This window comes from Mustela erminea, chromosome 19 (assembly GCF_009829155.1).
Source record: "Mustela erminea isolate mMusErm1 chromosome 19, mMusErm1.Pri, whole genome shotgun sequence".
In the NCBI taxonomy this organism is placed as follows: domain Eukaryota; kingdom Metazoa; phylum Chordata; class Mammalia; order Carnivora; family Mustelidae; genus Mustela; species Mustela erminea.
In genome coordinates, this window is record NC_045632.1 from 6820920 (window position 1) to 6893008 (window position 72089).

At 41.8% G+C, this 72089-nt stretch overlaps 3 protein-coding genes across 10 annotated transcripts; all 3 read right to left on the reverse strand.

The window, feature by feature from the left end:
• Positions 1–325: 325 nt before the first annotated feature.
• ZNF577 (zinc finger protein 577) lies at positions 326–35250 on the reverse strand. 8 transcript variants are annotated; one of them, XR_004281137.1, is made up of 10 exons: positions 35073–35244; positions 27081–27186; positions 26919–26991; positions 25372–25455; positions 22635–22761; positions 22272–22367; positions 13967–15154; positions 12894–13043; positions 7941–8036; positions 326–437 (listed from the first exon to the last, which is right to left on the reverse strand). XR_004281137.1 is itself a non-coding variant. In XM_032324026.1 (8 exons), exons 3-8 carry the CDS (start codon positions 26925–26927, stop codon positions 361–363), a joined length of 489 nt encoding a protein of 162 aa, XP_032179917.1. In that variant the 5' UTR covers positions 26928–26991; positions 27081–27186; positions 35073–35250; the 3' UTR covers positions 326–360. The 8 variants fall into 8 exon arrangements, 6 of the variants coding, with proteins under 6 accessions (XP_032179917.1, XP_032179920.1, XP_032179918.1 ...); XR_004281138.1 differs by lacking the exon at positions 326–437 and adding an exon at positions 2939–3119; XM_032324026.1 differs by lacking the exons at positions 12894–13043; positions 13967–15154 and having other exon boundaries at positions 35073–35250.
• Positions 35251–48106: 12856 nt separating this feature from the next.
• LOC116580042 (zinc finger protein 613-like) lies at positions 48107–57902 on the reverse strand (the record flags this gene model as incomplete). Its single annotated transcript, XM_032326074.1, is given in 4 exon segments — positions 48107–48309; positions 48312–48378; positions 48380–49082; positions 57776–57902. Coding segments are annotated over 4 exon segments (1014 nt in total), but the record flags the coding sequence as incomplete, so codon positions are not given.
• On the reverse strand, positions 55178–57007 carry LOC116579110 (zinc finger protein 300-like). Its single transcript, XM_032324058.1, is given in 1 exon segment — positions 55178–57007. A coding segment is annotated over 1 exon segment (927 nt). The 5' UTR covers positions 56411–57007; the 3' UTR covers positions 55178–55483.
• Positions 57903–72089: the final 14187 nt, after the last annotated feature.

Here is a 72089-nt window from a genome sequence, read left to right on the forward strand (position 1 = left end):
AAAAATCCTGCACCACCCCAGCCTGGTGTGCTCAGCTAGCAGGAGCTGCTGACCACCCGCAGGCGCCCGCGCTACAATAAAGAACCTCTTGCTGTTTGCATCCTGTGGCAGTGTTGAATTCTTGGGTAAGGGGATCCGAGGGTCTTTCACTTCCCTTATCCGTTATTGCTCCTTTCTCTTCCCAGAAGCGCCCGGTGTTAGTTAGATGAGTCCTTTGAATGTGCTTGGTTAACTATAAACTTTATCCTCCTCCTTGCTTGTCTGCAGGACGGGATTAACGTTTGACCTTCATCAGTCCTTCTATTGGCTATTGTTTTCTATCCAATAAAAGTGAGACTGTGGAGTAGCTCGTGGCAGCAGTCATTTTCGACCGTTGTCCACTGCTCCCAATCTCTTGCAGCTGACTTGTTTGTGCCTAATTCTTCTCTCGTCGCAGACTGGAAGCGGCAGTTATTGACGTAAAAATATACATAAAACTAAATTAGCATTTCAAAGTATACAATCCAGTGATGTTTACTACATTCACAATGTTAAGCAACTACCACCTCTACCTAGTTCCCACTTTTATCATTCTAAAAAAGAAACAAACAAATCCATAACCACTAAACAGTCAGTCTTCATGCTTTCTTCTCCCCAGGCCCTGGAACCCACCAATTTGCCATCTCTATAGATTTACCTCTCCTCCACATTTCATACAAACAGGAATACAATATGGGGTCCCTTGTGTCTGGCTTTTTTCAGTTATCATGTTTTGGAGGCTTATGTTCATTCAACAACATTTCACTTGCATAGGTAATCAATATTCATTATGTATATCTATGTGAATACATGTATATACACACACGTACCACATTTTGCTGATCCATTCATCCACTGATGGACACTTGGATTACTTCCACCTTTTGGTTATTGTGAACAGTGCTGCTGTGAACATTCATGTAGAAGTACTGAAGTACCTGCTTTCAATTTTGTTCAATATATAGCTGCGGGTGGCACTCCAGGGTCATATAGTAATTCTATATTTAACTTTTTTTTTTTTTTTTTTTTTGTCAGAGTGAGTGAGTGCAGGCAGACAGAGTGGCAGGCAGAGGCAGAGGGAGAAGCAGGCTTCCTGCTGAGCAAGGAGCCCGATGTGGGACTCAATCCCAGGACGTTGGGATCATGACCTGAGCCGAAGGCAGCCGCTTAACCAACTGAGCCACCCAGGCGTCTCCTATATTTAACTTTTTAGAGGAATTGTGAAATTGTTTTCCACAGCAAGTGAACCACTTTCCATTCCTGCTATGTTCAAGAATTCCAACTTCTGCAGTGTTATCCTTAATATTAGTAAATACTGGGCATTTTAGGAAATGCTAAGAGAGAAAATGTTTCTAGTGCCCAAGGACATGTTTTCATAATAAATTCAAAGTTCCTGCATTATACAGCAATTGCAATAAATATACATGAACACACACATGAACACAAGTCTTTTCTCCCCCCTTGTCTCATATGTTGCTTATTTTTTAGTATTCCATGTAAATCTTTTATCACTTTTGCATATCTAAAAAATAAAGCTCTAAAACAATAGCAGTTTCAAGTAGTGATAGTTCATCACACTTGGCAGAAACACTACAAAAGACAGTAAAAATAAGGACAGCAAATTTATGCAGTATAACGCTTTAGAATTCTTATTAAGTCAAATTATATATTATAAGGTATTATGATATAAGGAAATAGAACATTTCTATTTCCATGAGATTTTATTACTTAATATTTTATGTCTAATAAAATGTTATATTATAAGCATAATATTTATGTTTAATAAATTTTATTAACTCCTAAAAATTATGTTCCTCCATGTCATTCCAAAAAATGACATGTTCCTCCATGTCATTCCAAAAAATAATAAAGTCAAATACGATGTACAATGAGATGTGATTTTTCTTGTCTTTTCTGCACTCACTACAACTGCAGGATCCCTCCCCTGAATGAATATCCTAATGTGTAACAAATGTGACTTGAAAAGAATGATTTTCCACTTTCACTGCATCCACAGGTGTTTCCTTCTAAACACATAGCCTGTGAGTTTCAAATGACATTTTTGACAATCTCTGCATTTACAATGTTTCTCCCTTTCGGTGCGATCCCTGTGGTATACTGAGAGGAGTCTTCAGATGAAAGGCTTACAGCTTTCATTGCATCTAGAAGGTTTAATTCCTATAGAAGTTCCAGAATGGTCTACTATAATCAAAGCGTTCATGACATTTCTATTTTATATGAGTTCTCTGAATAGACAGGATTAATCAAAAACTATTTCTCACATTCCTATAGTCATTGCATAGAGAATTTTCTCCTATGCTGAGTTTGCTGATGATTAATAAGAGCTGACTTCCGGAAGAAGGCTTTTGGACATTTGTTGCACCCATAGGGCCTCTCTTCTGTGTGAGTTCTCCGGTGCCCAATGAGAGTTGACAAAGTAGCAAATGCTTTCTTACAATCACAGCATTCATATAGTTTCTCTCCTGTATGAATTCTCTGATGTACAGTAAGATAGGATTTAGCTATAAAGGCTTTATTACAGACATCACATTTGAAAGGCTTCTCACCTGTATGGGTTCTCTGATGTATAATGAGAGTTGACTTACAGGACAAAACCTTTCCACATTCATTGCATCTATGAGATTTCACTCTCGCGTGACAATTTTTTTTTTTTTTTTTATATAATACCTGCTCCCTGATTTCCCTTTATTTTTTTTTTAATTTTTTTTTAAAGGTTTTATTTATTTATTTGACAGACAGAGATTACAAGTAGGCAGAGAGGCAGGCAGGAAGAGAGAGGAGGAAGCAGGCTCTCCGCGGAGCAGAGAGCCCGATGTGGGGCTCGATCCCAGGACTCTGGGATCATGACCTGAGCCGAAAGCAGAGGCTTTAGCCCGCTGAGCCACCCAGGCGCCCCTCGCGTGACAATTTTGCAGATGGTTAGTGAGACCAGACTTCTAGATAAAAGCCTGCTGACATTTGCTGCAGCCATATGGTCTTTCTCCTGTGTGAATTCGCTGATGAATTGTAAGATGTGCCTTAGTGGAGAAGGCTTTCTCACAGTCTGAACATTCATATGGTTTCTCTCCCGTATGAATTCTCTGATGGACAATAAGATGTGTGTTCAATGTGAAAGCTTTATCACATACACTGCATTTGAAGGGCTTCTCACCTGTATGTGTTCTCTGATGTATAATAAGAGTTGACTTAGAGGACAAAACCTTCCCACATTCACTGCATCCATGAGATTTCCTGACTACATGCTGAGTTTTCTTATGATTAGTGAGATCTGACTTCTGGATGAAGGCTTGTTGACATTGACTACATCCATACGGTCTCTCTCCTGTGTGAATTCGCTGACAAATCATGAGCTGAGCCTTTTTTGAGAAGGCTTTCTCACAATTTGAGCATTCGTATGGTTTCTCTCCTGTGTGAGTTCTCTGATGCGCAGTGAGATGTGTCTGAACCATGAAGGCTTTATCACATACTCTGCATCTGAAAGGTCTCTCTCCTGAATGAGTTCTCTGATGTAAAGTGAGTTTTGACTTCCAAGGAAAAGCTTTCCCGCATTTACTGCATACATAAGATTTCCGTTCTCTATGATGAGTTTTCTGATGACAGATGAGTGCTGACTTTGTAATGAAGGCTTTTGGACATTGACTACATCCATATGGTCTCTCTCCTGTGTGAATTCGCTGATGGATTATGAGCTGAGCCTTTTTTGAGAAGGCTTTCTCACAATCTGAGCATTCGTATGGTTTCTCTCCTGTGTGAGTTCTCTGATGTGCAGTCAGATGTGTCTGAACCATGAAGGCTTTATCACATACTCTGCATCTGAAAGGTCTCTCTCCTGAATGAGTTCTCTGATGTAAAGTGAGTTTTGACTTCCAAGGAAAAGCTTTCCCGCATTTACTGCATACATAGGATTTCCCTTCTCTATGATGAGTTTTCTGATGACAGATGAGTGCTGACTTTGTAATGAAGGCTTTTGGACATTGATTGCACCCAAATGGTCTGTCCTCTGTGTGAGTTTGTTGATGAGTAATTAGCTTTAACTTACTGGGAAAGGCTTTCCTACAATCACAGCATTCATGAGATTTCTTTCCTGCACAAGTTCTCTGAAGCAAGGTCATGAGTGGTTCATAAGAATTCACTGCACATTTATTCCATCCATATGGTTTCTTACCTAAAGGATTTGGGTCATAATTAGTGAGCTCTGACTTCTGAGTGAAAGCCAATGTACCCACAATAGAATGAGCAGGATAATAAGGAAAGGTCCAGAAAAATATTTTTTCCATTTACTATAAAAAACAGTAATGAGACAATCAGTAAAATCTGAGTAAGCTCTGTAGATTCGGTAATGGTTCTATATCCATACCAATATTCTGATTTTTTTCTTTTTTTAGTATTTTGTTTACTTGGAAAAATTAACTTATTTCTAGGAAATACACATTCAAGTATTTTGGTATAAAGAGTTCAGAAAAACAGGATGTATGTATGTGTGTGAATGGAATAATAGGTGAATAGAATGTGATAATGCAAATGTGGTAAAATATTACCACTTAGGGAAATCTAGAAAAAAGAATATGTAAGGGACACCTGGGTGATTCAGTCGGTTAAGCGTCTGCCTTGGGCTCAGGTCATGATCTCAGGATCCTGGGATCGAGCCCCATGTCAGGCTCCCTGCTCTGCAGGGAGTCTGCTTCTCCCTCTGCCCCTAATCCCACTCATTCTCTCTCTTTCCCTCTCTCTCAAAAAAATGAATAAAACCTTAAAAAAAAAAGAGTATGTAAGAAATTCGTGTATAATTTTGGGATTTCTCACTAAGTCTAAATTGCTCAGAAATAATCATTTTCAATAGGAGAAAAATATAAAATAAAGGACCTTTATGTAAAGATATGTAGGAGTATTACTTATAACAGCCTGAACGTGGAAGGGAGAATTTGTTTTATGTTCACACAATGGCACCCTGCACAGTACTCTGGTACTCTTGATCTAGTGCTGGTTATACAGTATACTGACTGTAAAAATTAACTGAGCTGTACCCTTATATCTATCTATTTTTGTGTATGTTACACTTCAAAAAATTTTTACATAAAAAAAGTAAGCAAAAATTTAGGCAGGAGTCAGGAAATGCTTACATGTAGGAGGAATTTGGATATTATACTAATAGTAACAGGATGCCATTCAAGGTATTAGTGGGAGAGATAACATGTCCTGATTTTCACTTTAAGAATGTCATCCTATGGAGCACCTGGGTGGCTCAGTGGGTTAAAGCCTCTGCTTTCGGCTCAGGTCATGATCCCAGGGTCCTGGGATGGAGCCCCGCATCGGGCTCTCTGCTCGGCAGGGAGCCTGCTTTCTCCTCTCTCTCTGCCTGCCTCTCTGCCTACTTGTGATCTCTGTCTGTCAAATAAATAAATAAAATCTTAAAAAAAAAAAAAAGAATATCATCCCGTGTGATATATATCAGTTATCACACTAACGAGGTCTTAAGTATTGTGACATAAATACTATTTTTAGGATTGTGGACTGTGCTTGGGAAAATTTAGATTATACTTTAGATCTTTCCCTCTTTCCTCCAACTCAGAAGACTGTTATTTCCATATGACAGTTTAGTTATCTTCCATACTCAGATAATTGTCGGAACCTGATGTATTTATAAGTCTGCATGTTTCTTTTTCTTTCTTTTTTTTTTTTTTAAGATTTTATTCATTTATTTGACAGAGCTCACAAGTAGACAGAGAGGCAGGCAGAGAGAGAGAGAGAGGGAAGCAGGCTCCCTGCTGAGCAGAGATCCCGATGCGGGACTCGATCCCAGGACCCCGAGATCATGACCTGAGCCGAAGGCAGCGGCTTAACCCCCTGAGCCACCCAGGCGCCCCGAAGTCTGCATGTTTCTAAAGTTTCTTTTTGTCTTCATGAATTTTGGGGGTAAGAGGATGGAACAACTGACTTCTATTACATAATAATAATAAAAGACCAATAATATTTATTGTTATTTAAATAATAAAAAAGACCAAGAAATCTGGCTATTACATGGAGAATAGAGAGAAGCAAGAATAAAGAAGTGAGAGCATTCTCAAGAAAACTATAATAATTTTGGCAAGAGACAATGGATGTTGGGACTTGGGTGAAAAAATAGTTACAGAAAGGAGTAGAGGACCTCCAGATACAATGAGGAGAAAGTACAGACGACACTCGCTGATGGACTGGATTTGTGGTGTGAGTGAGAAGAGGAACCAAGAGTGACATGACGTTTGAAGTAGTTATTAGATCTCCGAGTGGAGAGATGAAACACATAGGCACATGTGTATGGATAAAAGAAGAGGATCGAGTCCCACATCAGGCTCTCTGCTCAGCAGGGAGCCTGCTTCCCTTCCTCTCTCTCTGCCTGCCTCTCTGCCTACTTGTGATCTCTGTCAAATTAAAAAGAAAGAAAGAAAGAAAGAAAGAAAGAAAGAAAGAAAGAAAGAAAGAAAGAAAGAAGAAAGTCTAGGTTGGAGACAGAAATTTGGGGCTCATCACATATAAATAGTATTTTTTTTAAAAGATTTTATTTATTTATTTGACAGACAGAGAACACAAGTAGACAGAGGCAGGCAGATAGAGAGGAAGGGAAGCAGGCCCCCTGCTGAGCAGAGAGCCCGATGTGGGACTCGATCTCAGGACCCTGAGATCATGACCTGAGCCGAATGCAGCGGTTCAACCCACTGAGCCACCCAGGTGCCCCTATAAATAGTATTCTTAAGGCCATGAAAATGAATAAACCACACTAGGAACAAATGATAGAAATAGGCTAGGATGAAGCTTCATGATCTCTGACTCTGGAGACTTTTGAAGATGCCCAGAGAATGGACAAAGTCCATCCATCAGGTGCAGACAATGACTGAAGACAGATGCCAACATTAAGTCTTTTTTTTTTTAAAGATTTTATTTATTTATTTGACAGAGATCACAAGTAGGCAGAGAGGCAGGCAGAGAGAGAAGAGGAAGCAGGCTCCCTGCTGAGCAGAGAGCCCGATGTGGGGCTTGATCCCAGGACCCTGGGATCATGACCTGAGCTGAAAGCAGAGGCTTTAACCCACTGAGCCACCCAGGTGCCCCGCCAACATTAAGTCTTGAACAAACATCTGGTAGAGGCAGGTTGGAATGAAGAATCTTGGCTTCTCATTCAAAGATAAGCATAGTTAACCCCTCTTACTGATTCTTTTTTTTTTTTTAAGGATTTTATTTATTTATTTGATAGAGAGAGATACAGCGAGAGAAGGAACACAAGCAGGGGGAGTGGGAGAGGGAGAAGTAGGCCTCCCACCAAGCAAGGAGCCCGAGGCAGGGCTAGATCCCAGGACGCTGGGATCAGGATGCAAGTCGAAGGCAGACGCCCAATCGACTGAGCAACCCAGGCACCTCTCTTACTGATTCTTTTCTAATTCTTTATGCAACAGACAACAAGCTCTAATATATTTAGACACCACCACTGTGGTCAACATTCCCACCTTCTAGCTTGTTTTGATACATTCAGAGAAGGCCCACTGAAGTCCAAAAACCTGAACCTAGGATAAAAGGCTTCTGTGTTAACTAGAATTGTGACATCCCTTGATCAGGTAAAAGGGGTGAAAATAAGAGCTGCTGAGAAAACAGGAAGGGCCACTGCCACAGAGGAAATAGAAGAGGAGGAGGAGGTTTGGAAGCTGTACAGGAAACATTCTACCAAACATAAATCAATCCAAAGAGAGAAAAAGAGAAGCACATCTCCCCAAAACACCAGGCAAATGAGAGCCTCATTAATTATTTAGGTGTTGGTAAGGACCTCTAAAGCCTGACCCTTGGTAAAATGCATTTGGAAGGGGTCATCCTCTCATGGCCAACTACATTACTTTCAAAGTCTCACATCTTCTTGTTCTCAGTTGTTCACGTACCTGAAAAGTACTGACATTGCATTTCATTTTCTATGCTCCATGACTCTTCTTTATGCTCAAAATTAAGGATCATTTCTGGCTTGGTAGCTGGATAGCCTGTTCATGGGAAATGACAAAGACTTGGACACTTATAATTGGACTTGGTGGGAGACATCTAAGGAAAAGCATGAAAGTCTCAGGAATTGACAGTTTCACCTTGACAGATCAAGTATCTATCGAAGGTGAGAGCACACAAATTCTATCTGGGAACAGAAGACAGACTAAGAATCTATTGCCTATAAACTGAACTCCAGTATCTTGAAGCTCTTTGGAAGCCAGGGCAACTGAAAAAGGCAAGGCTATGGTCTGTGGCAATTTGCATGACACAGAGCAATCATCTTTAACTTTTGTCACAGATTGCTAGAATTCTCTAGCATCATACCCAGATATAGATTCTTCTGAGCAGAACCTAGTAGCTGCCACTCTTCCCAAGGCAGCTGCTTAACCGATTGAGCCAGCCGGCCCCCCTACATCATACGTTCTTATATATCTATTTACCTGCATTCCTTTAGCAAATTCAGTGGTCTACATTTTATTCTACCTTTGCCCTAATGTTGACTGTATGGTTTGTTCTTCCTTCAGTTGTGAATTTAGGAGTGTTTGTATGTTTCCAATTGTTATTTTTATAAGCCTCTGCAAATCCATGATGACAAGGGCAAGAAACAAAAACCCACCAGGGCCTTGGTCATTTTCTTCTGTTCTTTGGAAATCATCAGCATTTTTAGTCTATTGTCTTTTCTGGTTCTGCCTATCTGACAAGCAAGCTCTGATTAAGAGTAAAGGAGACAAGGGGCACCTGGGTGGCTCAGTTGTTAAGCCTCTGTCTTTGGCTCAGGTCATGATCCCAGGACCCACACTGAGCCCCACACGGAACCCTACATGGAGCCCCAAATCTCATCCTGCTCAGTGAGAAGTCTGTTTCTCCCTCTCCCACTCCCCCTGCTTGTGCCACTCTGTGTCTCTGTCCAATAAATAAATATCTTAAAAAAAAAAAGAATAAAGGACACATTTCAATGACAGACAAGCTTGTAGAGTTTTTTAATATTCTTTTTTTAAAAAGTATTTTATTTATTTATTTTGAGATTTTATTTATTTATTTGACAGACGGAGATTACAAGTAGGCAGAGAGGCAGGCAGAGAAAGGAGAAAGCAGGCTCCCTGCTGAGCAGAGAGCCCAATGGGGGCTCGATCCCAGGACTCTGGGATCATGACCTGAACCGAAGACAGAGGCTTTAATCCACTGAGCCACCCAGGCGCCCCTAAAAAAATATTTTATTTATTTATTTGACAGAGGAAGAGGTTCTAAAGTAGGTACAGAGGCAGGCAGAGAGAGAGAGGGGGAAGCTGGCTCCCCGCTGAGCAAAGAGCCTGATGCGGGGGCTCAATCCCAGGACCCTGAGATCATGACCTGAGCCGAAGGCAGAGGCTTAACTCACTGAGCCACCCAGGCACCCCAGCTTTTAGTTTTGACAATTACTCAACACCCTTCTTTTCATGGGGGATGAATTCCTTTTTTAAGAGAGAGCACATATGAGTGCAGGGGTTTGGGGTGGTGGGTGGGGAGGAGAGAGAAAATCCCAAGCAGGCTCAACACTCAGTGTGGAGCTCAACACAGGGTTCAGTCCCACGACCCTGATATCGTGATCCAAGCCCAAGTCAAGAGCTGGATGCTCGGGGCGCCTGGGTGGCTCAGTGGGTTAAGCCTCTGCCTTTGGCTCGGGTCGTGATCCCAGGGTCCTGGGATGGAGCCCCGCCTTGGGCTCTCTGCTCAGTGGGGAGCCTGCCTCCCCCTCTGCCTACTTTTGATCTCTGTCTGTCAAATAAATAAATAAAGTCTTGAAAGAAAGAAAGAAAGAAAGAAAGAAAGAAAGAAAGAAAGAAAGAAAGAAAGAAAGAAAGAAAAAATGGAGCCCTCAGAGAGCAGACCAATCAGCCCACACACCAGCTAGGAATTTCTAGTCTACCTTCACCCCTAAAACACAAATACAGAGAAAGCCAAACCTGGAGTAACTGCTCCCCTATACAGAACTAGCACTAGGCAACTTCTTGTGGGACAGCTGATTCTGGACTTCTTCCCTGAGGTCTGGCAGGTTCAAAAATCTAGAGACCCAAGTTCTAGACTGGAAATCAAGACAAAAGTAGGTAGAATCTGTAAATCTGTATAGACTGTGTTGTGAGGTTCTAAAGTAGGTAAATCAAATTTCTTTCCACTGAAATCATCATCCCATTCATACCAATACTATTTCAAAATTGCCTGCTTAGTCTTCAAGGCACTGCATGGCAGACATTGCTCTAGAAGTTTTCTGTTTGTGGTGACAAGAGCTGTTAAGAGGAGGCCAGGACAAAACACTCCACAGAACACAGACTACCAAAGCTTTTTTCTGAGATCAGGAGCAGAAGGGATGGGATCAAGGGAACAGTAAGGTTCAGTAGGACCTACAAATTCCCCTCCCAAGCTCCTAATATGGGGTCCACCTAGCCCCCCAGAGCAGGAGGAATGCGGGCAAATGCCTCCCACACAACAAGAGCTCTCTAGAGCCATCTCTTGCTGCAGTCACACAGCAGGAAAAGATCTACCAAGATCTCACCTTGTCCAAGCTGAGCCACAGGATGAGCTTGGAATCGACCCCAAGAAAACCAATTCCCTCACATGCTGCATATAGAAGCCCCAGTCATCTTTAATAGGGTCTGACAGGCACCCTCTTTAATAGGTACTTGAACCCAGGCAGAATTCTCATGTGAAGAAAAACAAAGGCAGATGGACTTCATGTTCCAGAACCCCTATGGCAGCCAAACAGCCAAGAAGCACTAGCCACTAACTAGGAAGACAATATATCCCAAACTGCACCTTCCAGAAAACTGTGCCTCAGTTGCCAGAAAAGCCAGAGGGACTAGAAAGAGACCAAACTACACTCCCCAACTTCAGCTGGGCTTGGGTCTCCTCCTCATGGGATCAGGTTCTCACTGATGGAAATATCTCCTTCTGGCCTCTTCCTGGAAGGCTGAACAACCTAGGGTTGGGGCTCCAGTCACTAGACTGGCCTCATCTACCCCTTTGCTCATGTGGAGAGAAAACTACCCCACAGTAGTTTTTATAATCCATTTACTACAACATTCTTAAGCAGACAGAGTATCTATAATAGCTGTTTTGACATCATTTTCTGTTAATTCTGTCACCCAGGTCAATCCTGGGTCTCTACTGACTTTTTGTCATGTTTTTAAGTCCTAATTTTGTTGTTGTTGTTGTTGTTGTTGTTTTGTATTTGCATACCTGGGTAAGTTTTGACTAGATGCCAGACACTGATTTCCACACTGTTGGTTTTCTCAGTTGATGGACTTTCTCTTCTTTAAATACTACTGGGTGTAGGTCTGGGAAGCAGTTAAACTGCTTGGAAACAGTTTGGTTTTGTAGCAGCTTGTATCTATCGTTTGTCTGGAGAGCTCAGAGCAGCCATTACTCTAGAGCCAATCTGAGTGACCCACTGAGGCACTATTTTTCTGAAGTTCCACTGTGACTTTCCAAATATTGGGAGGGGTTTCCATCCCAACTGGTGGAAACAAATTACTCCCAACCTGTGCAAGTTCCAAGGATAGTTCTGCCTGATCGTTCCAGTGGTTCTTCCTCCAGCCCAGGGAGCTTCCTCACACATATGTGCTGATTACAACTTCAAATCATGTGGAGGAATGGGTTCGCCTCGGGTGCAGCCCTCTCCTCTCCTTTAACCTGCACCATAAATTTGAGCCACCTTGAATTCTCCAAACTCTAAACTCTGCCTCGATTTGGAGAGACTGCCAAGATCTGATGAGATTCCCCCTCCCTATGCTACAGAATGGAAACTCTGTCCAGGCTGGGGTAGTCATAAGACTCCCTTCATTTTTTCCCTTTCTTTCAAGTTAGCTGTGCTGATCTTCCCATTACTCTATGTCTGAAGACAGGCCATTCATATATTTTGCCTATTCCCTTTTTGTTACTTACTGAGTGAATAAAATTAAACATTTCCTGTTAAACAAAAAAGGTTGTTGGAATTGGCTGTGAAGAATTCTGTTACTTAGGTGCATTATGGAATATGCATTCTACAGTCAGAATAGGATGTTGATTTATATGATTTCAGAATACATACAAATACGTTTGACAGCATTTGCAGCACATAAATCTCATATTCCTTTAGAGCATTTATGAATTCTTTTCCAGCACTGATCGTTTTATTTATGTATCTTAATAGTATTCTTGCTGTCACATCTAATGACACAGGTGTAAGAGTCCCTGATTATAGAAAAAAAGTTACTGTATTTGGACTGCAATTATCAAAGATAATTACTTCTCTGTGAACACGCTTCTCTAGATTTATTTAATGGCTAGGTAGGAATATCCTGTAGTATGAATACTCTGACATCTAATGTTTTTGTGGTAGACAGAATGGACTCCCAAAGATGTTCATGTCCTAATCTCCAGACCCTGTAACTATGTTACATTATGTGGCAAAAGGCATTTAAAGTAAAAGATGCAATTAGGTATTTTAGGGCCATGTGAATCGTTTCTAGAATTTCACAGGCTCATAGAGAGGAATTGTGCCTCAGGACAAATCATATCCAGAGCCTCAACCAATTCTTGATTTAGAGTGTTTAAACTCAAGATTTAGATGGAATTTTAGACTGAGTTGGTACTGTAATAGGTTGAGACATCTGGAGGTGCTGAGAGAGACTGAATGTATTTTTCATGTGGTATGGATACAAATAATTGGGTGCCAGAGGGTGGTCTGAAGGAGGCAGAATAATGGCCCCCAAAGATGTCTACATCCTAACCTCCAAGACTTGTGAGTATGTCACAGTATAAGGCAAGGGGAATCAAGGTAGTAGGTGGAGTTACAGTTGCTAATTAGCTGATTTTAAGACAGGGAGGTTATCCTAGATTACCTGGGTGGGCCCAGTGTAGTCACACAGGTCCTTACATGTAGGAGAGGGAGGCAAGAGTCAGTGTCAGAGTGATGGAAGAGTTAACCAGCCACTGCTGGCTTTGAAGGTGGAAGAGGTCTGCAAACCACAAATTCAGGCAAATTCTAGCAGCTGGAATGACAAAGAAAAACAGGTTCTCCCTGGAGCCTCCAAAAAGAAATGTAGCCCTGTCAACCCCTTGTCCAGCAAGACGCACTTCAGATTCTAGACCTCCAGAGCTATAAGATAATACTGTGTTGTTTTAAGCCACCAAATGCATGGTTATTTGTTACAACAGCCATAAGAGACTAATAAAGTTGTAGCTCCATATTCATCACATTCACAGGGTTTTGCTACATAACACAGGATTTCATTTATTAGAGAAGTCTTTCCCAGATTCCCAAGATTCAAAATTGTGACACATTTGTTAGTTTGGCAAAGAATCCCCATCTTAGAATTTCCATCTTTTATTGTGTTCAGGGGTTTCTCCTTCCTATGAGTTCTTCCACATTTTACTGAAAACGCTGTCCATATTCAATGTCTCTAGAGGTATGTTTCTACACTTCTCTGATGGGATGAGGTAGAACTTATCACTGAAATCATCATCACATTCTCTCCTAATGTTCTGGTCCTGTGGGAATTCTTCGATACCAATGGAGGTATCACCTCCAGGAAAAGGTTTTCTCACATTATCTGCATTGCTGCCCAGTGAAATTTCATAGAAATTTAGTAAGTCTGAATTCTCACAGACTTATCCTCTATCCCACCTCTATACCTCTATACCACCAGTGCATCCCATAGCATTTGTGTCCAAAATGAACTCTGACATATGTCAAGGATTCTTGCTACAGGCTTTTCTGATATCAGATATATTTTGGTACCACTTTCCTACACAATGTCTATAATATATAAGACATAATTTATCAAAGAAGGTGTCACATTCACTGCATTTGCAAGACTTATTCCCTGTGGAAATTCCCGATTACCTACTGAGGCCTGACTTCTTAGAAAAGGCTGTTCCACAAACACTACATTTCTATCCCCGAGGAACTCACGGAGGTTTAACGAGGGCTGAGTTCCCAAAGAAGGTATTTCCACAGGCACTGTGTTCATGTTGCTTTGCTCCTGTGCAAGTTCACTCACGTACAAAGAGCTAGGACTCCCTAAGGAAGGTTTCTTCACCTTCAGTGAATTTATAGCTTTCTCTCTTGTGTGAGTTTTCTTATGTTTAATGAGGACCGACACGTGGGCAAAGGCTTTGTCACATTTGCTGCACTCATACGGTCTCTCTCCAGTATGAGTTCGCTGATGCTGAAAGAGCTTTGACTTGCTCCTGAAGGCTTTTTCACACTCACTGCATCTGTAAGGTTTCTCTCCTGTGTGAATTCTCCAATGCTTGGTCAGGTCCGACTTGAAAAAGAAAGTTCTTCCACATTCACTGCATTTATAAGGCTTCTCCCCCGTGTGAAGTCTCTGATGTGCAATGAGGTATGCCTTCTGGGAGAAGGCTTTCCCACACACACTGCATCCGTAGAGTTTCTCTCCAGTGTGAGATTGCTGATGTCTACTGAGCCGGCACTTCCGGCTGAAGGCTTTGCCACATTCAATGCACCCGTAGGGTTTCTCTCCTGTATGAGTTCTCTGATGTACCATGAGCTGCGACTTTCTAGAGAAGGCTTTTCCACATTCACTACATTCGTGGGGTTTATCTCCAGTATGAGTCCTCTGGTGTTCAGTGAGCTGAATCTTCCTCATGAATGTTTTCCCACATTCATTGCATCCGTGTGGCTTCTTTCCTCTTTCAGTTCTCTGATGCCTAATGAGCTGTGCCTTCCTGGAGAAGGCTTTCCCACACTTACTGCATTCATGTGCTTTCTCTTCTGAATAAGTTTTTTGATGTTCATTGAACTGTGATCTAATGCCACTGGGTTTCACCCATCCATGGCATTTAAGTCCACTAAGAGTTGTATCCTGCTGGATGTAGACTGATGATTTCCCACATCCACTAAACTCATCAGAGTCCTCTCCTGCATATCTTCTATTCTGAATAACAAAACCCAAATGTGGTTTCAAACTTTTACAATGTGAGCCAAACTTATTGTGTCTTTGTGTTAAAGGAACAAGACTTTCATATAAATCAGAATTATTTCCAAGTGCATAACTTTGCTGATCTCTTTCCAAGGTTTTACTCTCGTTTTGGTTTTCTGGGTGCCAGTGCATATGGTCAATCTCCCATATTTCTTCTAGGAAAAAGAACAATGAAAACATCCACGATACTTTTAAGGGGGAAAATGTAAAAAAAAAAAAAAAAGTGCCATGGTTTGGGCTAGCTCTTTTTTTTTTTTTTTTTTAAAGATTTTATTTATTTATTTGACAGAGAACACAAGTAGGCAGAGAGGCAGGCAGAGAGAGAGGAGGAAGCAGGCTCCCTGCTGAGCAGAGAGCCCGATGCGGGACTCGATCCCAGGACCCTGAGATCATGACCTGAGCCGAAGGCAGCGGCTTAACCCACTGAGCCACCCAGGCGCCCTGGGCTAGCTCTTTATAAGATCCCTGTCTAAGAGAAATGTGCCCTATGTTCTATGAAAAAAGATATTTTAAAACTGCAGAAGGAAGAACAGCTACTTTAGAAAGAATGGATAGCCTACAATGAATAAATATAACCTGGGATTCTTCTTTCCAAATAGGACCTTGCAAAATGGAGACAAAAGTAAAAACAGAACCACACTATGATTGGAATAAAACAAAAGACGATGAAGGGGATGGATCCATTCACCTGACAAATATTCAATGTGCTGGTGTTTGGGAATATATTACAATATGATATTTAAACATTAGAATAAGGGGCGCCTGCATGGCTCAGTTGGTTAAACGCCTGCCTTCAGCGCAGATCATGATCCTAGGGTCCTGGGATCAAGCCCCGCATCAGGCTCTCTGCCAGCAGGAAGCCTGCTTCCCGCCCACTCTATCTCTGCCTGCCTCTCTGCCTACTTGTTCCAAGAAACGAACAGCCAATGCAAAAACCCAGAGGCAAAAAAACTTAGGCATGATCAAGAAATACAAGAGAGGCTGGTGTGCCTGAACTATCGTGAGCTTAAGTGAAGTGGAAATAGTTAAGTATGAAAAGGGAGGAAGAATTGAGAACATAGAGATGATGTAGTAAGACTTTGTTATAAGTTAGATTTTATTCTAAGAGCAATGGCCATAAGCTACTGAACATTTTTGGAAGGAACACAACCCACTTTGAATTGGTATTTCCCAATATATCCCAATATGGCTGTTGTATGAAGAATAAACCGGAGGGATGAAGATGTTGAGAGAATACACAGGAGGCTACTGCAGAGTTCAGGCAAGAGGTAACAGCAGCTTCAGCATGACTGACCACCACAGAGATGGAGAAATGTGCAAGAACAAGGACACAGTACAGAGAAGGGAAAGACAGTGATAAGAGGAAAGATAAGCCTCACTGTAAGAATGAATGCAGAGGAAGAAAAGGGAATCATCCAGGATAGCTTCTCAGTATGTGGTTTACACATCTGGATAGCTGCTGGTGGCATTTAATAAGGTGAAGAAGATTAGGGAGAGAGGTTTGGCATTTATGGAGAATCAAGCGCTACATTTTGAGGGATATATCAGGTCTGAGATAATATACACATTCAAGAACAATTATGATGTTTCCAGTTAGATCTGAGTGTGGAGAAAGTTCTAGACTTCAGATACCACTTTTTTAAGTGGGCAAGGAGCTCAATGCAGGGCTTGAACTCATAGCCCTGAGATCAAGAGCCAGACACTTAACCAACCGAGCCATCCAGGAGCTCCTTCAGATAATAATTTTAAGTCATGAGTACATAAACAGTACTTAAATATTTGAACTACACAGAACCAGATGAGGTAATATAGCAAGAATGAAGAGAGAAAGAGGAAGACCCAGGAAAAGAATTTCATGGATTCCAAGTCTTAAGAGTTTTGGGAGAGGCATCTGAAAATAAATCCAGAGACATCACTCATCAAACATATAAACGATGTGGGTTTTCAAAACAAAGGTGTAGAATTGGAAAATCAGAATGCAGGACCTAGGGACACCTGGGTGGCTCAGTGGGTTAAAGCCTCTGCCTTCGGCTCAGGTCATGATATCAGGGTCCTGGAATCGAGCCCCATATCGGGCTCTCTGCTCAGCAGGGAGCCTGCTTCCTCCTCTCTCTGCCTGCCTCTGCCTACTTGTGATCTCTATCAAATAAATAAATAAAAATCTTGAAAAAAAAATGCAGGACCTAAAGCATCTCATCCCAAGACTACTGAGGTAAAATATTCAACAACTGCCTTGTTACTAAACCTTTCCCCTTTCATTCCACCTGTACACCAAAACTAAACTTACATAAAACACCAATCACCTATTAAGAGTAATACTGTATTCAATACTTCAATAGCTTATGTAAAAATGATACAACCTCACTCAGTCTAATATATCGACACATGTATGTCCACTTAAAACTTAAAAATAGGTCCTCTAGGGCACCAGAGTAGCTCAGTCAGTTAGGTATCCAACTTTTCATTTGGGCTCAAGTCATAATCTCAGGGTCGTAAGAACGAACCCCACAACTGGCTCCATGCTCAATGTGGACGCTGCTTAAGATTCTCTCTCCCTCCCTGCCTCCTTACCCTGCTCATGCGCATGCACATTCTTTCTCTAAAAGGAAAAAAAAAGGTCCTTGGATCATCTGCCCCTGTCCCAGAGAAGAGTACAGTTGTACTGACTGGTGGAAACATGACCTTCTCCACTTAGTTTAGTCATACTATAACTGTGTACTGTGCTGTTCAACAACATTTTCTACAATCCTGGGAATGTTCTGTATCTGTGTTTTCTAATATGGTACCCACTAGCCATGTGTGGCATTCAGCACTTGAATGTGGGTGACCAGAGTGGCAGTGAAACTGAATTTGTGGGGCGCCTGGGTGGCTCAGTGGGTTAAGCTTCTGCCTTTGGCTCAGGTCATGATCCCAGGGTCCTGGGATCGAGCCCCGCATCAGGTTCTCTGCTCAGCAGGGAGCCTGCTTCCTCTTCTCTCTCTGCCTGCCTCTCTGCCTACTTGTGATCTCTGTCAAATAAATAAATAAAATCTTGAAAAAAAAAAGAAAAAGAAAAAAAAAAGAAACTGAATTTATAATTTTACTTAATGTTAATTAAATTAAATTAAAATAATTAATGTTAATTAAATGTGTGTGGTCAGTGGCCAAGACAATGGACAGCACAAACATAGCTCATTTATATCCATATAAACCATATCTATATTTGCCATTATAATCTACTTGACATACTCATCCCCAAATTTTCTTTTTTCAACTAATGCCACAATCTTTCTCTATCTGTTCCTACATCATCTCTGTCATCCACCAATTAAGAGATTCATTCCCCACCCAGGAACAAAACATCAACCTGCCTTATCTACCATTTTTCCTAGAACTCAAAGCTGTAACATTCTATGTTTCAATGCTACTACCCAGTTACCAAGCAAGACTCGAGCAAGCTATCAAGCAAGACTATCTATAAATAGCTTTACAAAGTTAAAACAGAACCAAATTCACACTTTTTTTTTTTTAAAGATTTTTATTTATTTATTTGACAGAGAGAGATACAGCGCAAGAGGGAACAGAATGCGGGCGAGTGGGAGAAGGAGAAGCAGGCTTCCCACTGACCAGGAAGCCCAAGGTGAGGCTTGATCCCAGGACCCCAGGACCATGACCTGAACCAAAGGCAGCTGCTTAACGACTGAGCCACCCAGGTGCCCCAAATTCACACTTTCTAAGCCAATTATTAATATAAAATCCACAGGGATCAGCCATTTCCTTTCACATAGTCTCCTACAGGCAATTTATTAAAAATCTCCCACATTGCCTTCCCCATTTCCATCTCCAAAATCTTTTTACTGACTCATCATTTTGATTTGACACTCAGCTATCTTTCTTACAGCACTTTTTAAAAAAAGATTTATTTATTTATTTATTTATTTGACAGAGATCACAAGTAGGCAGAAAGGCAGGCAGAGAGAGGAAGGGAAACAGGCCTCTGACTGAGCAGAGAGCTCAATCCCAGGACCCCGGAATCATGACCTGAGCCGAAGGCAGAGGCCCAACCCACTGAGCCACCCAGGCACCCCTTTACAGAGCTTATTTTATAATTCTTCCAAAAAGTACTTTTTTCTTTCTTTCTTTTTTTTTTTTAAAGATTTATTTATTTATTTGACAGAGAGAGATTACAAGTAGGCAGAGAGGCAGGCAGAGAGAAGGAGGAAGCAGGCTCCCTGCTGAGCAGAGAGCCCGATGCGGGACTCGATCCCAGGACCCTGAGATCACGACCTGAGCCGAAGGCAGCGGCTTAACCCACTGAGCCACCCAGGCGCCCCACTTTTTTCTTTCTGTAACATTTTACAAAAGCTCAATTTTCTCTAGTTTTGCAAAAACAGTCCCTATCTATGCCTCACAATCAAATGCTAAAAATTTTAGAATTTTAGCACCTATGTCGAATCGACCCTTTGCAACTTGGACTTTGAAATTCAGAAGGTATTTCTGTCCTTCACTACATCCAACTTTCAGAGTGCAGTAGGGTGGCTGTTCTTCAACGACAGGGATCCAAGCATAGCTGGTCTAGCAAGCATATTTCCAACCTCATATGCTCAGGGCACTCCCCATATCTACTAGATTAGAAACCAAATCTCAAGAGACAAAGCCAGTGGTTTGAAAAAGTGCCCATGTAGTTTATACACATCCCTGATTCAAAAACAAAATTTAAGAACAAAACAAAACAAGACCTATGTTCAAAACGTGAAGAACAGATGCAAGCAATGGTGTCAGTGAATGATTATGTAGTCTACACGCAGGAAGGAAGAGTAAGACAGAGACCTTTCCTCTATATGGAAAAAGAAGCCTCATACCCACCAGTAAAACAATACAAAAAACATGTGATCATGACTGAGTCAGTGTGGTATAGACACAGTCCTCAGCTCAATGGACATTATATGACCTGTGGTATTCAATAAAATGTATCACTTCCTCCTCTTTGGAATAAGGTTGTCACTTGTTTCTGGGACATTTTCTTTTCTTTTCTTTTTTTTTTTTTAAGATTTTATGTATTTATTTGCCAGAGAGAGCGCGAGCACAGGCAGGCAGAGTGGCAGTAGAGGCAGCAGAGGCGGAGGGAGAAACAGGCTCCCTGCCGAGCAAGGAGCCCGACGTGGGGCTCGATCCCAGGACACTGGGATCATGACCCAAGCTGAAGGCAGCCACTTAACCAACTGAGCCACCCAGGCGTCTCTGGGACATTTTCTGACCTTCCTACCACAGCCCCCAAACTTCTCACTCTACTTCTCAGTCTCTAAATATATGTAGACCTCTTTTTTCTTTTTTTTTTTTAAGATTTTATTTATTTATTTATTTGACAGAGAGAGGTCACAAGTAGGCAGAGAGGCAGGCAGAGAGAGAGGAGGAAGCAGGCTCCCCGCTGAGCAGAGAGCCCGATACGGGACTCAATCCCAGGACCCTGAGATCATGACCTGAGCCGAAGGCAGCGGCTTAATCCACTGAGCCACCCAGGCGCCCAAGACCTCTTATTTTTTTAACCAGTTCTCATTCAACCTGTTTTCTTATCACATTCCACTGTTTTGTTTTGTTTTTAATTTTTTTTTTTAAAGATTTTATTTATTTATTTGACAGACAGAGATCACTGGTAGGCAGAGAGGCAAGCAGAGAGAGAAGAGGAAGCAGGCTCCCCGCCTAGCAGAGAGCCCGATGCGGGGCTCCATCCCAGAACCCTGGGATCATGACCTGAGCCGAAGGCAGAGGCTTTAAACCACTGAGCCACCCAGGCGCCCCACATTCCACTGTTTTAATGCTCCCTGCCCACTGAGGAATGCAGCCATGCCATTATAAGGGACTAACTGGACAAGTGAAAACAGCCAATGTTGTGCAGCAACTGGTGCAGTGCAAGACTAAATGATCACAGCTTCCTCTGAGGCGGGAACTGAGTGTGCAGTTCTCTGAAGACTTTTCAAAACAATAGAATCTAATAAAAATAGCAGAGACTGTCAGGAATAATACAGAAAACTCAAGGCAACTCACAGTGGCCAAGCACCTCACGTGTACAGCAGCACAGCAGAACCTAAGTAAAATGCACTAAGAGTAAGAGGATTCACCAGGAGGAAAAATGATCTCCGGTCCCAACATTAAAGCTGAAGGAAAGAGGACTTCCCAGGATCATTATCCTGGCTGCCAGCAAAATACAGAATTAGAGGTCCGATCAGACCACAGAAGGGGAAATGTCAACCAGGGAATAATAACTGTCGGAGTACAGAGAGCTTAACTCTTCAAATATACTCGAATACATGCAATGGTAGTGAAGACATTATCTGAGAGGAAGGAGGACTCTGTTTTGCATACAGGAAGGACATCAAAGGGCAGATGTGCTGGTGGCTGGCAACACACAGTGGGTTACACTGCAGATTAGATGTTAGTAGAAGAGGGCAATTTGGGACTTTCCAAAAAAGAACAGAAAGTTTAGGCCTTGAGAATGAATGAAACTTTTTTTTTTTTTTTAAAGATTTTATTATTTGACAAGACAGAGATCACAAGTAGGCAGAGAGGCAGGGAGAGAAAGGAGGAAGCAGGCTCTCTACTGAACAGACAGCCCAATGCGGGGCTTGATCCCAGACCCTGGGATCATGACCTGAGCCAAAAGCAGAGGCTTTAACCCACTGAGCCACCCAGGCACCCCTGAATGAAACTTTTAATGTGAGAATCAAGCAAAAGATTTAAAAAACAAAACAAAACACACACAAAAACCCAGAGCCTGGAAGCTGGGGAAGCAGAGGCTGATTAAGTAAACAGAGGTGCCCTAAGAGACAAGGTACGCGTAGTTTTTAGATGAGCTCAGGTGAGGCGGTTGTCAAGGAGGGATTTTAGCCCTTTCGAAAGAGGTGGGGATGGGCAGAAGATGAGAACTGTGCCAAATGCAAAGCCATCTATGAGGGAGCAAGTCGGTGAGGAACAGGAGGCGGGAACGCCGCAGAAAAGGAAAGGGAGAAGACCAGCACAAGCTAGGCAGGAGGAAATGAGGTACGAAATCTGGATCCTACAAGAGCCAAAACTGTAATCAGATCTAGAAATGAGGAAAAAAAGGAAGACCTCATCCTTTAATAGCAGGCAAAGAACAGCCCAATTAGTAAGATACAGAAAGGAGTTGCTCAGATTTCTGTGTCACCAACTGGTATAAGAAAAGTTCTCCACACACTTCCAAAGTGTTGACCTTTCACTGGCCAACTGGAGTTTTATTGTCCTTTCTCCCCATTTTCTTGGTTTTCACTCACTCACCAGGACAACTTTGACTCCGAGCTGCTCCCTCTACCGTCCATGGTGGCTCTCCTTGCAACAACTGGAAGAGTGAAACTGGTTTGCTGGCTTGATAACCTGTAAATGGGAACTCATTAAAAACTTGGCACCACGTATTTAAGCTTGGGGAATCTGTGAAAACTGGAGAAAGTCTGTATATCATTTATACTTCAGTAAAGCAAAATTCTTCTCCTGGAGAAGGGAGAGCATATACGCTCTAGCGCCAAAGAGGAGAATAAGTCTATTCCCTACAGTGTGTTAGCCCAAACCAGGAGATATTTCAGAGACACTACCGATTTTATTGAATGAGGAAGAGAAGGCAATGGATTGTGATGTTGTCCTCACCCACTGACACCAGGTTCCTATAGTTCTCCAGCATCACATCCCGGTACAGGTCCTTCTGAGATGGAGCTAGTAACTGCCACTCCTCCCAGGAGAAGCCCACAGCCACATCCTCGAATGTTAACAGTACCTGTAACAACAAATGCCAACACAATCTAAGGTGGGACAGATGTCGCAGGAAAGAGGGACAGGAACACATTCTAGTCATTTTCCCATGATAAGTTATGCCTGTGAGTATTTCACGTACCGCAGAACCTTGTGTCTTAGTTCATTTGGGTTCCTGTAAGAAAATACCAGAGATCGTGTAGCTTATAAAAACAGAAATTTGTTTCTCACAGTTGTGGAAGCTGGGAAGTCTCAGATCAAGGAGCCAGCATGGTCGCATTCTGGTGAGAGCCCACTCCCTGTGTGGCAAAGGCCCCACCTTTGCTTACACATCATCTTTGGGTTAAGATCCCAACATATGGATTTTGTGAGGACATAAACCTTCAGACACCACCACCACAGAATTCTATTAATTAGTTCTTCTTAGCCTAAAAGAGTACTACAGTAATATTTGAAAAAGAGTATTTGCAGAGACAAATCAATGTGGAGGAAGACTGTTCATTATTTATAACAGGGAAAAACTATCCACAGCTACATGTCCATCAAAAACTGATGGGAGGGCGCCTGGGCAACTCAGTTGGTTAAGTGTCCAACTCTTGATTTCAGCTCAGGTCATGATCTCCAGGTTGTGAGACAGCCCTGTGTTCAGCTCCACACTGGGCATGGAGCCTGCTCAAGATTCTCTCTCCTTTTACCTCTGTCCCTCCCCACCATCTGCTTCAATTGTGCATGTGCTCTTTCTCTCTAAAAAATGGAAAACCTTAAAAAAAAAAGCAGTTGAGGATATACTGCAGTACCTCCATGCTGTAACATTACTACACAAACATTAAAATCAATTTGGTAAGGGGTGCCTGGCCTGGCTGGCTCAGTCAGTAGAGCATGTGACCATGTTATGTAGAGAGATTATGTAAAAATAAAATCTTTAAAAAAAACAATGTGGTAGATGTAAACCTATTGATGCCAATGATTTTCAAGGCACTCTCTCAAATGAAAAAGAGTCAAGTCCCCAAGTTATATATATAATATGATCCCAGAGTGTGAAAAATCTTAATAATATATATAATTATGCATGTATAAGTACACATATTTATGCATATAAAAATGTATATAAATATATACTATCACATGTCAATTATACAAAGAGATTGACTGGAGACCCAAACTATTAACATCTGTTACCTCTTGGGTTCAGGGTTGAACAGGAAGAGGAGAAAGTGGATATTCTCTTTTGGTGTAAATACTTCTTATTTTTTTTTTTTTATTAAAGATTTTATTTATTTATTTGACAGATAGAGATCACAAGTAGGCTGAGAGGCAGGCAGAGAGAGAGAGAGAGAGGTGGAAGCAGGCTCCTTGCTGAGCAGAGAGCCCGATGCGGGGCTCAATCCCAGGACCCTGGGATCATGACCGGAGCCGAAGGCAGAGGCTTTAACCCACTGAGCCACCCCAGCGCCCCATGGTGTAAATACTTCTTTATGTTTGAATCTTTTACATGCAAATGTAGCCATGTATCACGTTAAGTAATTAAAAATACAAATGCCAGACCAGGAATAATTGACTCTGCCTTCATTCTCTAAACCTGTGGCTAAGAAGGTATAAAGGAAGCATTGCCACTATCTGTACTCCGAGCTGTTATCAAAGAGTGGAACTTTCAGCTGTCTTCTGCCAAATGATAGACTAATTCTTCTTCTTCTTTTTTTAAGATTCTATTTATTTATTTGACAGAGAGAGGGAGAGATCACAATTAGGCAGAGAGCCAGGCAGAGAAAGAAGTACGGGGAAGTGGGCTCCCCACTGAGCAGAGAGCCCGATGCAGGCCTCGATCCCAGGACCCTGAGATCATGACCTGAGCTGAAGGCAGAGGCTTAACCCACTGAGCCACCCAGGAACCCAAATGGCAGAATTCTTCTTAATGGAGGATCACTCAAAGGTCAAGCAGCCCATTCTATTAAATAACTTAGGCTTTATTCCTGGGTAAAGTGTGGACTGCCAGAAGGTTCTACTGTCCAGGTGCACTGCTTTTGAAGAATGCTGTCCAATCAAGTGCAATCTTTCATTGCACTAAGGGCAAGGAAATTATTTTCCCTGAAGAACTGCTTTATTTTCTCCTCAAGGTCACTACAAATCATGTAACTTTTCATGTTTTTCTTGTTATTATAGCTGCCAAAAATGAGACACAAATTCAAAGGTAAGGAAGCCCACAAGATCTTAAACTTTTATCTCGGTTCCATCCTTAAGGGCTTTGTATGAATACTGTGACCCATATATCTTGCTTCCTAACTTGCCCAGATTTTAAGATTATAGCCTAAACTTATTTTCTGACAGATCCTGATTTTTATCAACATACACTGTGTCATTTTATCAGACTGTGTTTTATTTGACATTTTAAAAAAGATGTTATTTACTTGTTCCACAGAAGGAGTACAAGCAAGGGAAGCAGCAGGCAGAGGGAGAAGCAGGGTCCCCACTGGGGAAGGAGCTCGATACAGGGCTGGATCCCAGGACTCTGGAATCATGACCCAAGCCAAAGGCAAACACTTAAAAGACCGAGCCATCCAGGTGCCCCAGACTGTTTTAGAAGCTTCCACAAATCCACTGGGAAACATAGGACAAAAATAGGCAAAGTAAGCCTTACCCAGTCCTTGGTCATGTTCTTCTGTTCTGAAGAAAGGACTAGCCAACTGCAGGGTATACTGTCTTCTGTCTGCTCTGGGCCTGCCTGGAAGTTATGGTCAGATATCTCAGGTCAGGCTGCTGCCAGAAATGATGATCTCCCAAGAGTGGGACCTCCACCTTCTTTCAATACTGAAAATATTTTATTCCTGTAGACTAGAATCTGTGGATTCAAGAGCAAATTCAACTGTAAGAGGATATGCACCTGGGACCCCAGCTTTCTCTTGCCATGTAGACTTACTCTAACAAAAGCCTCCAACATGTCCTCTTTTTTAAAGATTTTATTTATTTATTTCACAGAGAGAGATCACAAGTAGGCAGAGAGCCAAGCGCGGGGGGGGGGGGGGGGGGGGGGGGCAGGCCCCCTGCTGAGCAGACAGCCTGATGCGGGGCCCTCAGATCACGACCTGAGCCAAAGGCAGAGGCTTAACCCACTGATCGAGGTAGTAAAAAATCATGAGCATCGGGGCGCCTGGGTGGCTCAGTGGGTTAAAGCCGCTGCCTTCAGCTCAGGTCGTGATCCCAGGGTTCTGGGATCGAGCCCCGCATCGGGCTCTCTGCTCAGTGGGGTGCCTGCTTCCTCCTCTCTCTCTGCCTGCCTCTCTGCCTACCTGTGATCTCTGTCTGTCAAATAAATAAATAAACATTTTTAAATTAAAAAAAAAATCATGAGCATCATCTTATTTAATCCTCAACACTACTCTATAATGTAACCATGATCTCCATTTTAAACATAAGTAAGCTGAGGCTTGATCAGGTGAAGTGTGTTGGCCATGTTAACATCCTCCCTAAGTAACAATGTGGGAATCTGAATCCCCATCTGCCTCTCTCCATATGACATATTTCTCTTCCAACAGTCTCAATTTTTTTTTCTTTCTTGTGCACTTTAGTAATTTTACTCCCTGGGGCACCTGGGTGGCTTAGTCAGTTAAGTGTCTGACTCTTGATTACAGCTCAGGTCATCTCAGTGTTTTGGGATAGAGCCCAGCATCATCGGGCTCCCTGCTCAGGGGAGAATCTACTTCTCTCTCTGGCTCCTCCCTCCGCTGTGTTCTCTCTCTCTCAAATAAATACAATCTTTTTTTTTTTTCCCCCAAATAAATACAATCTTAAAAAAGAAAAAAAAAAGAACTTTACTCCCTAGCACATGATATTATGGCGTGGTCATAGCTGCAAAAACAGAACCCCTGGTACCAGTTCTTGTAATATTTTCTATGTACACCCAGCCAGCAACTTCCACACTAGCCGGAATGCAAAGGCAGAGCCATCCCTGCCTCAGCAGCAGCACGTCAGATCAGTCTCCCCAAGGGCCAAGCCCTGGAGCCATGCTAGAAACTCATACTCTGAGGACACCAACACCATGAAGTCAATTTGTATCTTGCTTCACCCTGGAAGGCAGCCAATTATTCTCAAAGACTCTCTTGCTCTCCTGAATCCTCCATACCCAGAGAGCTCATCTCTGACCCATTCTCTGACCAACTGCTGAACGCAGTGAACAAGGATACCTACCAGCCTCATGTCTAATCCGGACAATGCTTTGTCTCATCTTGGCCCTTCAGTCTAGTCTCCCTGCAGTGCCAGCCTAAAAAGAATGATATACAACTCAAATGTGGAACTCTACAGGGTCAGGAGGGAGGTAGAAGAGGGGGTAAGACATGAATGAATTTACACCTGAGATCTCCAGGATTGGTGATCAAGGACTCAACCATTTCCCAGAAACTCCTTGGCAGACGTTTCCTCATACTTAACAGATCAGAGCTGCATCAAAGGTCCGTGCCTGCAACATAGCAATGAAACAAAAAATGGCAATGGAAATACCCTGATTGGTAGAACTAATCTGCATTTTATAATGTACTGAGGTTAAGGTGAAGTTCCTAGATGGAGGGCTGTCTAAATAAAATAGGAATTTTTCTTAACAAAAGGGGCATGGATGTCAGGATGGCAGCCAACAGTAGCCAACAAAATAAGTAGGTTAGAAGAGAAAAGCCTAAAGCAGTATTTAAAAAGTAGCTCATAAAATTCAGTATTCCTTTTGTTACAAACCTATAATAGCCTAGGAATGGAGTGGCTACTTCCTTAGACTCATTATGGTACAATGGGAAACAGGTATTTGGTGTTTGTCCCAGGTTTCTGGCACACAGCTCCTAAAATGCTTGGAATCTCTGGAGTGACAAGAGTAGCTTTGATATGCCAATGAGATTATTGGTAACTGGGGGTCCACGGACATCTTCAGGATAGGGAAAAGAGCAAGGCATGATGAGATGCTGCTGCCCCTCGGAACAATTTGTTACTTAAACTGTAACCCCTGGAGGATTTTACTAGTTGCCAAGCACATTTAGACATGGCCTTAAAAAACACTGATACTGACAACAGGTCTTTGGGGAGAAGGACGATGTACAACCGTGCAGCTGGGCAGCTGGGCAGCTGGGGATGCCAGACTCGCTGAGGGCGGTGAACGCCGCCCCTTCAGAGAAGCCGGGCAGCCAGGAACGCCCGGCCCGCCCAGGGCGGAATGCCGCCTGCTTCAGAGAAGCCGAGCACCCGGGAACGCCCGGGCTCAGGGTGGAACGAAAACCGCCTGCTTCCCTTTTTTCGAAAACCGCCTGCTTCCCTTTTTTCGTTATCGCTCCTTTCTCTTCCCAGAAGTGCTTGTTAGTTAGATGAGTCCTTTGAATGTGCTTGGTTAACTATAAACCTTACCCTCCTCCTTGCTTGCCTGCAAGAGGTGACTAACTTTTGACTTTCATCAATCCTTCTGTTGGCTATTGTTTTCTATCTAATAAAAGTGAGACTGTGGAGTTGCTCGTGGCAGCAGTCCTTTTCGACTGTTGTCCCCTGCTCCCAGTCTTTTGCAGCTGACTTGTTTGTGCCTAATTCTTCTCTCGTCGCCGACTGGAAGCAGCAATGAGAGGGTTAGAACTTTCAGCCTCATGCCCTGGAACTCTGCAAAGTGGAGAGGGGCTGGAGACTGAGTTTATTTTTTATTTATTTATTTATTTATTTTGTTAAAAGATTTTATTTATTTATTTGACAGAGAGAGATCACAAGTAGGCAGAGAGGCAGGCAGAGAGAGAGGAAGGGAAGCAGGCTCCCTGCTGAGCAGAGAGCCCGATGCAGGACTCGATCCCAGCACCCTGAGATCATGACCTGAGCCGAAGGCAGCGGCTTAACCCACTGAGCCACCCAGGCGCCCTGGAGACTGAGTTTAATCATCAGTCGGCTATATAATCATGCCTATATAATCAACAAAATCTCCTAAATTACACAGTTTGGAGAGCTTCTGAGTTGAACACTTTGAGGTGCCAAGAGGGTGGGGCACCCCAACTCCATATACACAAGTTCCTGTGCTCAGGACCCTTCTGGACCTCACCCAATATACCTCTTCATCGGGCTGTTCATTTGTATCTCTCATAATAAACTGGTGAATAACGTAACAATATGCATTCTATTTCTGCGTGCATTTAAGAAGTTTATGCAAATGGTTTTACACCTGATGTATCCTTTTACAAGAGTTTTTTTAAGATTTTATTTATTTATTTGACAAACAGAGATCACAAGTAGGCAGAGAGAGAGGGAGAAGCAGGCTCCCTGTGAGCAGAGAGCCCCAATGCGGGGCTCGATCCCGGGACCCTGAGATCATGACCTGAGCTGAAGGCAAAGCCCCAACCCACTGAGCCACCCAGGTGCTCCCTTTTACAAGAGGTCTGTATCAGCAAGCTTTTTCTCCCAACACTATTGACTTCAAATGTATGGGAGTTCGTCCCCACACCAGCCAATTCTCCCAACTCCCTGAACACCAACTGGGTGCCCTAAAATTCAACTCAGTGCTCGCTTCGGCAGCACATATACTAAAATTCAACTCAGTTTTGACGCTAACTACCAGGAATTCATGCAGATCCCACAGCTTAAGGCTCAGTTTCGCAAAACCACATTTCAGATACCAGTTACAATTCCCATGTTGCCACTTGTACTTCTGAGCAGCTGGGTTTTAGGGGCACCTGGGTGCCTCAGTCAGTTGGGAACCTGACTCTTGATTTTGGCTCAGGTCATGATCTCAGGGTTGTGAGATTGAGCCCCAAGTTGGCCTCTGCACTCAGCTGGGAGTCTGCTTGAGATTCTCTCTTTTCCTTTCTATATATGATTACTATCTGTTGGTATAATTATTTTTGGTATAACTGGCAAGTATTAGTTTCAGGTGTACAATGTAACAATTCAGTATCTGTATACATTATGAAATGGTCACTGTGATACGTCTAGTTAACATTTATCACCATATAGTTATAAAACTTCAAATATATAATATAGTATTATTAATTATAATCACCATTCTGTACATTACATCCCTATGACTTATTTATTCTATAGCTGGAAGTTTACGTCTTTTGATCCCTTTCACCCATTGCACCACCCACCCCCAGCATCTAGCAACCACCAACCTATTCATTCTACCTATGAACTTGTTTTTTTCATTTTGTTCCATTTTTTAAGATTCCCTATATGTAAGTGAGATCATACAGAATTTGTCTTTCTCTGATTTATTTCATGTAACATAATGCACTCAAGGTCCATCCATGTTGCAAATGGCAAGGTTTCCTTTTTTCTTCTGGCTGAATAAAATTACTGTGTGTGTGTAAATGCCTGAGCCACCCAGTCACCCCTCTAATATATGCATTTCTTATTTATTTATTTATTTATTTATTTTTAATTTTTTATAAACATATAATATATTTTTATCCCCTGGGGTACAGGCCTGTGAATCGCCAGGTTTACACACTTCACAGCACTCACCAAAGCACATACCCTCCCCAATGTCCATAATCCCACCCCCCTTCTCCCAACCCCCCTCCCCCCAGCAGCCCTCCGTTTGTTTTGTGAGATTAAAAGTCACTTATGGTTTGTCTAATATACGCATTTCTTTTTTTTTTTTTAAATATAATAATAGTTGTAGGTATTTTTTTTTTAAAGATTTTATTTATTTTGACAGACAGAAATCACAGGGAGGCAGAGAGGCAGAGAGAGAGGAAAGGAAGCAGGCTCCCCGCTGAGCAGAGAGCCCAATGTGGGGCTCGATCCCCGGACCCCGGGATCATGACCCGAGCCGAAGGCAGAGGCTTTAACCCACTGAGCCACCCAGGTGCCCCTAATATATGCATTTCTAATATGCATTTCTAATATGTGTCTAAATTCCCTCCACTGATAGCTTTAGTTGAATTCAACAAAAGTTGACATGTAGATTATAAAATGCCATTCAAAACATTTCCACTATAATTTTTTTTGAATCATGGATTATATAGACATGTATGATATGCTTACCAAAAAATGGGAGACTTTCTAGTTATCATTTTGGTATTGTTTTATAAATTCAATTCCACTGTAGTCAGATAGAGTATTCTGTATGATTTCAATCCTTTGAAATTTGTTTAGACTGGCTTTATGGCTCACCACATGCTAAATTTTTATAACTGTTTTATGTGCACTTGAGAAAACTCATTGTGGGGAAGTGTTTTACACTTGTCACATTTATTAATCATGTTATTCTAATTGTTCAGGGGTTGGCAGTATAGTGGGCTGATGACCTTTTTTGCAAATGACATTTTCCTGGAACACAGCCATACTCATTTGTTTATGTATTCTCTATGCTACTTTCATCTTACAATGGTGGAGTTGAGCAGGTGCAGGGTTATCTGGCCTACAGAGCCTAAAATATTTTCTCTCTCATTGCTCTCTACAGAAACTTTGCCCACCACAGTTAAACTACAGCCTTCTAGCTTTTTGTCTCCTTATTCTCTGTTACTGAGTGAGATATGCTAAGAAACTCCCATTATGACTGAGCATTTGTTATTTCTCCTTGTATCTAGTATAACCTACACTTCAGGAATTCTACTAAGTATATACCCAACAGAACTTTCATGCATCAAAATGCATGCACAAAAATGTTTCTATCAGCATTGTTTATAATAGATACAAGCCAGTAACAACCAAACATCTAATCGTAGTTACCATTTATCCAGACCATACTAGGTAGTGGAATGCATAAATAAATTGGGGTATAATCACACCAAAGAATACCATACAGCAATGAGAAAAAATGAACTACTGCTATATCCAACAACTCAGATGAATTTCACAACAAAATATTGAGCAAAAGAAGCCAGACACCAAAGGACATATACCCTATGATTCCATTTGTATCAAGTTTTTTTTTTTTAAAGATTTTATTTATTTATTTGACAGAGAGAAATCACAAGCAGATGGAGAGGCACGCAGAGAGAGAGAGAGGGAAGCAGGCTCTCCGCTGAGCAGAGAGCCCGATGCAGGACTCGATCCCAGGACTCTGAGATCATGACCTGAGCCGAAGGCAGCGGCTTAACCCACTGAGCCACCCAGGCGCCCGTTTTTTTTTTTTTTTTTAAGATTTTATTTATTTGAGAGAGAGACAGAGAGTGAGCACAAGCAGGGGGAGCAGCAGATGGAGAGGTAGAAGCAGGCTCCCCACGGTCCAGGGAGCCCAACGATGATGGGCTCAATCCCAGGACCAAGATCATGAAATCAAGAGCTGGACGATTAACTAACTGACCAAAGCCACCCGGCACCCCTCCATTTGTATAAAGTTAACAGCCAGGCAAACTTAACATGATGTTTTTAGGATAATAATTACCTCTGGAGAGAAGGGAGAAGATTATGATGAAATGGGGCTCCTAGGGTGCTACAATATCCTATTTTTTCATTTTAAATGTTATACATGAAAAATACTCTTAAAAATACAGATCAGTTCCACTTACAAATGTAGAATAAAAAGAATTTTAATTTTATTATGAAAAAGTTCAAGCCAAAGAAGAAGAAACAGTGTAATAAAACCCTATGTACAAAGAATGAGGAGGGGTGCCTGGGTGGCTCAGACAGTTAAGCATCCAACTCCTGATTTCGCCTCAGGTCATGGTCTCAGGGTCAGGGTCGTTGGATTGAGCCCTGCATCAGGCTCCTTGCTGGGTGTGGAACCTGCTTGAGATTCTCTGTCCCTCTGCCTCTCCCCAAGTGTGCACTTTCAGGAAGGAAGGAAGGAAAGTATAATCAAACACCTTATATCCATTATGTGCCTTCAATAATTATCAACTCAAATCTAATTTTGTAAAAGGCAAAAGATTTATACGACCTGAAGAGAAACCAGAGCATCAAATCTAATTTTGTGTTATCGGAGTGCCTGGGTGGCTCAGTTGGTTAAGTGCCTGCCTCTGGCTCAGGTCATGAACCTAGGGTCCTGGGATCCAGTTCTGTATTGGGCTCCCTGATCAGTAGGAAGCCTACTTCTCCCTCACCCACTCCCTCTGCTGGTGTTCCCTTTCTCACTGTCTCTCTCTCTCTCTGTCAAATAAATAAAATTTAAAAATATAAATAAAAAATAGTAATAATTTTAATTAATTTTATTATTTAAAAAATAATAATAATTTTGTATTATCTATACCACCACTCAGCTCCCTTCACCACTGATTATTCTGAAGAAAATCCAAGACAGCTTTTTATTTCTGGATGCAAAAATATTAAATAAAATATCAGCAAATGGAACCCAGCTGCATATTAAAAGAACAAATCACTATGGACAAGTATGGTTTCTTCCAGGAAAAGAAGACACCAGGAAATCTAGTAATCTATAAATCAAATATTAAATAAAGAGAGAGGAAAAAATATAAATGAAAGTAATTTTAAAGTTATTTGAGGGGCTGCATTGTACAGCATGGTGATTACTGTAAAGATTGTTTTATATAACTGAAAGCTAGAAGAGTGGATCTTAAATGTTTTCACCACATAAAAGAAATGGTAACTATGTGACATGATGTGTTACCTAACCTATGGCAATAACTATTTTGCAATATGTAAGTGTATTATATCAACACATTGTACACCTTAAACTTACAGAATGTTGTATGTCAATTACATCTCAATAAAGGTGGGGTGGAAAATCTTTGAGAAAGAGGAACAAAAACTTGATAAATCATAGTTACCATTTATTCAGACTATACTAGGTGCCATTACACTTTGTACTTAAAGAACATTTGCTAGTTTAATCTTCATAACAACTCTATTAAATATAATAGCTTTTTTCACAAATAAAACAACTGACTCAGATATTAACCTACCCAAGTCAGAGGCAGAAGCAGATTCTTCTTACTCCACAGTTCATACACTTGCCACTTGGCCAAAATTATTTGCAGATAACAAAAATACTCAACTAGAAAATATAAAGGAATCAGTGTATAACCTAGTGGCAGTAACATTAACAGTAGACTGAGGGGACAAAATAAGTACATCTTTCAAATTTTTGCTTTTGTGCATTATATAAAATTAGAAGAAACAAAAAAAAAGGGGGGTGAGGTCATACGGAAAATAAAACCACACCATTTACGCTTACAACAGTATAAACTATCTAGGAATAAACATAAACAGATATGTCTAAAACACATGTGAAAAATCACCACCACGGTTGGTCAAGGAAACCAAACATTTGTGTTAAAGGAAATCCATCACATGTTCCTGAAAGTGTTGGACCTATACCCACATCAGTTTTACCCCAAAATAAAAGCATCCACGCAATAGAACATAACTGCAATAGTTAAAACAAAACAAAAAAACCCCCAAAACTTCCAAAGCGTTAGTAATATGTTAATAGCTGATAGGATATCAGAATCAAAATGTATAACATTATACCAGTACCTACACAACTGATCCTAACATTAAAACTGAAATACACCAAAATTTAACAAGAGTTACTTCCCGGACTATTTGGGAATTTGAGCACTACTTAGGAATCATTACAACTGTCGGAAATAAAAATGAAACACATCTTCTGCAAGAATATACAGTAGGGGTACCTGGGTGGCTCAGTGGGTTAAAGCCTCTGCCTTTGGCTCAGGTCATGATCCCAGAGTCCAGAAATTGAGCCCCGCATGGGGCTCTCTGCTCAGCAGGGAGCCTGCTTCCTCGTCTCTCGTCTCTCGTCTCTCTCTGCCTGCCTCTCTGCCTACTTGCGATCTCTGTCAAATAAATAAATAAAATCTTGGGGCGCCTGGGTGGCTCAGTGGGTTAAAGCCTCTGCCTTCGGCTCAGGTCATGATCCCAGGGTTCTGGGACCGAGTCCCGCATCGGGCTCTCTGCTCCTCAGGGAGCGGGCTTCCTCCTCTCTCTCTGCCTGACTCTGTCTACTTGTGATCTCTGTCTGTCAAATAAATCAAATCTTAAAAATAAATAAATAAATAAAATCTTAAAAAAAAAAAAAAAGAGAGAGAGAGAGAGAATATACAGTAAACATGGGCGCAAGAGGCCAGAAACCCACTCTTTAAAATTAAGGATGTGCTCAGCATCAACAACGGAACTCCCCAAACGCCGACCCCAACACGGACACGACCTCCCCTTCCCCCCACCAGACACCCCAAACCGCTACTCTCCCCAAGTTCTCGTCTCAACACAGAACCTCACAAGCTCCCCTCGCCCCCAGGGAACGCCCAAATGATCCTTCAACACAACCCGCTAGCTTCAACACAACTCGCTTCCCCCAACACCTACCCCCACGCGCTCCGGAACAAAAACAAAACAAAACAAAAACCAAAAAAAATCCAAAACCCAACGCGCTCTCCCTGGCCCCCAAACACTCCCAGAACCGACACTGACCTGGCGATAGCCTCGATCTTCACCGCTGGACACAGATCACCGTACCACTTAAAATACCTTCCCTCCGTGTCTACGGCCCCCGAGGCCCTCTTCAGCGACTGACAGACCCTCAGAAGCACCGAGATGGCGGCCGACGAGGGCCAACGCGCGTGGTTCCGGAGATCCTGAAACTGGCCCTAGGCTCGGCCTCTGTGACGTCATATTGCAGTGCGGACGCCAGGCTGTTTGCAGAGAGCGGCGGTTTCCCCGCAGAGTCCGCCGAGGCGGGCGTGTTCTCGCTTTGCGCCTTTCTCTGGAAGGCTCTAGACGGTGAGAAGCTATTGAAAACGCTTTATTTCGCTTTATTTCCGGACCACTTTTAGCCTTTGGGCCCCGAATTTGTAACATTCACCGGAGGCGGTGCATATACTGCTTAGCTCCTGAGAAACTCAGGCCTGCCACGTCTCTCCTCAGGACCCGCCGAGATGGTCGCGGGCTTTAAGGAGCTTTCAGTTAAAGGACGGGGAGAAGCTAAGTGCGCGCGACCCGCGTGGAAGTGCACAGGGGAGGGAGTTCGAGCCCAGCCGGAGCAACAGTTGGAGGGGAACGGGTTAGTATCCTGGGAATGCTGGCTGGAGGAGGCTTTGTGGAGAAAGCGGCATTTGCGGCCGGGCTAGATTTCAGAGAACTGCGGGAAAAGGCATTGGTCAGAGTGGGCAAACGGGGTTAGAAAAGGCTCTTGGTATGATTCGTGTGGGTGAAAACGGGTCACAGGGCTGATGGGGGTCAACAGGCGGCAGACCTCATAGAGAAGCTGGACTCTCCCACGGTGGCGGGAGTCAAAGACGCGGCTTTTCTCTAACGATGAAAAATACCTTGAATCAAAAGCTCTGAGGGGTCCCTGGCTGGCTCAGTCATAGAGCCTTTGACTCTTGATCTTGGGGTGGCTGGTGGTAGATTGCACTTAAATTTTTTAAATCTTAAAACAAAAAACAACCCTTTGAGGGGCACCTGAGTGGCTCAGTGGATTAAGCCTCTGCCTTTGGCTCAGGTCATGATCTCAGGGTCCTGGGATGGAGCCCTACATCGGGCTCTCTGCTCAACAGGGAGCCTGCTTCCTCCCCACCTCTCTCTGCCTACTCTCTTTGTCAAATAAATAAATAAAATCTTAAAAAAAAAAAAAAACACAAAAACCCTTTGAGTAAAGGAAGTGGTTCTCTTCAATATTGCAGCCCAGCTAATTAAACTGATGAGCTTCCAGTGCGGAACTCCGTCACAACCAGGCTTAGAGCGCCTTCCAATTAAAGGGCTTATTCATTCATCCGGATGTTTATAAGATGCAGGTGGCAAACGCTGTTCTGCATGCTAGGGATACAAAAATTGTAAATGCAGGCAAAAATACCCTTGGTGGAGCTTTGCAGAACGTAAAATTGCAGGTTTGAATGTAAAGTTTTAAGAGTGTTATGATTCCCACCTACAACGTGACCTACAATGCCTGGCAGCCTGACATAACTGAAGATAAGTAACCAAAGATGATTATTCTTAAGTCTTAAGATCTAATGGAATTTGCTTTACTAGGTTTTGAGTTTTTGAGGGACCCATACCCCTTTCTTCCTCCTAATTTCTCTCTTGGAACGGGAGTGTCTATGCTACACCTGTCCTACCATTGTATTTTCAAAATGAGTAGCTTCTCTAATTTTACATGTTCACAGCTAGAGAGAAATTTTGCCTCCGGGTAAAATCTGTGTCTCCTCAGATTCACATGTAGAACACCCTAACACCCTGCTATATTTTTGGAGGTGGGACCATGGAGGAAGTAATTAAAGTTAAATGAGATCCTAAGTGTGGGGTTCTGATCCCAGTAAGTTCAGTGTAAGTTCAGTGTCCTTATTGGAAGAGACACCAGAGAGTTCTTTCTTTGTGCAGACAAGCTACAGAAATGCCTTGCACTTCTCACAGGGTGAGAAGGCAGCCAGATGTCTGTAAGCCAGGAAGAGTACTGACCAGAAATCAGATCTGCTGGAAACTTGATTGTGGACTCCTAGCCTCTGGAACTGTGAGAAAATTAATTTCTGTTGTTTCAAACACCCACTCTAGTATTTTTTATGACAGCCAAAGCAGTCTAGTACAGCGGTGAATTACATTGCTTAAAAAATTTTGCATTCTAAAAAAATTTTTTTTTGCATTCTTTTGGTAAACCCAGTTAGTCATGAAGTATTCATTTTTTATATAAATTTATTTATTATATAAAAAGAATCTTGGGGGCACCTGGGTGGCTCAGTGGGTTGGAGCCTCTGCCTTCGGCTCGGGTCATGATCTCAGGGTCCTGGGATCAGGCCCCACATTGGGCTGTCTGCTCCGCGGGGAGCCTGCTTCTGTTCCTCTCTCTGCCTGCCTCTCTGCCTGCTTGTGATCTGTCTGTCAAATAAATAAAATCATTGAAAAAAAAAAATCTTGGGAAACATTTGTGCAATTACGGTATGCCGCTTCCAGTGGGCGACGAGAGAAGAATTAGACACAAACAAGTCAGCTGCAAAAGACTGGGAGCAGGGGACAACAGACAAAAAGGACTGCTGCCACGAGCAACTCTACAGTCTCACTTTTATTGGATAGAAAACAATAGCCAATAGAAGGATTGATGAAGGTCAAATACGTTAATCCCGTCTTGCAGACAAGCAAGTAGGAGGATAAAGTTTATAGTTAACCAAGCACATTCGAAGAACTCATCTAACTAACAACAAGCACTTCTGGGAAGAGAAAGGACCGATAACGAAAAAAGGGAAGCAGAACGAGAAAAGGGAAGCGGGCGGTTTTGGTTCCACCCTGAGCTGACCTGGCGTTCCCGGCTGCTCCCGGCTGCCGGGCTTCTGTGAAGGGGCGGTGTTCCGCCCTGAGTGAGTCAGGCATCCCCAGCTGCCCAGCTTCACGGTCGTACATCGTCCTTCTCCCCAAAGACCTGTTGTCAGTATATGTATTTCTTAAGGCCATATCTAAATGTGCTTGGCAACTAGTAAAATCCTCCAGGGTTACAGTTTAAGTAACAAATTGTTCCGAGGGGCAGCAGCATCTCCCCCCTTTTGTTTGTGAAGAAGTAGAAAAGTTGATTTTGCAGCTTCTTGATTTTTCAGTCGTTGGAGGGATTTTCGCGTGCTTCTGAGGACTAAGCATAAAAAGATTACAGCAATAAGAATAATCCACTTATAACACCGAGACCAGTTTGTGTGATCCAAGTAGAAGGGTTTAAATCAGACAGAATATCATTAATTCTTTGAGTAAAACTCACTCCTGGAACAGATTGTAATGATAAGTGAGTAATACTTAGGATCGTATCTTGAAGTTGTTTAATATCTAAGGTTAGATTATCACCATAATGGTTAGTAATATGTTGGCGAATTTTGCTCCAAGATACTTCTGATTCATTATAGGCATGGCAAAGAAGAAACATTCCAATCACATAAAATATGAAGTCTAAGCTTTATATTCTGAAGATCATCTCCTGTATATATCATGGCTGTTTCTAAATCAGAGACACGTTCATCTAATTTTTGATCTATGAACGTTTGTTGATTCCAGGCCTTGCTAGCATTCTCGTGCCACTTCTGTACAAATTGTGTAGTTTGTACAGTTTGATGCAAGGCCGTTCCTGCAGTGGTAGCTGTAGCAGTAATGGCTATAATTCCTAGAATAGCTGTTATAAGTAACCCAACAAATCTTTTTGTTCTATGAACCCAGTTCTTCAATACCGTTAGAAGTATATGTACGTCGGGAGAACTTTCCCAGACACGGTGGTGTTTCACTGGCAGCCAAATGCCTATTCTTCTAGCTAAAAGAATGATAGAATTGTCTTTATAAACATTCCTATCTACACAGGTGAACATCTTACAGTTTAGACAGTCTATTTCTCTATTACTATGAATAAAAGTCATTTTGCCATAACAAAAACATAGGGATCTCTAACACAAGCTCTTACCCATTCTTCATCCATGAGGAAAAAAGAAAATGCATAATTATTAGACTGATGAATGTAAGAGCCATTCCAAACTCTTACGTGACTTAAAGCAGTAGTAACCTTCCATAAACTCTTTTGTCTTTTATGATAATCAACAAAAGGAGATGGCATAGAAAGTCCTTGCCCAAGCCACACCAGAAGTGCATCTCCTGAAGCTAAGGTTTGCGGTAAAATGGGATCATCAAAAGCTTGCCACTTTAACTTTCGATGAGGGGAGCAGGGTTCCCCAGTGCAATTGGTGACTGCCATCCCCATAGGGGACCAGTCCCATACAATTCCGTAGGAATCATTAATAACAATACTGGGGTGAGCTGCTCTACAATCCTTCCATAAAGGGCGAATTCCCTCATCTGACCACATCTGTGTTGGTTTGCATTTGGGAATAGGGGGTGCTGCGTTATAGCTAGGACCCCGATATTTGTAGGCTTGGAATCCTTTAACGGAGAGTAAATGTAACTGAGCTTTAGTCAAATAATTATTAGTAGGAAGGTCCACCAACCATCTCTGATTAGCAGGGATAAGGCAACTGGAATGACTGCCGATACATATTGTCCTATTTTGATATCCAAAAGTAAGATTAATATTAGTGCCCTGTTTGCCCACAGATGAAACACTGTCCTTTAAATTTTCTTGTGGTCAGAGCAGCCATTGCTTGAGCTAACAAATCAGCACTATAGGTCTCTGTTCCTACTCCTTGACATAGCTTAATCTGTCAATGTTCCCTTGCCTTTAAAGGGTGCTAGCAACTTCTTACAATCAGAATTAGCATTCTCATAAGTCAACAGTTGCATAATGGTATCAACAGCCTCAATATTATTTATCTGTCTTCTGACAGCCTCTTGTAATCTTGCAATAAAATAAGTATAGGGCTCCCTTGGACCCTGTACCACCTTTTGAAAAGAAGAGCATTTATCTCCCTGAGATTCTGTTCTCTCCCATGCTCTCAAACAGCAACACCGGAGCTGCTCAATAGCTTGATCATTCATTAACACCTGGTCTTGAACCTGGGCCCATGGTCCAAGACCCATGAGCTGTTCCATGGAAATAGGAATGTTATGAGCTCTATTATGGGCAGCTGCTATTTCTGCTTGATCTTGCCACCATGTTTTGAACGAGATAGAACTGTTCTTGCTAGCAATGACCAATCCGTCGGAATAAGTCGATTGCCTTCTGCGATGCCTTGAATAATTCCCGTTGTAAATGGAGAATTAGCTCCATAGTTTTGTACTGCCTGTTTTAGTTCCTTCAACAATTTGAAGGGAAATTGCTCATGCTTGGCCTCATAGACACCATTAGGGTTGTTAGGATCATGTCCTGGAGCGACATGTTCTGTAATAATAACCGGGAAATTAAAAGGCAAGGCATCTAGGTCTCCCACTTGCTGTGCTTCAAGGAAGCCTTTCTGAACAGCCAATAGCATGTACTTTCCATCTTTTTCATTAAAGGGTGCCCTCCTATAGAACGGCGGAGCCGACGGCAACAGTGACATGGGCACCTTTTGTTCTGTTCCTTTCTGGTGGCCTTAATAGTTTCTTTCTCCTCCTGGATGGCATGTTCAGGTTCCTCTTTTTTAGTTTCTCCTGAACATTCATTATCGCTCTCCGAATCAAAGGTTTGTAAAGGCTCCAAAACGGAGCGAATGAGGGTCCAAGTAGGCCATATAAGTGACTGGAATTTGCTTTCCTTTCGTATACGAAAGTTTTAAGTCGTGACCTACTTTTTCCCATGTTTGTAAATCTAAAGTCCCTAATATAGGGAACCAGGAGCAATGTTCTTTAATTACCTTTAAAAGCTCCATAAGTTGGCCCTTGCTGACTTTTGCTCCTCCCGCCTTCAGGAGCCTTGTCAGTAAACACAGATAAGGGCGATAATCGTTTGTGCTCTCTAGATTACCCATACCCTGCGATAATTGCCCACAACTCACCAGCGGGGCCGGCCGTGCAAAACTCACGTGGTCTGGCCCCAGTCCCTGTTCGGGCGCCACTTGCCGCTTCCAGTCGGCGACGAGAGAAGAATTAGACACAAACAAGTCAGCTGCAAAAGACTGGGAGCAGGGGACAACAGTCAAAAAGGACTGCTGCCACGAGCAACTCTACAGTCTTACTTTTATTGGATAGAAAACAATAGCCAATAGAAGGATTGATGAAGGTCAAATACGTTAATCCCGTCTTGCAGACAAGCAAGAAGGAGGATAAAGTTTATAGTTAACCAAGCACATTCGAAGAACTCATCTAACTAACAACAAGCACTTCTGGGAAGAGAAAGGAGCGATAACGAAAAAAGGGAAGCAGGCGGTTTTGATTCCACCCTGAGCTGACCGGGCGGTTCCCGGGTGCTCGGCTTCCCTGAAGCAGGCGGCGTTCCGCCCTGGGCGTGCCAGGCGTTCCCGGCTGCCCGGCTTCTGTGAAGGGGCGGCGTTCCGCCCTGAGCGAGTCAGGCATCCCCAGCTGCCCAGCTTCACGGTCGTACATCGTCCTTCTCCCCAAAGACCTGTTGTCAGTATATGTATTTCTTAAGGCCATATCTAAATGTGCTTGGCAACTAGTAAAATCCTCCAGGGTTACAGTTTAAGTAACAAATTGTTCCGAGGGGCAGCAGCAATGGTAGAAGGAATAAAAATTTGGATCAGGCAAATTTAACAATATGGGCTGTCCATGAATTACTTCTGGCTTTAATGTTTGAGCTCAGTTAGAATGGCTCTACAGTTTACTTGGTTAATTGACTGAAACAGGACTAAAAAAGGTGGCCTACACTGAAGTTTAAATGCCAGAAAATTCTTTATATTTTGTAAAGATTCCAAAAGTATATGGAGTTAGGAATGTTAATGTGTAATTATCATGTAAAGCCAGTTTACCCATCCACTAAAAATATATCCTAGGAGCATCCAGAAGATAATTTCTTCAAAGAAGCTGATTTGGCTATAGAAAATTGGTATATAAGACTCTGGTACTATACATGAGAAGGTATAATAATTTGAAGATACACCGATAAATGAATGATGCATGCTACAAACTCTAAAGGAACCACTTAAATAATAAAGTTATGCGTAAAAAGCCAGCAATGGAGATAATCATAAAACATAATTGCTCCAGGGGCACCTGGGTGGTTCAGTCAGTTGAGCCTCTGACTCTCAATTTCAGCTCAAGTCATGTTTTCAGGATCCTGGGATCAAGCCCTGTGTTGGGTTCCCCACTCAGTGGGGAGTTTGTCTCACCCCCCCACCCCCGAAATAAATAAATTAAAAAAAAAAAAAGTTACTCCAAAAGAAGGTAGAAAATGACAAAAAGGGGAGCAAAACCAGCTGGGATAAATAACACCACTGTAATTATGAATGATCTAAATACCTCAGTAAAAAGAGATTATCAATTAGATAAAATAGGTCCAACTACATGCTGCCTACAAGAAATTTTTTTAAAAAAGATTTTATTTATTTGACAGAGATTACAAGTAGGCAGAGAGGCAGTCAGAGAGAGGAGGAAGGAGGCTCCCTGCTGAGCAGAGAGCCCGATGTGGGGCTTGATCCCAGGACCCTGGGATCATGACCTGAGCCAAAAGCAGAGGCTTTAACCCACTGAGCCACCCAGGCGCCCCCAAGAAACTATTTTTTAAAGATTTTATTTGACAGCACAAGCAGGGGGAGCAGCAGACAGAGGAAGAGGGAGGGGACAACATAGGCTTCCCTGAGCAAGGAGCCCAATGCGGGCCTCAGTCCCAGGACCCTAGGATCATGACCTGAGCAGAAGGCAGATGCTTAACTGACTGAGCCACGCAGGCACCGCTAGAAACTCATTTTATTTTATTTTTTTAAAGATTTTATTTATTTACTTGACAGAAACCACAAGTAGACAGAAAGGCAGGCAGAGAGAGAGAGAGAGGGAAGCAGGCCCCCACTGAGCAGAGAGCCCAATGCGGGGCTCGATCCCAGGACTCTGAGATCATGACCTGAGCCGAAGGCAGTGGCTTAACCCACTGAGCCACCCAGGTGCCCCTAGAAACTCATTTTAAATATCAGGTTAAAAGTAAACCATGTTGGGGCACCTGCCTGGCTCAGTTGGGGTTGTGAGTTCAAGCTCCATGTTGAATGTAGATATTACTTTAAAAACTTTTTAAAAATTAAGCCATATTAAATAGAGATATGAAAGCTATAAAAAGATAGGCCCCAACCAAGTTTCTAGAGATAAAAACTACAACTTCTGAGATAAAACATACTTTGATGGAATTAATAGTAGATTAGATGTTGTATAAGAAAAAAATCAGTGAACTTTAAAAGACAGCAATAGAAACGATCCAAAATGAAAAATAGGTTAGAGTGGGTGAGGAGTCTAAAACCTAGGAACCGTATTTTAACCTACTTGTGTTTGCAAAAGGAAAGGTCAGTGAATTTAATGACAAGACAAAAGAAACTCAAGTACAAATTCAACTACAAAGAGAACAGAAGCTTTTATTAAAAAGAGAAAAAATGCTTAGAGAAGCTGAACTTATACAAAAGAGAAAAACCTTGAGTTCTTAGCCAGGGGGGTAGGAGGTATCATTGTGAGGAATGCCTAGTGAAACTGCTAACTGCTCTCCACTCTCTGATCAAGATAGTGAATAAACAACAGTATTCTGGGAGGGCTTATAAAATATGAAGTAAAACATATAAACCCAGTACATTCTTATTAATATATTAATCATACCTCTACGTTTTTGATGTGATAGAATACAGTTATAACTATTTATATAGTTACAATGTCCTTGTTTGCTCAATCTAGCATATATGTCAGTTTTAGTCACTTCTCATTGGTTTCTTTCAACACTGACCATATTTTCCTGCCCGATAGGTTTTGGTTGGATGACAAACACTGTTGACTTTATCATGTGGGAGTGAGGAGAGCCAGAGAGATCAGGATATTTTTGCCCTCCGGTATTCTTAAAGCTTGTTTTGGGATACATTGAGGTTACTTGCAGTTTGGTTCTCTCTGGCCCTGTTTAATTATTGAGTTAGTTAATTTTTTCCTGGCCCTGTTTTAAATCTTAGTTAAGACTAGATTGCTGGGGCGTCTGGGTGGCTCAGTGGTTTAAGCCTCTGCCTTCGGCTCAGGTCATGATCTCAGGGTCCTGGGATGGAGCCCCACATCGGGCTCTCTGCTCAGCGGGGAGCCTGCTTCCCCCTCTCTCTCTGCCTGCCTCTCTGCCTACTTGTGATCTCTCTCTATCAAATAAATAAATAAATAAATATCTTTGAAAAAAAAAAAGACTAGATTGCTTATTGAATGAAATTCAATTAATATTTCAATTTAATATTAATTAAATATTCAGTATTTATCAAGTGCCTACTCTGTATTGCATATTCTTCTAGACATCTTGTATATAGCGGTTAACAAGTTTCCTACCCTCAGGAAGCTAGTCTAACTTTTACAGTGTATAACTTACATTCAAGACCTTATACTTGAGCATAAACATGTAGAGTTATTGTAATCTGCTTTATATATGCTTTATATTGAAATTGATACAATATAAACATTACATTTATACATGACCCAAAGTCTTTATATTCCATATCAAAATCTTTAAAACAATTAAGATGTTCTCTCCAAGTGATTCTAGTGGGACTTATGTCATTGATTTAAAAAAAAATCACCTAGGGGCACCTGGGTGGCTCAGTGAGTTAAGCCTCTGCCTTCAGCTCAGATCATGATCTCAGGGTCCTGGGATTGAGCCCTGCATCAGGCTCTCTGCTTAGCAGGAAGACTGTTTCCCCTCTCTCTCTGCCTGCCTCTCTGCCTACTTGTGATCTTTGTCTATCAAATAAATAAAATCTTAAAAAAAAAATCACCTGTCTAACTGCCATTAAAATACCTCACCTACTGAGAGTCCTCTACTTCAGTTTCCCCCTGACACTACATGTCTGTATATATCTTATATATATGTAATTTTATTTTATTTTTTTTAAGATTTTATTCATTTGAGAGAGAGACAGTGAGAAAGTGCATGAGAGAGGAGAAGGTCAAAGGGAGAAGCAGACTCCCTATGGAGCTGGGAGCCCAATGAGGGACTCGATCCCTGGACTCCGGGATCATGACCTGAGCCGAAGGTAGTTGCTTAACCAACTGAGCCATCCAGGTGTCCTCCCTAACACCTAATCTAATGCCCTTTTTGAGATTGCAGTTTTTCAGCAGGGGACTTGGTCTGAATCCTGTATCAGTTTTATGCCAGCCCCTATCATTACCCCTGACTACATTCAATTAATTATACATATCAGGGATGCCTGGGTGACTCAGCTGGTTGAGTGTCCCAACTTTTGAGCTCAAGGTCCTGAGTTCAAGCCCCATGCTGGGCTCCACACTGGGCATGAAGCCTACTTAAAAAAACCTACTAGATTCTGAAAATATTTTCCAGGCTGGTTACAGGCCTCTGTATTCCAGTGTAGCACTGGATTCAGCCTACTCCAGGTCCAGTTCAAAGTCTGGCCTCTTGGAACCAGGCCAGGGTGGATTCTGTTAAGATCTATTTTTCTCTTCATGTTGTAGGACCCAGGATTCCGAGTTGGAATGGGAATACATGCCGGGAAGAATGTCTGGGTGGTTCCATCAGTGAGACAAAAGATAGGGCTAGACAGGGTACTACCTCTAAGGGAAGAATGCAACTGGGTAGTTATATATGAGTTTAGAACTTCAGATCCCCAGCATTCTGAGAATAATAATTTTAATAATCCAGGGAGGAGGAGAACTAGGACGGAAGTAGTCATCTTAATTTGTATTCAAATTGCTTACGTTACTTTTTCATGTTTTAAAAAAATATTACCAAGAGCTGTATTGGAATGTATTTTGTTATTTATTGTATTGGTTTAAATTACTAATTGTCCTTGGGCTTTTAGTTCATTTTGCAAACATGGTTTTTCTACCTTTTCAAATCTAGAAAATTTTAAAAATCACTTTTATGATGATGTTATATAATGCTTGGTCTTATTTTTAAATCAATTTAAATTCATTCAAGGACATTAAGTTTTATTCATGAGTTTTATATATTCATTTCATTTTTGAAGGACTTCAGTTGCGTAAAATAATACTTAAACCTAGAGCCAAAGAAATGCAGCAGCTAACCATCACAGGATATTGGGTGGGAGCTGAAAATAATTTTATTTATTTATTTATTAAAAAGATTTTTTTTATTTATTTGACAGACAGATCACAAGTAGGCAGAGAGGCAGGCAGAGGGAGAGGGAGAAGCAGGCTCCCTGCTGAGCAGAGAGCCCGATGCGGGGCTCGATCCCAGGACCCTGGGATCATGAGGTGAGCCGAAGGCAGAGGCTTTAACCCACTGAGCCACCCAGGCGCCCCTGAATATAATTTTAGAAAAAAAAAAAAATCCACAAATGGGAAAAGTGAATATAATGTGATAATAATGTTAACTAGTGATGTAGGGCAGAGACTATCTCCTCTAAATTACCATTAACATGGTAATTGGGGGGACGCCTGGGTGGCTCAGTTGGTTAAGTTGCTGCCTTCGGCTCAGGTCATGATCCCAGGGTCCTGGGATGGAGTCCCACATCGGGCTCCTTGCTCGGCAGGGAGCCTGCTTCTCTCTCTGACTCTGCATGCCACTCTGCCTGTGTGCTTGCTCCCTCTCTCTCTGACAAATAAATAAATAAAATCTTAAAAAAAAAAAACATGGTAATTGGGAATGTGGTTCAAGGTATCCTGTCTGAAAATGCCCATCAGGTGTATCACACAATATACAGGTCAAGTTGGGGGCGCCTGGGTGGCTCAGTGGATTAAAGCCTCTGCCTTCGGCTCAGGTCATGATCCCGGGGTCCTGGGATCGAGCCCCAAATCGGGCTCTCTGCTCAGCGGGGAGCCTGCTTCCTCCTCTCTCTGTCTGCCTCTCTGCCTCCTTGTGATTTCTGTCTGTAAAATAAATAAATAAATCTTTAAAAAAAAATATACAGATCAAGTTGAAAAAGGTACATATAGCTCTCAAACATTCCTCATTTTCACAAGCCTTCTTGGGTGGAAACTTTAGTTTTTGTTAAAGGTATTCCACAATTAGTGCATTAATGGCGTTTTTTTCCTGTGATTTCATCTGCTAATGGATGAGGCAGAATGTACCACTGAAAACCCTGCCACATTCACTGCCTTCTAACATGAACTGACACATCCAGGGTAAGGACTTTTCCACTGTCATATTTCTACTCAATATAAGCTCACTGATGATCTGTGGTGATCACTGATGACAGACAGGGTCTGTCTTCCAAAAAACAGCTTTCCTAGCCTCTGTATTCATAGGTTTTCTGTTTATGTATAACCATATAATCAGCTTGACATTATTGCTCAAGGCTTTTCCAAATTGAACGTACCAGTTTTTTCCTGTGTGTTTTTTGGGACATAAAATAAGATGTAATCGACCACTGAAGTGAAGGCATGACCACCTTCACTGCATTCATGACTTCTTTCCTGTACAGACTCTCCGTTATTTCCTGAGGGTGCACATCCAACAACTGGTTGTCCCACTGTGACTGCATTCCTATCTGTGAGGAGCCCACTGATGTTTGATGAAGTCTGAGGGGTCATAGAAGGCATCTGCACAGTCACTGTATTAATGGGGCTTTTCTCCTGCATGAATTCACTAGTATTTAATAAGCTGTGACCCTCGACGGAAGAATATTTAACCTTCACTGAATTTACATATTTCTCTCTTGTGTGTATTCTCTCATGTTTAACAAGGCATGGCATGTGGGAGAAAGTTCTCCCACACTCATTGCATGCATATAGGGTCTCTCTCCTGTATGAGTTCTTGGATGGACAGTGAGCATTGTCTTTGTAGTGAAGGCTTTGCCACAGTTACTGCATTTAAAGGGTTTATCTTGGGGCACCTGGGTGGCGCAGTGGGTTAAGCCGCTGCCTTTGGCTCAGGTCATGATCTCAGGGTCCTGGGATCGAGTCCCGCATCGGGCTCTCTGCTTGGCAGGGAGCCTGCTTCCTCCTCTCTCTCTGCCTGCCTCTCTGCTTACTTGTGATCTCTCTCTGTCAAATAAATAAAATCTTAAAAAAAAAAATAAAGGGTTTATCTCCCGTGTGAATTCTCTGATGTTTAGTGAGTCCTGACTTCTGTGAACAGATTTTTCACATTTGGTACGTACAAAAGGAGTCTTTCCTTTATGAAATCGCTGATGTGCTATGATACATGCCTTCTGGCTGAAGGCCTTATCACATCCAGTGCATCCATAGGGTTTCTCTCCAGTGTGAGTTTGCTGATGTATAAGGAGATTGTGCCTCTTCCACATTCACTACATATATAAGATTTCTCTCTTGTGTGGGTTTTCTGATGTAGAATGAGTTGTGATTTTTCCGGAGAAACCTTTCCCATACTCATTGCATTGATGGGGCCTTTCTCCTCTTTCATTTATCTGATGTATAATGAGCTCTGCCTTTCTGCAGAAGGCTTTGCCACGTTCAGTACATTCATAAGGTTTCTCTCCTGTATGAGTTCTCTGATGTTCAGTTAGCTTGAACTTTCTGGAGAATGCCTTCCCACATACACTGCATCCATGTGGTTTATTTCCTGTATGAGTCTTCTGGTGTTCAGTAAGCTGAAATTTCCTGAAGATGGTTTTCCCACACTCACAGCACTCATAGGGTTTCTTTCCTTTGTGAGTTCGCTGATGTTCAGTGAGCTTGAACTTCTTGGAAAAGGTTCTCCCACACACACTATATGCATGGGGTTTCTTTTCTGTATGAATTCTCTTATGTTCTGTGATCTGAGACTTCTTGAAGAAGGCTTTCCCACATTCAGTACATTCATGGGCTTTCTCTATTTTGTGTGTTTGATGATGTTTAATGACTTGTGACTTAGTGCTGATTGGTCTTCTACTTTCGTGGACTTTAATTTCACTATGAGTTTGCTTGCGATTAGCACAGAGAAAGGATCTCCCATCTCTGCTATACCCAGCAGGCTCTTTTATGTCACAGCTTCTACTTCGGTTGACTAAATCTAAGTGTGACTTCAAAGTTTTTCCATGTAAATGAAACCTTTCATGGTTTGGCCTGAAAGGAAAAAGACTTTTGCTCTGATAAACAATATTTCCACATATGTTCAGTTCATAACACTGTTCTGTCCTCTTTGGCACTTTTGGGTTTTATAAGTGCTGAGGCAGATGATCATCAGCTTTCTGAATTTCTAGGAAGGAGGAGAACAGTGAATCCTTCTGTGACCATGATATGGAATAAAACTCCGAAAGTATGTTGGGAGGGGGCACCTGGGTAGCACAGTTGGTTAAGTGTCCAGCTCTCGGTTTCAACCCAGGCAGTGATCTCAGGGCTGTGAGATTAAGCCCCATGTTGGGCTCCATGCTAAGTGTGGAGTTTGCTTAAGACCCTCTCTCCCTGGGGTGCCTGGGTGGTTAAGAGTCTGTTGATTTTGGCTCATGTCATGATCTCAGGGTTGTGAGATCAAGCCCTTCACCAGGCTCTGCGCTGAGTGGGGAGTCAGCTTTTCTGTCCCTCTCCTCCCCTCCTCCTGTGCACACATGCTCTTTCTCTAAAATAAATTTATCTTTAAAAAAAGAAAAAGACTGTCTCTCCTTCTGCCCCTGCTTCCCTACCCTTGCTCTCTTGTGTGCTCTCTACAATAAATAAATCTAAAAAAAAAAAAATACTGTGGGATAGCTGGCTTTTAAGGAAAAACCTAAGATATCAACCTAAAAGAAATGCCAAGTATATCTATATCTATATCTATATCTATATCTATATCTATATCTATATCTGTATGTTCCTTAGCTCTTAAAAAAAAATTGAGGGGATGCCTGGGTGGCTCAATTGGTTAAGCATCCAACTCTTGATTTTGGCTCAGGTCATGATCTCAGAGTTGTGAGACTGAGCTCCATGTTGGGATCCACCCTGGACATGGAGCCTGCTTAAGATTCTATCCCTTACCCACCTCCCCTCTCTTTCCCTCTCTAAATAAATAGAAATAGTAAAAAACAAAACAAAACAAAACCCTTTTAGATTTATACTTAAATATATGTAAGATAAAATTTACCATTTTAACCATTTTTAAGTGTACAGTTCTGTGTCATTAAGTACATTCACGTTGTGGTGCAGCCGTCACTATTCATCTCTAGAACATTTTCATTTTCCCCAACTGAAAAACACTGTACTTGTTAAACACTAATTCCTTATCTGTTGGAAATGTTTAAAAACACAATAATATAAAACAAATCAAAAGATGACAGCTAACAGTGTAAAACGGTTAATTCACAATGAATCAAGATTTGTCTGCTTTATTAGTAGGGCATTGGAGACAGTAAAATACAAGGGAGTCACTGGCAGCATCAGATCAAAAAGCCTGAAGGGATACAGACAGACACAATTCACTCATTCAGTACATCCTTCTTCGCTGGCTACTACTGTATACCAGGCATGATGCTAGTGTTAGAGAAACACAAAAATACTCTTTATCATCACTGAAGTCATATTCTAGGGGTGGAAAGAGAAACAGAATAAACATGCAAGAGGGGTGCCTGGGTGGCTCAGTGGGTTAAAGCCTCTGCCTTCAGCTCAGGTCATGATTCCAGGGTCCTGGGATCGAGCCCCGCGTCGGGCTCTCTGCTCAGCAGGGAGTCTGCTTCCTCCTCCCTCTCTGCCTGCCTCTTTGCCTACTTGTGATTTCTGTCAAATAAATAAAATCTTAAAAAAAAGGAAGAAACACACAAAAACAATAAAGTAGGCAGCTGCAAATGTAACCCTGGCTTGAGGAAGCAAAGGAAATGAAAATTCGAAGAAATCTAGATGTGTTTTGAAGAATGGCTGTAGATATACATTTCTGTGTTTCCCACTAACTTCAGTCTCTTTTACTGTGTGTTAGGACTGCAGTTCATCAGATAGGGTCACAATAGCACTCTTGGGGAGCTTTGCATAAAGACATGTCCAGGCCCTCAACCAATGCTAATAAAACCAGACTTTCCAAGGAAGCAACATTGGTAAGATTATATTGAAAACCCCTTCAATAAAAACCTGGTATTTAAGAAATAGCTTGACAGATACAGATGGAAAAGTGCGGTCTCTCCCCAACTTTGCTGTACAGTCATTTGACGAAGAAGTAAATGGATGACCGAGCTGTATTTTATTCTTACACAAGGGGGAATGAAAAACAGGCCCTTGACTCAAGAGTGGAACTCTAGTTATCTCGACATCATAAAGATACAGTATCTTTAGGAGCAATTAGTGCACAAAGTATAATGGGAATTCAGCGAAGGAAGGTAATATTCTGTTTTTGTGTAGCATAGACCATCTCATGGAAAGAAAAGTGAAAGAATCTGTTATTTGGAAGGACAAACAAAAAATGACATCCTTATCCCTGAGTTCTTATCTTTTTTTTTTTTTTAAAGATTTTTATTTATTTGTCAGAGACGGAGAGAGAGTGAGCGAGCACAGGCAGACAGAGGCAGGCAGAGGCAGAGGGAGAAGCAGGCTCCCTGCCGAGCAAGGAGCCCGATGTGGGACTCCGAAGGCAGCTGCTTAACCAACTGAGCCACCCAGGCATCCCTCCTGAGTTCTTATCTTAATTGATGTATCAGCAACTCTCAAGACAATGTTTATGGCTTTGTCTTCTTTTTTTTAAGATTTTATTTTTTAAGATTTTATTTTTGAGATCCTTTTTTTTTGAAGATTTTATTTATTTGACAGAGACCACAAGTAGGCAGGCAGGCAAAGAGGGGGGTGAGGGAAGCAGGCTCCCCGCTGAGCAGAGAACCGGATGCGGGGCTCGATCCCAGGACCCTGGGATCACAACCTGAGCCGAAGGCAGAGGCTTTAACCCACTGAGCCACCCAGGTGCCCCTATGACTTTGTCTTTAATGAAACACTTGTTTATCATGTTCTCTCTCCCTACCATTTTGTTACACTCATCTGTTGATCCCTAATTGTCCAAAACTCTTGTTTTCTTTATCTGGATCTATTCCCCGGAAGATCTCATCTGGTCCAGATTTCTATCTCCACATTTAACCTCTCCCTGAACTTCCCAGGTACATCAGATTGTAGCAGAAAGCTCTGCTTGGACACTAACAAGCACATCTAACTTAGAATCTCCATTATAGAACTCCTGACTTCCCAGCCCGCATCAGGCTCTCTACTCAGCAGGGAGCCTGCTTCCCTTCCTCTCTCTCTCTCTGCCTGCCTCTCTGCCTACTTGTGATCTCTGTCAAATAAATAAATAAAATCTTTAAAAAAAAAAAAAAAAAGAGAGAGAAATCAAGCTCTGCATTGGGCTCCAAGCTCAGCAGGAAGTCTACCTGAAGATTCTCTCCCTCTGTCCCTCCCCGCTCTCTAAAATAAATAAATAAATCTTTAAAAAAAAATCTTTTAAAATCTTTTTAAAATAAATAAAATAGATCTTTTTAAAAAATCCTTAATTCCTGTGTACCCATTATCCAGCATCACAACATGGCTTCGTCTCATCAAGATTGTTTTTGTGATCACTGGATTTTAAAGTAAACCAGTCTGATGCTCATTGTAGGACAAGTCTTGATGTCAAAATACCAAGAGCACCTGAATCCACTCAAGGGTCCACAAGACCATCACCAGATAAGCCCTTTACAGGTATTTCTTCATGTATTCATAGATATTGATGATCATGTAGATATTGATGAAAGTTTAGGTTTAGAATTAAAATTTAACTTGAAGAGAGTTGGCTTTACTAACCCTCATTATAGGATAGCAGTTACTTCCTTGCAAATAGGGTTTGGCTGACAGTGGGCAAGGATGAGGAAAGATGAGTCACATGTTTCCCGCCTTTGAAGTGCCTTTTTTTTTTTTTAAGTTGTATTTTTAAGTAATCTCCACACCCAGCATGGGACTCGAACTTATAACCCCAAGATCAGGTTGCTTGCTCCACTGACTGAACCAGTCAGGTGCCCCGAGTAGATCCCCTTTAATGTTTTGAACATGGCAAGGGAAGGGGGCGGGGAGAACTAAACCCCTATAGGTACAGTGACTTTCTTGTTGGAAAGTGGTTTGGGGTGGGAGCTCATGAGGGTCAAGGTCAGTGAAAACTCATTCAAAAATATGCTTTTACTACTCATAGGGAAGAATCTTGTCTTCAAAAGAGCAGTGCTCTTGTCAACTTCCCAGGCTTTACATTCAGGACAATGGAGTTTCCACTCATTCTTGAACAAATCCTTTGAAAATGCAGACAGTAGAACAGTAGTATTCATTTTGCTAACCATTACATCATACTGTAGGTGACATTTCACTATCACCCTTCAAACCCCCAGGACTTTCAAAACTCTTTCATGTGTAAGACTGTTGGTTCCTGGGTTTGGGATAGGAAGTCTCTCAGTGTCCTTGGGATTATTCTTAGCCCTTCTTGTTTTGTTTTTCCCCTCTCATGCAGTATTGGACTGCTTAATGTAGGACAATACCAGCTAATCTACATTGCTTATTGAAAACATGGAGATGGATGATTTGCCCCTCTTCACAAAGCCTGGTTTTGGCTATGTGACTGGTAAGTATAAAAGACCCTTGAGTAATCTCGTGCCTTGATTTCTCTGAAACTGAGATACTTCACACATACATGTTGGTGGCTTATGATTTGGAGACAGATGGTGTTCTGTGACTAAAAAAGGTCCCTGGAATCTGTGCCTGCATGTTACAGAACACCTTAACGTTTACCTGTGTTTTATTGTTTCTCAGGCTATATTGTAGCTTTTGTCTTTACCAGAGTCTCATGTTACTATAAGTCATGGAGTCATGTCCAATACATTGAACCACCTTAAACTGGGTGCCTGCTATAGTTGCAATTTCCCCATGTTAATGTAAACCAATGTGCTTGGAAAGGAAACCTACTTTTGCAAAATAAAACCAAGCTCATTGTATCTTAAGAGTTTAATCCCCATTTAAGAAAAATAATTTATGAGATTTTGCGGCCATATTCCAGAGAGGGATTCATAAAAACAGCTCTAAAGTTTCACATAAGCTCTTTGAGAGGGAAGCATACCTTGTACAGTATAGGGGAAATAGAAGCCTACTTTATTTGACTATTGGAACAAGTTACATTGTCCAATCAAGCAGTACCAGGACCAAAGCTAGTATTTAATTTCTGTCCTCTGATATCAGGGATAATCTTGGAAACTGTTAAGAATTCAAAAGGGTATAAAACTTGTGAATACTCTTTCTCTTCAAACCCTAAATATCTGATCGATTTAAAAGAAAAAAATTCTTTATTACAGATACTTCCACTGTATTTCATCCAACCCACGATACCTTTGATTGTGTGATACACCATTATTTTATATACTGAATTCTCCATTTAAACCTGTCAAGTCACCATCTGTGTGTTGCATTCTAACTTCACTGTTAATTCTGTGGGGAAAGAAAATTCTATCTTGGAATCGATGAAAAAACATTTTACTCAAGGAACGTTCAAAATCTTCAAGGCCCATTTACGAATACCAGGAAATGGGTGACAGGAGATATTCAGTATTTTATTAAGATTTCTTGCTAAAATAATGAACCTTGTAGTTCAATTACAACTTATATAGCACTGTAATGATATAAAGATTCAATGCAGATTCTTCTATTGGCAAGTTTTGTGTACTCTGAAGTATGGGTACTAGGGAGTCACAATTGCTATGCTAACACATGCAATTCCCAATTATGAACAATCATTTTAATAATAAAAATAGATGAAAACACATATTATCATAGTTCTAATATTTGCTTTGTTTTCTGCAAGTATATTTATTTACATACTTAAAATTTTTCATAATGCTGCTTACTATGTCACAGCTACAGAAAATGACAACCCTCATAAAATGATAACCATAAAAGATGATACCTCAGATTCATTCAAGTATAGAATTTTTTCCTCAGTGTCAAGTGTCTGATATCAGTGTAGCTGGATTTCATGCCAACAACATCCTCACCGTCAATTCAGACACACACAGATGTTCTCTCCTATTCATTCCCTCTGGCTACATTCAGTTGACATATATGGAGGAAGGTATTTTCTCCTGTTTGGAATTCTACCCAGTACCATTTTCTCTCTCTCTCTCTTTAAAATTTATTTGACAGAAAGGCAGTGAGAGAGGGAACGCAAGCAGGGGAAGTGGGAGAGGGAGAAGCATGGCGCCTGATAAGGGGCTCAATCCCAGGACCTCGGGATCATGACCTGAGCCAAAGGCAGACACTTAATGACTGAGCCTCCCAGGCTCCCCCCAGTACCATTCCCTTATAAGCAATGAGGTGTGAGTCTGGGGTTGGGGGAGTTGTGTCCCCATCTGTAGTCTTAAGGTATGTAAACTCTGGTATAATCTCTGGTATAATCAGTTACTCACTTTCAATGACAGTTTCTGGATATTTACTTCATTGATGATTTCTCTCCCCTGTGAGTTTTCTGATGTAAAATGAGGCTGAATTTGTGGGAGAAAGTTTTCCAACACTGACTGCATTCATAAGGTTTCTCTCCTGTGTGAGTTCTCTGATGTATAGTAAGATGTGACTTCTGGGCGAAAGATTTCTGACATTTCACTGCATTCATGGGGTTTCTCTCCTGTATGTGTCTTCTGATGCAAAACAAGGCTAAACTTGATAGGAAATGTTTTCCCACATTCACTGCATCCATAGGGTTTCTCTCCTGTATGGATTCTCTGATGAATAATAAGGCTAAACTTGTGAGAGAAAGTTTTCCCACACTGGAGGCATTCATAAGGTTTCTCTCCTGAGTGAATTCTCTGAAGAATAAGGAGATAGGATTTCCGGCTGAAGGCTTTGTGGCATTCACTGCATTCATAAGGCTTCTCTCCGGTGTGATACCTCTGATGAATACTGAAGTGTGACTTTTGGGTGAAAGCTTTCTGACACTGACTGCATTCATAAGGTTTCTCACCCGTATGTGTTCTTTGGTGTAGGATGAGGCTAAACTTGATGGAGAACGTTTTTCCACATTCACTGCACCCATAGGGTTTCTCTCCTGTATGTGTTCTCCAGTGAGTACTGAGGAGTGACTTTACACTAAAGCCCTTTCCGCATTCACTGCAATGATAAGGTTTCTCTCCTGTGTGTGTTCTCTGATGTCTAATGAGCTCAGATATCTGGATGAAGGCTTTTCCACATTCATTGCATCCTTAAAGTTTTTCCCCTGTGTGAGTTTTTTTATGTAAAATGAGGCTAAACTTAAGGGGGAATGTTTTCCCACATTCATCACAGCCATAGGGTTTCTCTCCTGTGTGAGATCTCTGATGAATAATGAACTGTGACTTGTTGCTGAAGCTTTTGACATATACAACATTCAAACTGTTTCTCTCCTGTGTGAGTTCTCCGATGTTTATTAAGGCATGACTTATCAGTAAAAGCTTTCCCACATTTATTGCATCCATACGTTTCTCTCCTGTATGGGTTCTCTGGTGTAAAATGAGATGGGATTTCCGACTGAAGACTTTCTCATACCTGCTGCAACCATAGGGTTTCTCTCTGGTGTGTGTTCACTGATGCTTAATGAGGTCTGACTTCTGGGAAAAGGCTTTCCCACAGTCACAGCAGTTACACTGTTTCTCTCCTGTTTGAGTTTTCCAGTGTTTAATAAGCTGTGGCTTATGGCTGAAAACCTTTAAGTGCTTATTATATTCATTGTATTTTTCTCCAGTATGAATTTTCTCATGCTTAGCATAAAGAAATATTTCATCATAGCCATCATATCCATTAAATTCAACTTCATTTCTTGCATAACTTGTATTCTGAATAATGTACTCTATATTAGATTTCAAATGTTTCCCAAGCATGTCAAATGTACGGGATCTTTGTGCTAAAGGGACATCAAAGTATAGGCTCAGAGACAATATTTTTCTAAATGCATTATTTTTGTGGTGACTCTCCATAGTTCTAAGGTTGCCTTGATTTTCTTGGTGCCTGTCTATATGACAATAAACTTGCCAGGTGTCTTCTATAAAGGAGAGCCACAATGACCATGAACTAGAAGGAATGGGATTCCATAACAAAGGATGAAGAGTAAATGAGGCTGGGGATACAGTGAAAGTCTGAGATATTTCTAAGTGGCAGGAGGAAAAAAATGGAAGAAACTATAGAATGTGGAGATGAGGGACAATTTATGAATGCTGAGTGTGTTAGAAAAGAGAGCTATAACCATGGGGATGGATAGGAGAAGGCAGATAAACTGAGGATGCCAGGGAGAAAGATTAGGAGAACAAGTTCCAAGATTAATAGAATGGGATTAGATTCATATACATAAAAAAGAAATGTATTTTATTTTTTTGAGAACTCCTTTTTTTTTTTTTTTTTAAGTAGGCTCCATGCCTAACATGGGGCTTGAACTCACAGCCCTAAACACAATCTACCGAATGAGTCAGCCACGTACTCCCAGAAATGTGTTTTAAAGCTGAAGCAAAAGAATCCCAATATGGAGAGATTAAAAAGTGGAGTCAAGCAGAGCCTAGGTGGCTCAGTCGGTTAAGTGTCCGACTCTTGATCTCAGCACAGATCTTGATCTCAGGGTTGTGAATGGAAGCCCTGTTGGGCTCTACCCTGGGCATGGAGCCTACTATTTAAAAAAATTAAAAAAAAAAAAAGTAGAAACAGTATTAATGTATGTGGGAACTTATGTCCCCCATGCTGTCACACTCAGAGCTTAAAAATGTCAAGATTTCTCCAAACAATAGATGCCTCCCTGTTTCTGACCAAACAGGAGTTTACTTCTATTTATGCCACAGGGTTGGTTTTTCACTCACCTGGATGAGTCTGACTCTGGATTTCTTCCTCTGTTATCCATTGTGTTCCACGTTCCAACTGGTAGAATGCATCTGCTTTGGTAACTTGATACCCTACTCAAGGAAAATTATACTGGATCCATGGACCCAAATACTTAGACAATAGTACCTCTGAAAAATGGGGAAAGTTATATTGAAGGGCCTGAACAAGTGGATCTTAGCCAAATAAAGACCTTTAACTGGGAGTGAAAGAAAAGCACTTTGTTGGAGGCCAAAAGGTACTAAAATCTATGATGTATGAAACTCAAGTTCAAAACAGTAAGGTACTTAAAAGGCTGCACACATTTCATCACTGAGAAAGGAAAGGCAATTGATTGCCTACATTACCCTGGGAAAGCTCTGCTTACCCACTGATACTAGGTTGCTATAATTTTCCAACATCACATCTTGATACAGGATTTTCTGAACAGGGTCCAGTAGCTGCCACTCCTCCCACGTGAAAACCACAGCCACATCCTTGAATGACAGTGATCCCTGAAACAGAACATTCCTATTCATTCCTAAAGGGATTATCACTGGTTAATACTTGAAATATAATATAATAATTTTCTCATGGTCAGTCATTTGACTGCTTTCTGTATAATTAGTGTTGCATTATACTTTGAAGGAAAAACTAATTTTTTTATTTAAAATATCCTTTGTGCTTCTAATCATTCATTGTGTACATGTTCACTCTTTCACAAAGAGAAACAGAACATCCTCAAATTTCACAATCCAGGAACCATCTACAATCTGTGTGAATGCACCTATAGTCAGACACTGGACTAGATACTCCTTTTTATATAAGATTCTCTCCTACCTTGAAGGAACATACTAGCTTTCAGAGAGAAGAATGTAAGTACATGAGAGTACATTTTTTTTTTAAAGATTTTATTTATTTGACAGAGAGAAACCACAAGTAGACGGAGAGGCGGGCAGAGAGAGAGAGAGGGAAGCAGGCTCCCCGCTGAGCAGAGAGCCCGATGCGGGACTCGATCCCAGGACCCTGAGATCATGACCTGAGCCGAAGGCAGCGGCTTAACCCACTGAGCCACCCAGGCGCCCCGACATGAGAGTACATTTACATACATTTACATAGGGCAGGAAACAAACATATACCATGTGGGCACCAGTGGGGAGGAGAAAAAACACAACAGTTGAACTTCAGAGAGGGAAATGGAATTCAAGAAAGAAGTAACATGAATGATAGCACAATAAAAGCCATGAGCATTTAAAACACTGCAAATAGATTTCTTCCGAAGTTGTGAAATCATGACTGAATTTAGAGCAGGTAGAGTGCACGAATAAGCACTCAAAAATTTTTTCACTTACTATTTTTGTTACTTAAATGTTGATAGGGATAGACTTCCAAGGTACTGGGTTAAGTGTACTTAGTAAGTTATAGAAAAGTACATAAACTATGACCTCAATTATGACTGTGAGTATTAGGTTCTGTGTGGTAAAGGGTTGACTTAGCAGGCCTGGGTTGCCCAAGCTCTGCACACTCCAAGGAAAGGCCTGTCTTCAGGAGAACCGGCCCTTGACTTGGTCCTGGAGATAACCTCTGAAGCACTGTAACATCCAGCCTGCTACAGGTGTTTTCACATTCCCGAGGCCTTGGGTGCTCTTCCAGTTTGAATTTTGGAGACTGAATAGCTGAGGTCAGTCATGTATGCTGAATGCCTGTGTTGACTGACTCCCAATAAAGCCCTGGACACCAAGGTGCATGTGAACTTCCCTGGATGGCAACACTTCCCACCTGTGTTGCCACCTTGTTACACACTTATCGCTGGGAGAATGAAATGCTATTCGAGCCACTCTGCTGGGTGAGGACAACTGGAAACGTGCCTGGTCTCTCCTGACTCTACTCTGTGCCTTTTGCCTTTGTTGATTTTAATATGTATCTTTTCAGTATAATCATCTGTAACTGTAAAAGCTTTTTTTGAGTTCTTTTAGAGAATCATTGAAACTGAGGGTGGCCCAAGGATCCACAACACAAATATATACAAATTCATAGACGCATATGTAAATGCTGACAGAGGAAGTCAAAAGGCTACACCTAAGTTTTTGTATAGTTTATCCTGAGGATGGTGAAAAAGGATTAATGGGGAATTTAAGTGCTTAGCTCTAGAAACTTCTGTACTATTTGAAATTTCGACACAGAATACTTTAAGCTTTACTAATGCAATTGGAATTTATAATTTTTTAATTTGGGGGGAATTTTTTTAAAATAGAAGAAATGGATTATGAACTGAGATTATGAAGGAAATATTCTAAGACTTTGCTAATAGATGTAACTTGGAAGTGCTCACTAATATAAATTGGAGTTTCTCAACCTCAACCCTACTGATATTTTGGGCTGGATAACTTTTCACAGTGGAGGCCTGTATTGTGTGTTGTGGGATGTTTAGCAGCATCCCTGGCCTCTATTTACTAGATACTGTTAGCAGTTCTGATAATAAAAAATATCTCTGGACACTGTCAAATGTCCCCTGGGCAGATAAAAATCATCCGAATGGAAAACCACTGATTTAAAGAAATAACAATTTTGAGGGCTGTTGGTGGAAGAACAAATGATGATGGTCTTAGAATCCATCCCTTTTTCTTGATAATCTAGGTGTTATCCCCGGATAAAGTCAGAGCTCCAGGAGCCTGGGACTTGAGCTACACTGTTTTGAAACCTTAAAGCACTCTGATCACTGAGTTTGGCTTTGATATAACACCACGGGCTTTTCTGGTGATGGCTGAGAAATAACCAGAGGGAATATACCACTTTTTTGGTGGTTTGCTATAGAGGGAACTGAGCATTGAACAGTCTCACTAATAACTTACCAGAAACATTTCTTCCTACTTACATGACAGGAATGATCTACTTTTCTGAGGAGCTTTCTCCTTAAGGCAAATCGCCAACGAGTTTTTATTGATGGCCAGGTGGGAGATGACTGTATTTCCCAAGGATGACCACAACAGTATGTCCCATTCCAAAACCTTCTGCAATGTGATCTTGTCACTCTCCCATCAAGAGGTGGAGCCTGTTCCCCTCCCCTTGAATCTAGTTTGTCTTAGGGACTTGCTTGTAACAAAAATGATGCAGTAGAATAATGTCTGAAGCTAAGGCAGAAAAGTCCTGTAATTTCAGTCTGGTTCTCTTAGAATCTAGCATCATGCTGTGAGAAGCCCAAGCCACAAAGGGAAGCCATGCATAAATACTCGTCAGGCGCCTCAGCTGTCTAGTTTTTAAGTCACGTCATCTTGGAAAACAGAAATAGGAAAAAAGAAGCCTTCAGATGATTCCATTCCCCAACCTTTGAGTCTTCCCAGCTGAGGTTTCAGACATGGTGAGGAGAAAAACTGCAAGAAAGGATTAACACAGCAATGTGCATTGTCCACACCCTGCACAAGCCAAAGAAAGGTTTGGTGCTTACCTGTTGATAGGAACTAACCTCTAAGCCCTAGAAATAGCTTTACCTGAGAGCCTTGGGCTACACCAGATAATTCGTACTATCAGTGTGGCTTATGGTGGGAGACTTGGGGCACACCATGGCAGCTTTACTTCTGAAAGGGCTGGTGACTTAAATCAGCCATTCATATAGTCAGTGTTGCCTATGTCTCCAACCCAAATAAAAACCCTATAAACAAAGAGTTGAGTGAGCTTCCCTGATTAGCAATACTGAAAATGTGTTGTTACAAGTCACTGCTGGGAAAATCCAACACTGTTCACAATGACTCCACCCAGAAAGAATAAGTGAAAGTTTCTGCCTGGTATCTCCTGGATTGGGCCTTATGTACTTTTTTGCTTTTGCTTCATAAACTGTTAATTGTCAGTTTAACAATGTTTCTGAGTACTCTTGAGTTCTACCAAATCATTGAATCTGAGGGTGGTCTTGGGAACCCACGAACATGTAAGATACCACCTTAGGGCCCTGTCTTACTTCCTGACCCACTGAATCTCCATGAGAATGACAAAAAATAAATGCAGGGATACCTGGGCGGCTCAGTTGTTGTGTCTGCCTTCTGCTCGGGTCATGATCCCAGGGTCCTGGGATCGAGCCCCACATTGGGCTCCCTGGTCAGCAAGAAGTCTCTTGCCCTCTCCCACTTCCCCTGCTTGTGTTCCCTCTCACTGTGTCTGTCAAAAAAAAAATAATAAAATATTTAAAAAAATAAAAATAAATGCATACCACCAACCTCAGGGTGATCTGATAGGCAGCAATAGGTAAGTGGGATGTGGAACAGTAAACACAAGTTTGTTGCTCAATTTTATTAACTATTTAGAACCTTGTGGGTTAGGGCACCTGGATGGCTTAGTGGGTTAAGCCTCTGCCTTTGGCTCAGGTCATGGTCTCAGGGTCCTTGAGCCCCACACTGGACTCTCTGCTCAGCAGGGAGCCTGCTTCTCCCTCTCTCTCTGTCTGCCTCTCTGCCTACCTGTGATCTCTCTGTCAAATAAATAAAATCTTAAAAAAAAAATCTTTTGGGTTATAATTTATGTTCTATTTAAAATAATTTGTATAAACATATGATTTACATATTCTCATTGCAATTTGGCTGTGAAGTTGATCCTTTGTTAAATTTTTTTCCCTAAATTCTGACATCTCTCTATGCTATATCTGGTATAAAGTAGTCCTCATAAATATTGAATAAATAGATTTTTAAAATATGTGTATTATTAAGCCTTCTCAAACCCACGTGAAGTCCTAGTGGAAAATAAATATACAAATAAACTCACTTGAGACATTTTCTGGAGTTCTTATATATACCATCAGAAAATCTAATATCTGCTCTGTTGTTGATTCTGGGCTCTATTCTGAGTCTCTAGTTCAAGGTCTCTGGATAAGGATGCAGTGCTGATCTTCGTACCTTCACTTTTTTCCTCATAGAACTATTTTATCCCAGGAAGCCAGGACCTGGAGATTACAGAAATTGCATGAGTCTAACAGATTTTTATGAGTTGTTTGAGTCCTTATTTGTATGTCTATGTGTATTTTAGATACACACAAATGCATGCATATATATATATATATATATATATATATATATATATATATCTAAAATTATGTTTTCCTTAGGTGGTAGGTTAATATGATAGTTTAAGGAAAAAAGTAATGTGTATTACCTGATGACTTATTTTTCAATAAACATGATTATAAGAAGAAACAAAGCTGTCATTAAATTATGTAATTTTACCAAAACTGTACTCAAAACTAAATCTGCACTTAGAGAAAGACCATTACAAAGAAATAGGGGGGAAATGTCCAGTGAGAAATTTTTAAAAGCCTAAAAAATCCAGAGAAACAGGTATAAATACTGGGATACTGCTTGCTAACCTGTCTTGGGTATATACTGTGTGATCTTTAAGTGTATAAGCACTTAGCGCAGTTTATTTTTTGTTTTTGTTTAACAAATGGGAAAAGAGTCTCAGGGTGAGAAACTTGCTCAAGTTCACATGGTAAAGTGGCAGAATATGGATAAAAACCTGAGGTCTGCTCAAATCCAAAGTCCATGTTCTTTTCTCTGAGTTAAACTTACCTGCAGGTGTTCTAACTGCTTACCTAGAAAACCTAGAAGAATCAATTAGTAGTAATTACATTAGAAATAAGAGTTCAGTAAAGAAAGGAAAGATTTTTTAAAATTAGCTTTTATATCTACCTGAAAATAGAAAATAAAATAACCTATTATTGGAGACCCTCAAAGACAAGAAAGGAAGCTGCCCCAAGCACTGAACTCCCTAGAAGCTACCCCATTCACTGACCACCCCTAAAGATCAATCACTGATCCCTCACTCCAAGTACATCCCAAACACCACCTTAAGCAAAGGACATCAAAAGCACGCAACTAGGGGCACCTGGGTGGCTCAGTGGCTCAGTGGGTTAAGTGGGTCCTGGAATCAAGCACCAAGTTGGGCTCTCAACCAAAAAACTGCTTCTATCTCTCCCTTTGTGATCTCTCTAATTGCGCTCAAACCTCTCTCAAATAAATAAATATAAAATAAAATCTTAAAAAACAAAAAAACCCCACACTAAACTATACCAAAAGATGTCTCAATCACTGAACCCCAGCTTCCAAACACCATGAATATTCCCACCATGGACACTGGCATTAGTAAAACCTTTCCAGGAACGTCCTGATAAATGACATGTTCCAAGGATTCTTCAGTCACTGACCTCCAAGAATGCTCAAATTGCTGACATGCCCCTCAAGGCCCTCCTAAGTACTAATCTTCCCCATAATTCCTTTTCAGGCACTGACACCCTCAAAGACACCCACATTCCTGAGTTCCTTCATGAACACCCCAAACACTGACCTCCCATCATTCGTCCTCAATCAGTGACCTTACCTGAAAGATGCCCCTATCAATGACCTCTCCCAAGCGCATCCAAATCACTGACCCACTGTCTTGGTAATGCCACTATCTGATTTGCCTCCAAGACCGTCCCAGTCACTGAACTTCTCTACAAAGCAATTCCCCAAGCCCTAATATCTCCCTGACCATCCCCAGGCCTGCACCATTTCTGACTGCCCTACTCCCTCAATCACAGAATGCATCTCCCATCCCATAACGGCTTACTTCTTGCACAGACAACCCAAGCCTCCCCTACCTTTAACTCCAAATCTCCACAAACCTCGCTCAACCTCATTCTGCTACCAGAAGGCGAAACTGAGACCTCTTAATAGAGCCTTCGTGCACTAGTTGGGTGGGTGGAAAGAGCCACGGCCCATCACTTCAGCTATTGTTCCACCTCACAAAGTTAGGTTTAACGTCTGCGGCATCCCAGGCTACAGTCGGCCAAACAACCACCTCGGGGGCGTTCTACAGACAATGATTCCGCTCCGCTTCCGGTCTTTTAGACAAAGACCTTGTGAAACAGATTATGGCGGCCCCCAGTTGGCCAATTCATAAGGGAGCCGCCATATTGGGAGACCGGTAGTACAACTGGTTTTTCTGCCCGGGAGAACAGTACTAGTCCGCTTATGTCAGTTGTGAGCGACACAAAGGGCGGTGCGCATGCTCCCGTTTCTATGGATGCCAAAGGCGCGCCAAGGCCAACGGCGGGTTGCCTCTGCTTTGCGGGCAGTGCATACCAAGCAGCGAAATTTTACAGCGGGCGTGGCCATCTTGAAATAGGGGTACATGTCCGTACACGAAAGGGAGTCGTCCTTCAAGGAGTGGAAACCATTGGAGCAACCTTAGGGAGTGCTCACAGAGAACGGTATAGAGTTTCGAAGAGCCAATGTAGTACGACAAAGGCAGTAGGCACAGAGTAAACTAATTTAGTTTAAGGAAAAGTTGTCTTCTTGCTAGGCTTGGTGGTGGTGGTTAGGTGACATCGTTTTATTATAGTCACATTGTGACCAACAAAGAATAACCAGATGCCAAAGAACAAATAAGCCATTAAAGATGTTATCACCAGTCCTTACTCAAAACAAGGCATTACAAGAATGATAAGACCACAAGCTCCTGGTCAGTTCTAAAGAAAAATTGTTGGTGGAGGCCCACATTGGCAAATCAGGACCCCTCTCACTCTTGAGAGCTTTCCCTCTATCTTTACTTAATAAAATTCTTAAATCACTTTACTCACGTTCCTTTGTGAGATTCATTCTTCGACCCTGTGAGACAAGAACTTCATTCTCCTGCTTCAGCGAGGCCCTTCAGTTGTATATATGCTTGGCAGATGACTGCTAATACACATCTTGGAGGGTAGAGGTAAAGGAAGTTTCCAAAGAAGTTTTTATAAGTTAAAGGAGACTTACAGGGTCCTGGAGGTTGGGATACTGTTGAGCTAAGTTTGCTCTTACCAACGTATTAACATTGAGGCAGTTGAGTTCCTGGAGGAAGGTCACTCTGCCTGTTTCAAGGACTTATCAATGGATGTAAGATTTAAGGAAATTTAATTTTTTTCTTTTGCCTTTGTGACCCATATCAAAAACTATTGATGGACCTAAATATTACCCTCGCTTTGAAGAGATCCAGAGTTGAAAGAGTTAAATTGTGTGGGGCTTCTGCTAACTTGCTTTTCTGTAACTGCTCTGCTGTGCCCTTGAATTATGCTTGTGGTTAACAAAGAAGAGAACTGTTTTGTCCTAGTTTCACAGCCACCTGACCCCAGCAGTACCCGGACGGTAAGATATGGCTAACTGAAAAAAGTAAACTGTGCAGAGCATACCAGGAACTATAACTGTGTAAAGAGGTCACTGTGATTGTGGCTTTGTGACAAGCCTTTGTCTAAAAAAGGCATAAAAACCATATGCTCCCCTTGATCAGGGCTCTCAGCCCCTGCCTGATCTTCGGGTATGTTGCAGAGCCCCAGCATGCTGGAACAATAAAGCCCGTGCTGTTGTAGAAAGAGTTGCCTTGGTGTTGTTCCTTTGCACCTCCCTAGGTTGAGGTCTTCTCGACCCTAACAGCTTTTTTTTTCCCATGGGAGAAAAAAGGCCAACTCTTTCAGAATGCCTATTTCTTCACTATCTCATGAATCTTTTAATCTTTGCCCATATTAGGGGTGAACAGAAATCTTATGTCATGTGCACCTGGGTGGCACAGTTGGTCAGTTGTCCAACTCTTGGTTTCAGTTTCACTCTTGGTCCAACTCTTGGTTTCAGATACGCTTTCCCTCTCCCTCTGGCCCTCCCCTCTTAAATAAAATCTTGTTTTTAAAAAGATTTTATTTATTTATTTGACAGAGAGTGCACGCAGGAGCATGGGCAGCAGCAGGCAGAGGGAGAGGTAGAAGCAGGCTCAATCCTGCAGACTCAATCCCAGGACCCTGGAATCATGACCCAAGCTGAAGGTAGATGCTCAATGGACTAAGCCACCCAGGTGTCCCTGAAATAAATATTTAAATAAATATCTTATTTCATTCTTTAATTTTATAAGTTGCTTGTTTACTTCCATCCCCCCCACCCCCGGATTTTGAGTTGGTTATCTTTTTCTTAATCTCATTGTGGGTATTTATAACTATTATTCTACCCTCGTTCTCCTATATTGGCAGACATCCTAGTTTGGGGTTATTTTAAATATAGGTGCTATGAATTTTCTTGTGTTAGTCTTCCTAAGGATGATTTAGTTCTTGAACCTAGGTGAGGTTTGGTGGGCTGAGGTCCGGAGCTGATGACCAAGAAAGAATTCTTGAGACATCTTTGGTGCAAAATGGTGGTTTATTAAAGCAGGGGGACAGACCCGCGGGCAGGAAGAGGTGCTGCCCCGGGTTGTGAGGGATGGCAGGTTATGTAACCTGCGGTTGGGGGAAGGTGAGGGGAAGGGAGGTTTCAGTGGAGTTTTCATATGCTAAAGAGGGCCTACAAGGTGCCAGGATGTCCCAGGCCTACCAGAGGCCTTGCTCCGAGGAAGGCTGGATCCATGTTGTCTTTAGACCAGCCATTAACATTAAGATAGTTGGGAGACTTTTTGGTGGGGTGTCACAATCTGCCTGCTATCAATTGCCTTTGTTAGTGAGATTTAGGACATTTGTAAGCCAAGGCAGACTTCTGTCTAGCAGGATTGTGAGCTCTGCAAGTTAACTATTTGCTTATTGTTCATCGCAGTCAGGGCTGCCTGAGGGATGCTACACATATGACAGAGGGGGAGCAGATGGAGAGGGGGGTGCAAGGCGCCAGCTTTTGCTTTGTCTTCCGCCAGCCTGGTGCTCCCTCATCATTCCCCCCTGAACAATTTTGACCCTTAAATCTTTAAGGTGGTTGAAGGTGGAAGGTCTCATCTTCTTTAACTTCTTCCTGCTGAATAGGGCCGTAGAGCTGTCCCTACCTACTCGGGTCAACATTGATCAGTTGAGGGATGTATAAGGAGTTACGAAAAGCAGAGGCAGCTGAATCCAGTGCTGACAGTGAAGAAGTGTGTCTCTGCGTGGTCAGGATCTTTTGTCGCTGTGAGGTCATTGTAGCAATGGAGTCTTGGCACCAAGTAGAGAAAGAATGAACAAAGCAACATAACTAAGATTAATAAGGCAATAAAAATGAGAAGTCTGAAAAGGAGATTTAATTGTTGGCCATAGTCCTCCTCCAAACCAGGAACTTAACCAATCACTAAGAGAAGGATCTTGTAGAGCCTTAATCTGGGCATTCATATATTTTATTAGTTCTGTGACAGTTTTGTGGTAGTCTGGGATGTACACACAACATTCTGCTTTGATAACTGCGTATGTGCCACCCTGTGCTGCTGTCAGGACATCCTATTTTGTAGGACTGCCTTGCGTATCTGAGACTTCGGTATTAAGTAGGGAGAGGCTATTTAGTGAATCACTGAGTGCCTTTGTAGTATATTTACTAAGGGCTTCTACATGCCACATGACATCCTCTAGTCCCGCAGATGGAACAAAAATGGATGTTAAGTGATCATACCATTTAAAACCCAATCGTGTCTATCTTTGTTTTAAATTGGGGAGATTAACTGGAGTGGTAATGGTTTTAGTAATGCACCCATGAATCCAGGCAAATCCTAAAGTACAGCGACCCATCCACCCTGGAGGAAGCCAGGGCCACAGGTTGGTTCCGCATATCCAGTGGGTTCTGTTTGGAGCTGACCATCTAATGCCAGGTCACCTTATCCAATCAGTAGCAAAACCTTCAGTAGCCTGAGTACTATTATTTGGGAACACATTTTTAATGATAGCCATCCTCGATACCGTGTGTTATTTGCCCAAGTATCATACGTATGATTCTTTTGTTCCCAGCATAAAACTGCCTTTTGAGTGAGCTGTCCAATGGATGAGGGTATGAAACACAAATATGTATCCTAGATTTGATATACGCCATCCTTAGTACAGCCATATGGAGGGTCTTGTAATTTAGACCCATATTTGATTGGGGAGTTATGGCTTGACAGCAATCCCCTTTCCTTCCAAGTAGCTCCATGGGCATGTAGTACCAGGAAGGCATATTTGGAGTCAGTGTTAATGTTTTTAGGCTTTGGCAATTGAAAAGTGCTAGTGAGCACTACAGTATACCTAGCTTTTCTTATTCTATGAAAACTACTGTCATCAGTAAACTGTCATTCGTATTTTTAACAAAGGCATCTTAAATCTGGCCAAATAGAGTAAGCAAGATCAATAACCTCTGAACGGTTTTGCTCTATAGAGAAAGAAGTACAGTGGTCAGGTTCAGGCATACAGGTAAATAGGTTTAAAGTTAAAACTTAAGTATTATTTCTGGCATATCTGTTAGTGTAGCCCAGTGTTTAATTAGTCGGCCTCCATCATTCATTGGTGGCCTTTGAATTCTAAGACAAATCTGGACCTGATGTGAACTCATTATTTAGAGGCCGTTCCATAGTGAGCTTTAAGGCTCCTTTTATGAGGACTGTTCTATATTTAGCTAAAGCATCTGTTTGCAATTGTACCTCAACAGAGGTGGATTCTAGGATAAATATGACTAAGGGATGAAACCATAAGAAGCCCTTTGAGTGGTCCAGCCTTAACAATATCCTGATTACAGAGGATCACTGGCAAGTGGGAGAAAACTTGTTCGAGATAAGGGGAGTTCCCCATGCATCATCCCATCCAATCATAAAGAAAGTGGGGTCATCCATTATCTCCACAAGTCCATAGTTAATCCTATGGAGTGCGATAGGCTGGCTTTTAGGCAATTTCATTATCTCAGCCACAAACAAGGTGTTAGTTAAGTTATACAATTGTAGGGGAATCAATCCCATTTTCCAGTTGTTTAATCATGTGCCGTGGGGTCTTGCTAATATACCCACAAAATAATAAGATCGACCAAAGAAGCTATTGTGTAACTTCTCTGAAGTTTACCTCAAATTGTTTAGCTTAGCGGAGTCAAGATGGCGGAGAAGTAACAGGCTGAGACTACTTCAGCTAGCAGGAGATCAGCTAGATAGCTTATCTAAAGATTGCAAACACCTGCAAATCCATCGGCAGATCGAAGAGAAGCAGAACTGTAATTCTGGAAACAGAAAAACCACCACTTTTTGAAAGGTAGGACTGGAGAAGTGAATCCAAAGCGACGGGAAGATAAACCCCGGGGGGAGGGGCCGGCTCCCGGCAAGCAGGGCGGAGCAACAGAGCACAAAATCAGGACTTTTAAAAGTCTGTTCCGCTGAGGGACATCGCTCCAGAGGCTAAACTGGGGCGAAGCCCACGCGGGGTCAGCGTGGCCTCAGGTCCCACAGGGTCACAGAAGTATCGGGGTTGTATGAGTGTCACAGAGCTTGCGGGTATTGAACGGGAAAGCCGGCTACAGAGACAGAGCCGACATTAAGCTCCCAGCTCGGGGGTTACCTTGAACCAGCCGCAGGGTTGGTGAGCTCGGAGTGCGGCCGGAGGTCAGGCTGATGGGAGTAACTGGGCGCTGTTCTCTGAAGGCGCACTGAGGAGTGGGGCCTGGGCTCTCGGCTCCTCCGGGCCGGAGACCAGGAGGCCGCCATTTGTATCCCTGTCCTCCGGAACTCTACGGAAAGCGCTCATGGAACAAAAGCTCCTGAAAGCAAACCCAAGCGGATTATTCAGCCTGGACCCTGGTAAGGGCGGTGCAGTTCCCCCTGGGGCAAAGACACTTGAGAATCACTACACCAGGCCCCTCCCCCAGAAGATCAACAAGAAATCCAGCCAAGACGAAGTTCACCTACCAAGGAGTGCGGTTTCAATACCAAGGAGAGCAGCAGAATTCCAGAGGAGGAGAAAGCAAATCACGGAACTCATTGCTTTCTCCCTGTGATTTTTTTAGTTTTGCAGTTAATTTTTTTCTTTTTCATTTTTTTCTCTTCTTCTGCTAGAAGTTTTTTTTAACTTTTACCCTTTTCTTTTTTAACTAGTTTTTCTAATATATATATATATATATATATATATATATATATATATATTTTCTCTTTTATATTTTTCTTTATTCATTTTCTTTTTTTAAATTCTTTTCTTTTCTTTTTTTTTCTTTCTTCTTGAACCTCTTTTTATCCCCTTTCTCCCACCTCACGATTTGGGATCTCTTCTGATTTGGTTAAAGCATATTTTCCTGGGGTTGTTGCCACCCTTTTAGTATTTTACTTGCTCCTTCATATACTCTTATCTGGACAAAATGACAAGGCGGAAAAAATAACCACAAAAAAAAGAACAAGAGGCAGTACCAAAGGCTAGGGACCTAATCAATACAGACATTGGTAATATGTCAGATCTAGAGTTCAGAATGAAAATTCTCAAGGTTCTAGCCGGGCTTGAAAAAGGCATGGAAGATATTAGAGAAACCCTCTCGGGAGATATAAAAACCCTTCCTGGAGAAATAAAAGCACTAAAATTTAACCAAGTTGAAATAAAAAAAGCTATTAATGGGGTGCAATAAAAAATGGAGGCTCTCACTGCTAGGATAAATGAGGCAGAAGAAAGAATTAGCAATATAGAAGACCAAATGACAGAGAATAAAGATGCTGAGCAAAAGAGGGACAAACAGCTGCTGGACCACGAGGGGAGAATTCAAGAGATAAGTGACACCAAAGACGAAACAACATTAGAATAATTGGGATTCCAGAAGAAGAAGAAAGAGAAAGGGGAGAAGAAGGTATATTGGAGAGAATTATTGGAGAGAATTTCCCCAATATGGCAAAGGGAACAAGCACCAAAATCCAAGAGGTGCAGAGAACCCCCCTCAAAATCAGTAAGAATAGGCCCACACCCCGTCACCTAACAGTAAAATTTTCAAGTCTTAGTGACAAAGAGAAAATCCTGAAAGCAGCCCGGGAAAAGAAGTCTGTAACATACAATGGTAAAAGTATTAGATTGGCAGCTGACTTATCCACAGAGACCTGGCAGGTGAGAAAGAGCTGGCATGATATTTTCAGAGCACTAAACGAGAAAAACATGCAGCCAGGAATAGTATATCCAGCTGGGCTATCATTGAAAATAGGAGAGATTAAAAGCTTCCAGGACAAACAAAAACTGAAAGAATTTGCAAACACCAAACCAGCTCTACAGGAAATATTGGAAGGGGTCCTCTAAGCAAAGAGAGAGCCTACAAGTGGTAGATCAATAAGGAACAGAGACAATATGCAGTAACAGTCACCTTACAGGCAATACAATGGCACTAAATTCATATCTCTCAATAGTTACCCTGAATGTTAATGGGCTTAATGCCCCAATCAAAAGACACAGGGTATCAGAATGGATAAAAAAACAAAACCCATCTATATGTTGCCTCCAAGAAACTCATTTTAAGCCCGAAGACACCTCCAGATTTAAAGTGAGGAGGTGGAAAAGAAGTTACCATGCTAATGGACATCAGAAGAAAGCAGGAGTGGCAATCCTTATAGCAGATCAATTAGATTTTAAGCCAAAGACTA

Excerpts from the sequence above, each read along its gene's own strand:
- ZNF577 (XM_032324024.1), bottom strand. Across the intron at positions 22,762-25,371 it reads AGAACATGACCAAGGACTGG|GTACTGTTAACATTCGAGGA; the intron begins GTAAGGCTTACT and ends TTGTTGTTACAG. Across the intron at positions 15,155-22,271 it reads TCGGAGTCAAAGTTGTCCTG|AAGAAATATGGGAGATTGAC; the intron begins GTGAGTGAGTGA and ends TCTTTTTCCTAG.